Genomic DNA, 72,089 nt, shown 5'->3' on the forward strand with positions numbered 1-72,089 from the left:
GGGAATGTAAATTAGTCCAGCCTCCGTCGAGAGCAGTCTGGAGAAGTCTAGCAAGGCTAGACATGAACCATCCATATGATCCAGTGATTCCTATCCTGGGGTATACCCCAAGAACTCCATAACACCCAACCAAAAAGAGGTGTGTACTCCTATGTTCATAGCAGCACAATTCATAATAGCTAAAACCTGGAAGCAACCCAGATGCCCAACAACAGATGAGTGGCTGAGAAAGCTGTGGTATATATACACAATGGAATAGTATAGAGCTATCAAGAACAATGAACCAATCTTCTCTGACCCATCTTGGACAGAGCTAGAAGGAATTATGTTAAGTGAGCTAAGTCAGAAAGATAAAGATGAATATGGGATGATCCAACTCATCAACAGAAGTTGAGAAAGAAGATCTGAAAGGGAAACTAAAAGCAGGATCTGACTAAATTGAAAGTAGAGCACCAAAGTCAAAACCCTGTGGTGAAGGGGAGTATGGACATGCGGCTTGCTGGGCCAGTGGGGGGTAGGGGTGGGGGTGGGTGGGTGGGATAGGATAGAGTCTTTTGGTGGTGGGAATGGTGTGGGATAGGATACAGTCTTTTGGTGGTGGGAATGGTGTTTATGTACACTCCTAGTAAAGTGTAGTCATACAAATCACTAGTTAATTAATATGAGAAGGGGAAAATTAATTGTATGTCTCGAAGTTTTTAAAACACAGACTGAATCTTTTCAATATATAGGCTGTGTATTTGATATGTGGACTCTCTCAAAAGCCTAGACCAAGTAGATCAGAAGCAACCAGTGGCACAGCTATATAAGATACTAGATAGCAGGAACCTCACATCTCCACTATAGAGCCTATATTTTCCCCAGTCCTGGAACCTTAGGATAGGGCCCACTTTCCTCATGCCTCTCCCAATACACATCAAATAACATTGCATCTGCCGATCGCAACCTAATCAACGCAACGATTGCCACCTCAACATGCTTCAGCTCAGACTGTGTCCAGAGACTTCAGGCATGGAATGACAACCCTTCAGCTTCATTACTTGGGTGAGACCTTTCCTTCCGTAGTACTCTCTAATTCCATCCCAGGTGGATCACTTTCTAACAAAGTCACAAAACCTAGATATAGACCAGGTTCTGTAAGAGAGAGCATATGTTCACACGTATCCATAAACTTATGCAAAATACATACCTAATAGCATAAGTACACTAGAGTTTGCAGTGAGTACCCGCCCCCCAACACTTCCTCTCCACTATTCCAAGCTTTGGGTCCATGATTGCTCAACAATTTGTTTGGCTTTATATGTTAACTCTCTTTTCAGCCACCAGGTTCCAGATGCCATCAGGATGCTGGTCAGGCTTCCCTCGACTGAAGACCCCACCAATATGTCCTGGAGCTCTGCTTCCCCAGAGACCCACCCTACTAGGGAAAGAGAGAGGCAGACTGTAAGTATGGACTGACTAGTCAAAGCCCATGTTCAGCGGGGAAGCAATTGCAGAATCCAGACCTTCCACCTTCTGCAACCCACAACGACCTTGGGTCCATGCTCCCAGAGGGATAGAGAATGGGAAAGCTATCAAGGGAGGGGATGGGATATAGAGATTGGGTGGTTGGAATTGTGTGGAGTTGTAGCCCTCCTACCCTATGGTTTTGTTAATTTATCCTTTCTTAAAAAAATTAATTAAAAAATATTATAAAATGCTATAATGTTGGTGGTGGTGATGATGGTATCTTGCTAACCTTACAATAAGTTTAGTCATTCTAAGAATGCCATCTATAATATTCTTCGAGAGCTGGGGAGACAGCATAACGGTTATGCGAAAAGACTTTCATGACAGAGGCACCAAAGATCCCAGGTTCAATCCAAGCACCACCATAAGCCAGAGGATGTCAGTGCACTGGTTAAAAAACAAAAACAAAAACAAAAACAAAATGCATACAATAATCTTCCAGGTTGAAGCTTTAAGTCATTCCATAATCCACTACCTTCTAATAACTATCTGGTTCTCAACAGATGTCCACATGTAATAACCATCTGTTCTTTCTCTTCTTTGCCTTATTATAATTTTCCTTCCTCATAATTCAGTAACTCATTCTTGTTCTTCTTCTTTTCAATACTGACATGCTTAGACAATTGTTACCCCTTAATTATACTGTAACTTGCTGAGGCAATCCAAACAAAAGTGGGATGTAAGTAGCAGAGCTTTGGCAATTCTGTATGAATGTTTACAGAGTGACAGTTCTCCTGTAATTGAAGGAGTTGGACATTTTATGACTGTGTAAGACTGAACATGAATTTTGGAAGGCTTTCTGATATTTTCAAACTTTTGACAGTTACAGTTATTCTATGTATTTCTTTTCACATCTGTAGATTTGCATTTCTATGTTGTAGATGTGTTTACAAAGTTTTTCTTTAGTATATAGTAGTATATAAGTGAAAATAATTGTCATAGTTCTACAAATTATGTATGAGAATTATGCACAACTCCATATATGTGTTTTTTAAATGCACTTTATCCTAACTTACTTTTGTTTTCTATAACTTTGTTTGATTGATATTTTTGAAAAAAAAATCCCCATTTCAGCAGTGATTTTTTGAAGATAACATAGACTGGGAAAATAGAACAATATTTATCAGAAACTGTTATATTCCCAGTTGAGAAATTATTTTCAACAAGACACATAAATATTTCAGTCACCTAAAATAACACACTGAAAGCTGTCTTTGAGATCAATGCTTGTTGAAAGAGTCTATCAACATCTTTGTGTGAGAGTCATCATTTCCTACATATATTTTAAGGTATTGTCCACAGGAACTCATGTCTGGTACTCACTAAGTTCCAATGGGTATAGATTTTATATCAAATGAAAGTAACATTGATGTTTCTGGTACATGATAGAATTATGTTCTGTTAGTAAGAAAAGCAAGAATAGAATGAAAATATTCCTTGGGCATGGGTACTTTAACTGTGTAGGTGTTTTTTCCCCAAATAATTATAAGGCTTTATTTTATAAATTTATATTCTTTCTTTCTAATGTCTTCTCATTGCTTTTCTTTCTTTCATTCTTCCTTCCTTCCTTTCTTTCTTTTATAAGATTGCCTTATTTAGGGCCAGCAAAATAGCTAGCCTTGGAAGGTACCTGATTTGCCATATGTTTTGCCAAAACTGGAGGCAGTTTTGTTCTGATTTTTTTCCTTCTCTGTCTACCTGTATGTATCTGAAAAGGTCACCTGGAATAGTGAAGCCTTTGTGATCACACAAGAATTTATTTTGCTTATTTAATTTTTGAATCAAAAAGAAATAGAAAGTCTAGAGTACCACTCTACTATGGCATTAGAAATGCTGGAGATCAAACCTAGAGGTTCTCATCCATGCACAATTCCAGTCTTGTTCCACCATTATGCAGCAGGATCTAAATTGGGGGTGGAAGTGTTTTGTAGTCACATTATCATGGCGAGGTGGAAATTTGTAACCAGGTGTCAACAATTGTATGGTAAACCATGACCCCTCATCCACCTAATTGACATAAAAATAAATCTAAAAATATATTTAAAATAGTGAAATTTAGGGTCCAGGTGCTGGTGCACTTGATTAATCACACGCATTACGATCCAAAGACTCGTCGTCCCTCCCTACAAGGCGAAACTTCACAAGTGGTGAAGCAGTGCTGCAGGTGTTTCTCTCTCTCTCCCTCTCTATATCTCCTTCTCCCCTATTACTTTCTCTCTGTCTATATTCAATAATAAATAAAAATATTAAAAGAAAATAATGAAAATTAAAAATATATGTCCTGATAGGTAAAGACCTATCAATCCTCCCTCCAGTGTCATCTTTTCTGCTTTTTAGTTTTTATTTTAATTTATTTTATTTTAGTGAGAGAGAGAAGGATACCAGAGAACTGCTCATCTCTGGCTTATAGTGGTTCTGGGTATTGAACCTGGGACTTAAGAGCCTCAGGCATCAAATTATTTTGCATAATGATTATGCTGTCTCCCTAGCCCTGTTCTTTAGTTTTTAATCTCTTTATTCTTTTCTATCAATACACATTTCATTAATTTTTTAAAGCTTATTGGAGGTTAATAGATTACAGTAGAGTTGTTGACATATATACAACATTTCTCATTTCTTCATGATAAATGTCTGCAAAACACTTTTACCAAAACTTAGGTCCTTTCACATGATCTTACACCAAGACTCCAAAGCCCTTCCCCTCCAGTTCCAGTCTGTGTTTCAATGAAGTATGCCACACCCAGGCCAAGTTTTATATTTTTTCTCTTTATTCCTTCTTTCCTTTCTGACCCTCTTTATTTCTATTATTATTATTGTTATTATTATTATCATCATCAGTTATCACAGTGGCTTTGTGTCAGCACTATTAACCCACCTCTCCTGATGGACATTTTTTTCTTTCTTCTTCTTCTTTTTTTTTTTTTTCGCCTCCAGGGTTATTACTGGGGCTTGCTGCCTGCACTATGAATCCACTACTCCTGGAGGCTATTTTCCCCCATTTTGTTGCCGTTGTTGTTACCCTTGTTGTTTTTGTTATTATTGTTGTTGTCATTGCTGTCGTTGTTGGATAGGACAGAGAGAAATTGACTGAGGAAGGGAAGACAGAGAGGAGGAAAGACACCTGCTTCACCACCCTTGAAGAGACCCCCCTGCAGTTGGGGAGCCAAGCCCTGATCTTTACGCGGGTCTTTGCGTTTTGTGCACTTAACTGCTGCGCTACCACCCAGCCCCCCCATTTTTTTCTTTTTTGTCTTCTATTTCTACTTTATTTGATAAGGCAGAGAAAAATCAAGAGGGCAGGAGAGATAGAGAGGGTGAGAGAGGATAGACACTGAAGATATGCTTCATAACTCTTGAAAAACTCACCCTACTGTAAGTGGGAAACAGGGGCTTGCGTGGTAATGTGTGCATTCAGCAGTTTAACTGGCTTTGCTGCCATTTCCTGGCCTTCTGTCCTTGTTTTTTAGGTTCCTCCCATGAGTGCGATCATGCTTGATTGGGGGCGATCCCTGGGTTCAGGGTGTGGGCTGCTTGGGGCATAATTAGGGTCTATTAGAAGCGGTAGGCTTCAGGCATGGCAAAAGGTGATACAGGGTCCTAGACTGAAGTCACAGCATAGGCTGGGACAGAATGCAACTCATCTGGGTTACACCACCACTGCTGAGCTCCTTGGCAGGGCCCATGCAGAAGTTTGGGGCCATCCTGTGGGTTACAGTGCAAGTCTTCCCTGGTCATGGCTCTGCTGGTGCCCACAGGGTCTAGAGACATTCAGACAGGGTATGTAGCAATAAGGGGGCTTTAGTCTGGATTAGCAATACATTCTGGACCAGAATGTGACTGGACTGCGGTCTTCCAGTGACTAATAAACCTCTGGCAGATATGGGGCCCTGAGGTCAGGGTTTGGGTTGGACAGGGATTGTTATCAAGGGTCAGAAATTCTCACCACAACACGGGCTTACTAGAAGGCTTGAAGAATGGTGCTGCAAGAGACTGGAGGCTGGGTAATTCCGGCAGGGCGCTCCACTATGTGAACACCAAGGTAGGTCTGCAGGAGGCACTGGGGTTCCAGGCCTGGAGGAAAGCTGACCCTGTAGAATTAAGGAAAGTTGGATGTAGTTAAAATTCCTGTTGTAACTTTGGTTGCTTGAGTTTTGATTAGAGACAGTAGGTCTGCATGCCCTATAACCTTGCTATAAGGGCATAGAGCCCTATGAGGAAGGGATTTTTAACTGTAGACTATACTTTTCACCTCTCCTGCATATCTTGTATTTCTCTTCCTCTGACTTTGCACTTCCTATTTTGCAGAGTACAGGTCTATGGGGTCTGAAGACAAAGAGGGAAATGGGACACTTAGGCAAAGAACCTTGGAACCATTCAGGGAATGGAACACTGAGCACATTTATTGGAGCACTTTTACATAGTAGGTTTTAGCCCACTTTCCCAGGAATCTGGATATGTCAGTCATAATTACACCAATAATGTAATTATTTGTCTTTTCAATATGCGTTGGTCTCTTTCTCTAATCTAGTTTGGGAGAAGGTCAGCTAAGGGTGGTCTCACAGCACATTGTACACTGAGGTTATCCTCAGAAAACTATTTCAGAGCAGTAAGTACCATGGAGGTTTCCTTTGATAACTGTACAGCATATACTACTCTGAGATTTGTCACAGAATACTGTTTTAAGAGGCTTTCCAGAATTTCTTTCTTTAGGCTGGCATGACCTAGTCTCCTGTACTGTGTTTCAAGGGAACTATTTCTGTAAATGTGGATTTCTGAAGCTCTTATAATTGCTGCCATCATTGTCTCTGTTTCTTGGTTGATTGTTCTGGAGCTATAAAACACATGCCATCTTGGATTTTAATTTTTACTAAGGATAAACAGGTACATCTATTGGGCAGTGGCACTACTCAGAACACACTAGTTATAAGAAATGTCCATTTATTTCTGTACAATGTTTTATTTATTGATTTATTTACTTATTCACTTATTTCAGCTCTGGCTTATGGTGGTGTGAGGGATTGAACCTTGGACCTTGAATGAAGATTCAGGCATGAGAGATTTTTGCCTAACCATCATGTTATCTCTCCCATTCACCATAAAATGATCTTTATTATATTTTTACTATATATAGATAGATAGATAGATGATAGATAGATAGATAGATAGATAGATAGATCTGAATTGAAGCAACACATGCAAATATACTGCCAAATACACACTGGTTTACAGCATAATCTTAAACACATAGGCAAAACCTTTCATCTTTCCTTGACTGGTATCTAGGAGATAGAACTATATCCAAATGTCCTTTCATCCTGTCTCTCTTCCTCCTCCTCCGAGTCCTTTGCTTTTCTGCAATATACCACACCAGTCCAGGTTTCTCCGTGTGTTTTCCTTTATAGCTATATGCTATTAAATTCTACTGCCAACATTTCTCATCCTTTCCTTTATTCTATATCTATTTTCAAAGACTCTGCAGCTATATTTTTTCTTTATTTCAAGGGAAATATATTGATGCTGATTTTTATAAAGTTCTAAAATTCAAAACAAGACTAATTTTTCTGTCACATTACCTGACTAGTGAAAATCTTGGGACAGTCTGTTTAAAATAAAAGGCTGGGGAATGATGGTAAGGCACAGAAAAATTGGTGGTAAATATAGTGTGTTGTAGATACATGTCTAGGTGTAAAACTATACCCTTAAAAATCTTATTATTTTACAAGCCATTGTTATATCACTAGTAATATTTATTTTTTTTAATGAGAAGGATAGCTGCCAATTTTTCACATTTAGAAGGCCAAGGAAAAAGAAACACCATTACTTGGCTTTGTTACAGAAATACAAAATGAAATTATATAGAAAGGAAACTTATACTTTGTTAAGGACTTTGTTCCACTTATATAAAAGTTAACAGAATGCAGTACTTATAACACATAAGAATCTAATAAATTTAGAATACTTTAATCAGCATGAATCAACTTGATAATTATAAAAGGATGAGAATAGCAACTATATTTTTCTGATTCTGTAAAGGCATATAATATTTCTGCTTCATTCTTCAAATACACCTCCAGTAAAATATGGCTCCATAGGCCAGAAGTGAATACATAGCTTCATCTGACTTACATTATTCATTATATTATTGTACTATATTCTTATTGTGTACTTACTAAGAACTAGGTTATATATTAAATCTTAAAGAAGAGGTAAAGACACAAAGTCCCTACATTTAAAGAGCTTTAATCTATATTAGAAATACCAGCCAAGCCAGTGATCCCAACACAGTGAAGGAACTACTACAAAATAAAGTTTGAATCCACAGTATGACTTCTATCTTAGTAGGATTATTTTTGAAATGTGATATTATGACTAATTCAAAATAGAAATATTCCTCTGTGGTTTCAGTGGTGATCTGGTTTATCTATAAAGTTTTAGCATTTATAAAGTCATGTCTAGAAGTATAGGAAGGAAAGGAATAATCTAGACAGAATGAATAAATTGAGGTGAACGAAAGATTAAAAAGAGAATTCTAGGAACTTGAAAAAATAATAAAGCAACAGAATTAGAGAAAAAATTCAGTAGGAATAATCAGAATGAGAGGAGATATGAGTCATGAGTATCACTGAAAAGGAAAGAAAGCATGTGAGTCAATTAAGATACAATCTAATACGAGACTGATAAATTTATTTTTGGAAATGTATACACAGACTAAAAATAAGCACTTGTGAAGATAGTAGGGACTGGAAAATGTCATAATATGAGTATAAAAATCAGTCAAAAGAAAATCACTGACAAGAAAGACTTAAACAAGGGCCAATAAAACAATTACAAAGATGGTAGTGATATAGGCCCTAAAGACACCTTCCTTCTTATATATAACAGAAAATAATAAAATTAAAATCTAAAAATTAAAATCTGTAGTCAACTGTATTAATATTACTTGGAAAGTAGGATCACATTGAAAATAATTTTGTCAACATGCAAATTAGATATATTTTAATTATGAACTGATTTATATGAGTCTTTCACTAGTGTTAATTCTCTTCTTCATTTAGGGGTAATTTGAGGGGTTTTAAGATAAATTTTGGTAATGGTTATAAGTAATGGGGAAATAGTTTAGTAAAAATGAAGAGCTTGAAGACATAGAAAATGAATAGCTACAAATCACTGAGGACTGAGGAAAACATTAGATTTAGAGCCCTGTGGAGGGATTAGCCTCAAACATGAAAAGGGATTTTTCTTGTATACTTTAGTTTACATTAACTAGTTTATTTCAGCTTTAGAGAACTTTTTGGACTAAACATACCCATCCAAAAAGATTTGTGTATGCCTATGTTTATAGCGGCACAATTTATAATAGGCAAGACCTGGAAGCAACCCAGATGTCTAACAACAGATGAGTGGCTGAGCAAATTGTGGTTTATATACACAACGGAATACTACTCAGCTATTAAAAATAGTGATTTCACGTTTTCCAGCCCCTCTTGGATGGAGCTTGAAGGAATCATGGTAAGTGAGATAAGTCAGAAAGAGAAGGATGAATATGGATGGGAGGATTTCATTCATAAGCAGAAACTGAAAAGCAAGATCAGAAGGGAAAACACTAAGCAGAATTTTGACTGGAGTTGGTGTATTGCACCAAAGTAAAAGACTCTGGGGTTGTCGGGGGAGAATTCAGGTTCTGAAACATGATGACAGAAAAGGACCTTGTAGAGGTTGTATTGTTATATGGAAAACTGGAAAATGTTTTGTATGTACAAACTATAGCATTTTACTGTCAATTGTGACCACTAATCCCTTGTAAGAAATTAAAAAAAGAAAGATAGAGATAGTGATGGAGAGAAAACACAGAGAGAAAGTAAGAGAACTGCAGTGTTGTTAAACTGACAGTGAAACTTTACCCATGCAGTCAGGGACCAGGGACTTGAACCAAGCTGCTGAAGTAGGGCAAAATAAGAACTCTATTGGAATGGAAGTTTTACTACTTCAGATACTACAAGACATAATAGATACAGTGTATATAAGAGTGTCTATGATTTTTAAACATGTGAATATAAAGAGATGGTGAATATTTAGTCCATATCCATTTAGCATTTTTTTTTATCATATTGACATGTCAAAGGAACTGAAACTTCTAAAAATAACATGCTGACAGTCATATCTTTGACTGCAGTAATGATCTCATTGAAAAACTATTTAATTTAATACACACAACTCCTCAGCATAGTCATAAAGTGGCTCCTTTGAGTTATCAATTTCCTGGTGAAATAATTATAGTAACAGCTTAACAGTCTTTCTTATCCTTTCTTTTAGAACAAGTAAGCATGTTTTATTGAAGTCATGTACACAGCTGAAATTTGAATGGCAATGTTTCTGTTACATCTGTGAAGGTTGATTTCCTTGACCTTTGCTTTAGCACAATTGAGTTAAACACTCAGGGGACTGTGTTACTATATTTAAGATAAAACATGTAATGGATATTATTCTGCTCAGCAATATGTGGTGCATGTCCTTAGGTACTCAAAATCAAGTGAGATAAGCAGATTTATGTGTAAACAGTTCTTACATGTGACTAAATATGAATATGGGCACTATAAGGGCCCCTTTGGATCTTTTGTCCACCTACCCCAATAGCTCAGTACTTTCTGTTCACTTTAAACTAAGCTGGCATCCTTGTTTCTGTGTCTTTGCTGGATTTCACTGTCACTAATGCTAGCCTTGAATCTTTTGCATGTATGGATTCCTGGCATCAGGACACGCATATACATGATTCAACCATTCCTGGAAAGATTGTTTTCATTATTTTTATTTCTGATAGAGAGAGTGAATGGGAGAGACACCATAGAGCCAGATAATCCTGTATGATGCCAGGCTTTGAAACAGGGTCATGTGCATAAAAAGGCAGAAGGCTTATAGGGAACACTATCTTCTGGCTTTCATACATCCTGGATATTCTTTACTGTTTTTCATGGATGCATAGTCTGTTTTTGGATGATATCTTAATAGCTTCCAATAAGATGTAAAAATCATTTGGCCAGTATGGGAGCAACCAAGAATGGTGGTGGGTGGGCATGAAAAACTGACATTGTTGAGATGTTAATATTGATAAGAATTCTTTGTGGTGGCTAGGGAGAGAGCATAATGATTATGTTCTTATGTGTAGGCTCTGAGGTCACAGGTTTGATCCCCAGCACTGCCATAAACCAGATCTGAACAGTGCTCTATTCTCGCTAACTGCTTCTCTCTATTTTTGATCATAAAATAAAATATTATAAAAGTAATTCCAGGAGTCAGGCAGTAGTGCAGCAGGTTAAACGCAAGTGGTGCAAAGAACAAGGACTGGTGTGAGGATCCTGGTTTCAGCTCCCAGCTCCCCACCAACAGGGGAGTTACTTCACAAGCAGTGAAGCAGGTCTGCAGGTGTCTATCTTTCTCTCCCCCTCTGTCTCCCCTCCTTTCTCCATTTCTCTCTGTCTTATCCAACAATGATGACATCAATAACAACAGCAATAATAACTACAACAATAAAAAAACAACAAAAGGGAATAAATAAATAAATAAATAAAAATTAAAAAGTAATTCCATATGCCAGTTAGTAAGAGATAGCTTTCCTGATAGAATATACACTCTCTCCCTCCATCCTCTCTCTCTCTCTCTCTCTCTCTCTCTCTCTCTCTCTCTCTATATATATATATATATATATATATATATATATATATATATATATATCTTACTCCCACTATCTGAAATGCAATAGCACCCAAGAATGGTAAATTATGCATGGATGAGGTCTCTACTACTATAAGAAAAAATATAAAAAGAAAGCATAAGCTTTTTCTTATTAACTTTTGAATATACCTTTAAGATAGCTTTTACACAATTAGAAATTATTTCTAGACTTAAAGTATAAAGTAAATACTAAAATGTCTATTAATAAGTGAATTAAAACTTTCTGAACATGTTGATCCCTAGCAGAATTTCTTTTAAAATCTTAAGAATTTAGATAGTTCAGATTTGCTGAAGGCATAAAAGTATTATATTGAGATTTCAGGTTTTGGTTTTTATTTTAAGCTTTATACTTCAGTTATATTTTAAACCTATATTTAAAATATTTAGACAGTTAAAGAGACCACAACATTACTCTTGCAAAAACAGTAACAGAGATGGAGCTATAACTATACATTTCAAATACAAGACTTCACTAATATATGAAATAATATTATTAAATATTAATACACATTCCATTACCTGTTCATAAAAGTTTCTTACAATATGTGCATTTCAAGTTGTGAACCATTATTATATCAGCTCTTTAGGCTTACACCTTCAAATTTGTAATTTGTAAAATTTGTCTTAAGTATGTTTATATGATTTTGTGTGGGGGGAGAGAAATGTAGAAGAGAGTAATAGCAGAGGAAGTAAAACAGACTACACAATGTGTATGACTAAATATTGAGCTAAAATTTGGGACTCTTAAAAAATTAGTAGGGAGTCGGGAAGTAGTGCAGCAGGTTAAGAGCAGGTGGCACAAAGCACAAGGACTGGCAAGGATCCTGGTTCGAGTTCCTGCCTCCCCACCTGCAGGGGAGTTGCTCCACAAGAGGTAAAGCAGGTCTGCAGGTGTCTGTCTTTCTCTCTCTCTATCTGTCTTCCCCTTCTCTCTCCATTTCTATCTGTCCTATCCAACAACAATGACATCAGTAACAACAACAATAATAACTACAACAATAAAAAGGGCAACAAAGAAAATAAATAAATAAATATAAAAATTAAGAAAAAATAGTAAAATTTCAAGAAAACTATTGCAGAGCACTAAAACATGCATGGTTTCTGACTATAGAACTCTGTGTGACTACAATTTTTCCCTGAACAAGAGGAAGATAAAGAATATATTTCATAAAAGTCATTAACGTACTTTGAAGTAGACACAACATAAAGTCTTGCTTAGTTTAATCACTTTTATAATGTGCATGTTTGTTATTAAAGTGGAGTAAGTTACTCTGCATATCATTGCAAGATTATATTATGGAAAGAGATTCAATGAGAAAAACTGAGGTGAGCCAATGAATGTAGCTACTACACATGAGAGAACTGCTAGTTCTGGCTCAGGTAATAATAAACCATATAATGGCAGAATAATAGGAGACTTTTTGCTGAAGAGATACACTAAATATATTTAGAAGTATAGTCTCTCTGTGGGTCATGTATATAATAATTCTGTTTTTTTTTCTGTGTAAACCATCAATAAAATCTACCTTGATATAATATATATTAATATATACTAATCATAGATCATCATTTGGAAAAATTAAGGGTTTAAAATTCAGTATGTTCTTTCCTATTATGAGAAAGAATATTTATTTTTAAAATTTTTATCTTTACTTATTTATTGGATAGAGATAGCCATAAATCGAGAGGGGAGGGGGAAATAGGGAGAGAGACACTTACAGCATTGCTTCATCTCTCGTAAAGCTTTCCCCCTGCAGGATTCACTAAATTTAGGCTTAATAAGTTTTAGATTGAATTTTGCTCCATTGATTCCAGTATCTCAGTCTATGATAGCTAACCCTATTTATATGATATATTATGTAAATTCCTTAATTTCCAGAATTTCTGTATCATTATTTTAGATATGCCTCTTATATATTGTATATCTTATACTTTGATTTGTTTTGGCTAACTTTAAAATTATTTAAAGATCAGTGAAGCAGAGAGATGATTCTTTGGAACAGCAGAAAACAAAACAAAACAAAACAAAACAAAAGACAAATCCTTGGCCAAACTCACTAAGAATCGGAGAAAACCCAAATAACTAACTTGGATAATGTGTTGCTTTGCCATAAAGGTGACCGACATGCAAGCATGGTCCCTATCATGCTGAAGGAAGCTTCGGTGTTATTATCTCATTTACTCTCTATCTCTCTGCCTCTGATTATATAATTTACAGAATAAAATCTATATCCCTTCCATACTCTCTAAATTCATGTTTTGTGTTGTCTTTCCATAATAATAATTATTGACTTCCTTTTCTTCTCTACTGATCTCCCTCTTCTAACAACATACACTCCCTGATATTATCCTTCTCATTTAAACACTGACTAACATATAATATTTTGTGCATATATATCAAATGGAAGACTAATTTCAGAAAATAATCATGTATGGCTTTCATTTATCTTTTCAATATAAATACTATTTCAAGTTATTGCTCCTTTAGTTACTGTTTTCCTATATGTTTCTCTTTCTGAAAAAAAAATAATAATGATAATAATTACTATTATTATTATTGTCATTATTACTTAACACATAGGGCATAAATAAAGAAATTGAGAGGGAAGAGGCTATAGAGAGGGTGCGAGAAAAAGAGACACCTATTTTACCTTTTGTGAAGCTTCCCTCTACAAATGAGAACTGAGGGCTTTAACTTGGCTCCATGTAAATGGTGATGTTTGTGGTCAACCTAGCATACCACTACCTGGTGTCACTTTGTGAGAATTTTTAATCAAATATGTTGTCTCCTGGATCTGTTCCTAATTTCTATCTTTTTAATTTCTAATTTAAAAGTTATATATTAATTCTTTTTTTTAAGTTCTCTAAGATTCTAATTAATTATATTCTTGCATTCATTTTAAATTAAAAAATACAACTTATTTTCTTTATTTTAGTTAGTATATATGTGTGATTTCTCTCCTTCATGGTCTATGACATTTTTATTAAAGATCAATACATCATTTTTATTTAAGATCAATACATCATTTTTATTTAAGATCAATACATCTTTTCCCATTAGTTATGTATCTATCTATGAAGATATGTACCCTAGTAATTTTCTTCACATCACTTTATTTAAATACTAAACACTGTGTAGGCTATGTTGGTAGACTCTTAAAAATAAATATTAAAGTTGGTTTTTAGAAATGTAATTTGATCAGAGTAAAATTTTTATTTATTATCATTGTATTTGTGCTTAGTAAAACTTAACTACAAAGTATCTACTATACACCAGGTTGAAAGAACAGTTTCAAATGAAAAGTTTGTTTTTTTGTAGATGACATTTATCAAGCATCGTAAGTAAGTCAGTTCCTAATATAGCCAGAAATTAAAAATAATTAATAATTGAAAAATACTCAGCAACTATAGACTAAAATGTATTGAATTTGAGATAAAAAAACTGAGTATTTTGCTTTGATTATATCTCTTCCTAGATTACTACACAGAAGATCTAACATTGTGTATTTGTGAAAGTTATTCTACTTCTGAGCATGTTTATTTCTTTGCTTTATATTGTAATTTCCTGGAATTAATGTATTTTATATGGCTGTCTCCATTACATTACAAGAAGTAAGTGGAATATATTTCACATTTGTTATTATTATAAACTCTGTGCTTTCAGTTGGTTTAGTATAAAGAAAAATTCCCAAAGTTACAAATAAGTTTTAGATAATGTTTAGTGTGAAACCCAGGAGATTCCATGCAACTTTCCTTCTTGTTCATGCCAATTAATTCCCACATGAATATCTACATCTTTTAATATTTTGAACTGATTCAGCACTTCCTCTCAAAACTGCAGTTCTCAAACATCTAGCATTTAAATGTTGTGTTAACATGAAAATAGAAATGAGATGCAAAAATAACTGCAAATACATTCTGAAAGAGTGGTTTTGATTTTACCAGCCTCCAGAGTGTGATGGTTTTGTAACTGCATCCAGACACAAGATGCTGATTAGGATAAATTTTTTTTTTTCTAATCACCCAAATATATACAATTAGCTAAAGTTTTGTTTTGAATTTACTAAATGTGTGTCTTCTTTAATTACATCCTTAAAAAAAGAAAGAGTAGGAATAATTGTGTAACTTGCTAGTATTACAAAATAGTAAAGAGGAATTGTGGTCCTGATTTTTCAAAATAGCTTTCTGGTCATTTGTTTGCTAAGACTGAATAAACCAGGGAGCCTGTTCTTAGCAAGAAGAAATAAGTACTACTGAAATTAATAATGTCTGCCACATATATAAAGATACAATTTTAAGTGTCAAATTATAGCACAAAGATGCAGGAAACAAATATTTTAGAGGAGTGAATTGAGAGGAAGGAAGTGCAGTGTGAGAGTAACTTTGTAAATCCCAAAAATAACTACTTGTATTCTTCAATATAATCTCAATTTTACTATTTTTAATTGCAGGGCATTTATTATGGAGATAAATGCTCATTTCATAACTGGTTCCTCCAAATGAAATTATTAAATATATATTTAGGTATAAGGCTTCTGTGATCTGATGTTTATTTTTATTGCTAGTTCTGAAATTAAGAAGTAACTGATCTACAATCTGCCAACACCCATGTACATTAAAGATGCAAGTACAGAAGCCAGAACTCACTATAACTGGTAACTCACTATTAAGTGCTTATCTACATATTATTACTTCTTTAGAAATGATTTAACGAAGTTGGTAGGTATCTAGGAAATCATTCATTTCTTCCAGGTTCTCTAGCTTGGTGGCATATAGTTGTTCATAGAAGCCTCGCATGATATGTTGAATTTCTGCAATGTCTGTTGTGATATCTCCTCTTTCATTTACTATCCGATTTATTTGGGTCTTCTCCCTTTTTTGTTTTGTGAGTCTGGCTAAAGGTTTGTCGATTTTGTTTACTCTTTCGAAGAACCAACATTTACTTTCATTGATCTTTTGTATGGTTTTCCTATTCTCAATGTTATTTATTTCTGCCCTAACTTTAGTGATTTCTGCCCTTCTGGTTGCTTTAGGATTCCTTTGTTGTTCTTCTTCTAGGTCTTTAAGATGTGCAATCAGGCTGTTTATTTGTGCCTTTTCTTGTTTCCTAATGTGTGCTTGTATAGCTATGAACTTCCCTCTTAGGACTGCTTTAGCTGTGCCCCAAATATTTTGATAGCTTGTGTCTTCAGTTTCATTGAACTCTCGAAACATTTTGATTTCTTCCTTGATTTCCTCTTTGACTCAGAAGTTGTTAAGAAGTGTACTGTTGAGCTTCCACATTGGGACTGTTACTAATCTTTTGTTGATTGTTAAGTGTTAGTTTAATTCCACTGTGGTCTGAGAAGATGCTTGGGATGATTTCAGTGCTCTTGAATTGGCTGATGCTGTCTTTGTGGCCTAACATATGGTGGATAACATGAACAGGCCCATCACAGCTAATGAAATTGAAACAGTTATCAAAAATCTTCCCAAAAATAAAAGTCCGGGACCAGATGGTTTTACAAATGAATTCTACAAAACCTTCAAAGAAGAACTAATACCTCTACTTTTAAAAGTCTTCCAGAAGATTGAAGACACTGGAATACTCCCTGCCAGCTTCTATGAAGCCAACATCACTCTGATACCAAAAGCAGACAGGGACACAACCAAAAAAGAAAACTACAGACCAATATTTCTGATGAACATAGATGCGAAAATATTGAACAAAATTCTAGCCAACCGGATACAGCAGTATATCAAAAAGATTGTTCATCATGACCAAGTGGGGTTTATCCCAGGCATGCAAGGTTGGTTTAATATACGTAAGTCAATCAATGTGATCCACCACATCAACAAAAGCAAGACCAAAAACCACATGGTCATATCAATAGATGCAGAGAAAGCCTTTGACAAAATACAACATCCCTTTATGATCAAAACACTACAAAAAATAGGAATAGATGGAAAATTCCTGAATATAGTGGAGTCTATATATAGCAAACCTACAGCCAACATCATACTCAGTGGTGAAAAACTGGAAGCATTTCCCCTCAGATCAGGTACTAGACAGGGCTGCCCACTATCACCATTACGATTCAACATAGTGTTGGAAGTTCTTGCCATAGCAATCAGGCAGGAGCAAGGAATTAAAGGCATACAGATTGGAAGAGAAGAAGTCAAACTCTCCTTATTTGCAGATGACATGATAGTATACATGGAAAAACCTAAGGAATCCAGCAAGAAGCTTTTGGAAATCATCAGGCAATACAGTAAGGTGTCAGGCTATAAAATTAATATTCAAAAGTCAGTGGCATTCCTCTATGCAAACACTAAGTTAGAAGAAATTGAAATCCAGAAATCAGTTCCTTTTTCTATAGCAACAAAAACAATAAAATATCTAGGAGTAAACCTAACCAAAGAAGTGAAAGACTTGTATACTGAAAATTATGAGTCACTACTCAAAGAAATTGAAAAAGACACAAAGAAGTGGAAAGATATTCCATGTTCATGGGTTGGTAGAATTAACATCATCAAAATGAATATATTACCCAGAGCCATCTACAAATTTAATGCTATCCCCATCAAGATCCCAAGCACATTTTTTAGGAGAATAGAACAAATGCTACAAATGTTTATCTGGAACCAGAACAGACCTAGAATTGCCAAAACAATCTTGAGAAAAAAGAACAGAACAGGAGGCATCACAGTCCCAGATCTCAAACTGTATTATAGGGCCATTGTCATCAAAACTGCTTGGTACTGGAACATGAACAGACACACTGACCAGTGGAATAGAATTGAGAGCCCAGAAATGAGGCCCCATACCTATGGACATCTAATCTTTGACAAAGGGGCCCAGACTATTACATGGGGAAAGCAGAGTCTCTTCAACAAAAGGTGTTGGAAACAATAGGTTGAAACATGCAGAAGAATGAAACTGAATCACTGTATTTCACCAAATACAAAAGTAAATTCCAAGTGGATCAAGGACTTGGATGTTAGACCACAAAATATAAGATACTTAGAGGAAAATATTGGCAGAACTTTTTTCCGCATAAATTTTAAAGACATTTTCAATGAAACGAATCCAATTACAAGGAAGACTAAGGCAAGTATAAACCTGTGGGACTACATCAAATTAAAAAGCTTCTTCACAGCAAAAGAAACCACTAACCAAACCAAGAGACCCCTCACAGAATGGGAGAAGATCTTTACATGCCATACATCAGATAAGAGTTTAATAACCAACATATATAAAGAGCTTGCCAGACTCAACAACAAGACAACAAATAACCCCATCCAAAAATGGGGGGAGGACTTGGACAAAATATTCACCACAGAAGAGATCCAAAAGGCCGAGAAACACATGAAAAAATGCTCCAAGTCTCTGCTTGTCAGAGAAATGCAAATAAAGACAACAATGAGATATCACTTCACTCCTGTGAGAATGTCATACATCAGAAAATGTAACAGCAGCAAATGCTGGAAAGGGTGTGGGGCCAAAAGAACCCTCCTGCACTGCTGGTGGGAATGTAAATTGGTCCAACCTCTGTGTAGAACAGTCTGGATAACTCTCAGAAGGCTAGAAATGGACCTACCCTATGACCCTGCAATTCCTCTCCTGGGGATATATCCTAAGGAACCCAACACATCCATCCAAAAAGATCTGTGTACACATATGTTCTTGGCAGCACAATTTGTAATAGCCAAAACCTGGAAGCAACCCAGGTGTCCAACAACAGATGAGTGGCGGAGTAAATTGTGGTATATATACACAATGGAATACTACTCAGCTGTAAAAAATGGTGACTTCTCTGTTTTCAGCCGATCTTGGATGGACCTTGAAAAAATCATGTTGAGTGAAATAAGTCAGAAACAGAATGATGAATATGGGATGATCTCACTATCAGCCCGAAGTTGAAAAACAAGATTAGAAAAAAAAAAAAAAAAGGAAATTGTGCCAATGCAGTCACATCTGCCATGTTGTCCCCTCAGGCTACTGCTAGTTCCCGCGAGAGTTGGGACATTCTCGGAGTGCCTGTTCATCCATGTTGTGCCCTCAGGACATTGTCTATATCCCCGCGATATCTGGAGTGCTCTGGTTACTCCTCCCCCCTCCCATTCTCGTGAAAGCTACTCCTATAAAAACCCTTCATTTTCCGCACCTCACTCTCTCTTGCCGTCGCTGCACTTTGGTGTTCAGACTCAGGAAAGGTTACTGCGTGAGGTGGCCATTTTCTCTACCTCCACGTGGTCCAACCTGCTTCTCTAACACCCAACTCTGAGGTGCCAGCGCGAATAAAGATTTGTGTTTCCTCTTCAAAAAAAAAAAAAAAAAGAAATGATTTAATGAAATGATATAATAAGTTAATATAAACCACATTTGCTTAGGGGTCACAAAGTGCTTCTCTAAACTCAGAAAAAGAAAATTCATTAAAAGTAGGTTTTTCTATTAACCTCAAGTTAAATATCAGCTTTTGATTGCTACATGGCATTTCCTTGCCCCTGAAGAAATAATAGGGCCAAATCTTCCTCTAAATTTATACTACTTAGCATGGGATATATAATTTAACACAGTGAAATCTAAAATGAGAACATAATTATGCAACCATTTTTGAAAATTATTACATATTATCTTAATGATGCTTACAGCAAAATACAAAGAATTAAAAACTAAATGCCACAGATGATGATTTTACCTTTGTAAATATCAAAGGAAAGAGTGGTCTGGGAGGTGGCACAGTGGATAAAGCATCAGACTCTCAAGCATGAGGTCATAAGATCAATCCCCAGCAGCACATGTACCAGAGTGATGTCTGGTTCTTTCTTTCTCTCCTCCTATATTTATCATTAATAAATAAATAAAATATTTAAAAATATATCAAAAGAAAGATATCCATTTAAATATTAGAATGAAAGTTTATTTCATATTACATATTCATAAATGCATATATATGTGTATTTCATATATATTTCATATAGCTATGTCCAACTTTATTTTCAAGTTATTTCTGCAGTGTCCAGTAGGGAAGATGATAATGTGCCTATCACTAAGGCTTACTTTTCATTTTCCCTAGTCAATACAATAATTTCCATAGTCAATACAATAATAATACAAGACAGTAATAGAAACATTTAAATATTAGTGTAACCCAAGGGTTAATCATAAAATATAAGGTCTATACTTTAGCTATGCAAATACCATCACACTCAAAACCACAAAGAAATATTTATTAAGAACTTTAAGCTCTTCAAAGTGTTGCTAGAAAAAAATGAATATGTTTAGGAGCTTTTAAAGATTATTTTTGCCTCAGGTGGCTTCCTGTAACTGAATGATTCCTTACTTCTAAAGGAAGACTGCAATACACCAAATTACTGAAAAATGATATAAGGAAAATTTAAAATGAAGAATAAAAAATGCACATTTCATTTTTTGAAAACAGCTTCTGTGGGAACAAATTTTTACTTTAACCCATATATTATTAACTGTAGTTGATATTTTGTTCTAGTTCCTTTCAGGCAAGTCAGACTTGTCATAGTATTGTCACTGACAGGAGGATATACTATAAAGCTTTATTTTGATAGGATATTAGATGTAAACTGATCTTCTTTGAACCTTTCATTAATTGGTAACTTCACCATACTTTCCATAAAGGAACTAGACCTCAGGCACAGTATTTTGTACCACAATAGGATAGTGTGAGAATGATATCTCCATGCACTGCTGTTTAATCAAGATAAAGCTTAAACAATAAACCAAAGAAACCTGCTGCTCAAAGGAAACTTGCTAACAAAAATAATCAAACTTTTCTTGTCTGCCCTTTCAAATCTTGATAACCTTGGAAATTATTTTTTCTTTTTGAAATATTATAATAACTTAATGCTTTTGTCTTCCGTACTCTTTCATTTGTCCTTATTTAGAATATTTTTTTTTAATTTAAGAAAGGAGACATTAACAAAACCATAGAATAAGAAGGGTGCAGTTCCACAATTCCCATAACTTGATCTCCATATCCCATCCCCTCCCCTGATAGCCTTCCCATTATCTATCTCTTTGGGAGTATGGATCCAGGGTTGTTGTGGGTTGCAGAAGGTGGAAGGTCTGGCTTCTGTAGTTGCTTCCCCGCTGAACATGGGCATTGACTTTGTTAGGGTTTGGGGTCCCTTTGTTAGGGTTTGGGGTATAATACCCAGCATCTTGTATATAGCTGTGCTACCAGTTGCTTCTGTTCTCCCTGGTCTAGGCTTTTGAGACAATCCACATATCAAAGAATTAGCCTATGTACTAAAAAGACTCAGTCTGTGTTTTAAGAAGTTCTAGACATATGATCAATTTTTCCCCTCTCATATTAATTAAATAGTGGTTTATATTATTATTGGGACCAGGTGGTGCTGCACCTGGTTAAGCACTCATGTTACAGTGCACCTCGGTTCAAGACCCTTGGCCCCACCTGCAGGGGGAAAGCTCTATAAGTGGTGCAGCAGTGCTGCAGGTGTGTCTCTGTCTCTCACCCTCTCTATCCCTGCCTTCACTTTCAATTTCTGACTGTCTCTATCCAATCAATAAATAAAGATAAAGAAAAACAAAAACAAGCAAAAAATACAAAAAAATAATATTTTTTATTTATGTATTTATTTTGGATAGACATAGACATTAGTGTGCAGAGAAGGAGAGAGGGACAGAAATACCTGTGGTACCACTTTACCACTCATGAAACTTTTTTTCTTTTATTTAATTCTTCTTATAAAAGCACAGTGAGTCCATTCAAATTTATATATAATCAAATAGTAACTTTCTTCTGAAATAATTTCACTGGTCTCCAGTGTTCATAGAATGAAGATTGAATTTCTTGACTTGAATTTTGGCTGCATCTCATCCCAACTCATGTTTCTCACCCCACTAATCAATGTTTAGAAATCATACATCCCTTTTCTTCTACACAGACTTTACTCTATGAGGATTTCTCTGCCACAAGCTAGATACTTCTTTAGATATTAACTAGGTAAGGGTTCTTAAGCCTCCCCTGACTTTATGAAGGACTATAATGATACATGTCCTTCCTTTATTCTCTTCCCTGAGACTGCAATTTACAGAAATGCAAGTGCCTATATCATAGCTTTTCTTCACCATAAGTTTCCAAAAACCACTTCTGTGTGGAGAAGAAAAATATAAAAATGAACAGACAAAAGAAAAAAAAAGCCCAAATATTTGCAATCTATTTTGACAATAGAAGTGCTTTGTTGAAAACAAAGTATTAAGCACAAAACTAGGAAATAAAGAAATAAAAATGACATACTAACAATATACTAAAAAAATACCATTTTAGGAAGTCATTCGAAATTTGGAAAGTCACTAAAATTTGGATCAGGGAATTTTACATGAAAAAAATAAATACTTGTATATAATCAGTCATAACCTTGTGTTGGCTAATAGAAGAGAGAGAAAATCTAAAAAAGATATAGCTAGGCAGCTTCATCTGTAGCAGCTAGCATTCTATGCACATTTAAAATGTAGCATTCTTTTTTTTTATTATTTAAGAAAGTATTAATTAACAAAACCATAGGGTAGGAGGGGTACAATGCCACACAATTCCCACCACCCATTCTCCATATCCCACCCCCTCCCCTTTACCATTCTCTATCCCTCTGGGACCATGGACCCAGGGTCATTGTGGGTTGCAGAAGGTAGAAGGTCTGGCTTCTGGAATTGCTTCCCCACTGAACATGGGCGTTGGCTGGTAGGTCCATACTCCCAGTCTGCCTCTCTCTTTCCCTACTAGGGTGGGTCTCTGGGCAAACAGAGCTCCAGGACACATTGGTGGGGTCTTCAGTCCAGGGAAGCCTGGCCGGAATCCTGATGACATCTGGAACCTGGTGACTGAAAAGAGAGTTAACATACGAAGCCAAACAAGTTGTTGAGCAATCATGGACCCAAAGCTTGGAATAGTGGAGAGGAAGTATTAGGGGGATACTCACTGCAAACTCTAGTGTACTTCTGCTTTCAGGTATATATTTTGCAGTAGTTTACGGATACGTGTGAACATGTGCTCTCTGTCACAGAAACTGGTGTATATCTAGGTTTTGGGACTTTGATAGAAAGTGAACCACCTGGGAGGGAATAAGAGTATACTATGAAAGGAAAGGTCTCACCCAAGTAATGAAGTTGAAGGGTTGTGATTCAACACGTGTAGTCTCTGGACACAGTCTGAAGTGAAGCATGTTGAGGTGGCAATTGTTGTGTTGGTTAGGTTGTGATCGGCGGATGCAATATTATTTGATATGGATTGGGAGAGGCATATGGGAAAGTGGGCCCTATCCAATGGTTGCAGACTGGGGGAAGTAGGGGCTCTATAGTGGAGATGTGAGGTTCCTGCTGTCTTAGGGTTCAAAAAGACAATGGATAGTTAATATTATCATCACATTATTTGTTAATTGGGTTAACTTTGAAAAGTCCTTTTGTTATGGTTTGCTGTACAGTATCCAGTATCTTGTATATAGCTGTGCTATTTGTTGCTTCTGATCTACTTGGTCTAGGCTTTTGAGAGAGTCTGCATATCAATTACACTGCATATATTGAGAAAGGATTCAATTTGTGTTTTGAAAAACTTTGAGACATACAATTAATTTTCCCCCTCTTGTATTAACTAGTGATGTATATGACTACATTTTACTAGGAGTGTACATAAACACCATTCCCTCCACCAAGAGACTGTGACCCATCCCTCCCACCCACTCCCACCCCCCACCGGCCCAGGAAGCTGCATGTCTACCCCTCACCTCAGGGTTTTTACTTTGGTGCCCTATTTACAATTTGGTAAGGTCCTGCTTTTAGTTTCCCTTTCAGATCTTCTTACTCAGCTTCTGTTGATGAGTGGGATCATCCCATACTCATCTTTATCTTCCTGACTTAGTTCACTTAACATAATTCCTCCTAGCTCAATCCAAGATGAGTCAGAGAAGGTGGGTTCATTGTTCTTGATAGCTGCATAGTATTCCATTTTGTATTCCATTTCATACCACAGCTTTCTCAGCCACTCATCTATTGTTGGGCAGATGGGTTGCTTCCAGGTTTTAGCTATTATGAATTGTGCTGCTATGAACATAGGAGTACACACCTCTTTTTGGTTGGGTGTTATGGAGTCCTTGGGGTATAACCCCAGGAGAGGAATCACTGGATCATATGGAAGGTCCATGTCTAGCCTTGTGAGAGTTTTCCAGACTGCTCTCCACAGAAGCTGTACCAATTTACATTCCCACCAGCAACACCAGCAATGTAAAAGGGTTCCTCTGTCCCTACAGCCTATCCAGCATTTGTTGCTGCTGTCCTTTTTGATGTATGCCATTCTTACAGGAGTGAGGTGGTATCTTAGTGTTGTCTTAATTTGCATTTCTCTGACAATCAGTGACCTAGAGCAGTTTTTCATATGTTTGTTAGCCTTTTGAATCTCCTCTGTAGTGAATGTTTTGTTCATATCCTCTGCCCATTTTTGGATGGAATCATTTGCTTTTTTAGTGCTAAGTTTGCTGAGCTCTTTATATATTTTGGTGATTAGTTTCTTGTCTGATGTATGGCATGTGAAGATCTTCTCCCATTCTGTGAGGGGTCTCTTTGTTTGTTTAATAGTTTCTTTGGATGTGCAGAAGATTTCAATTTGATGTAGTCCCATTGGTTTGTTTCTCCTTTAGTCTTCCTTGCAATTGGGTTTATTTCATCAAAGATGTCCTTGAGGTGTAGGTGGGAAACTGTTTTATCAATGTATTCCCTCTAAGTATTTGATTGGTTCTGGTCTGACATCTAAGTCTTTGATCCATTTGGAGTTGATTTTTGTTTCTGATGAGATAAAGTGGTTCAATTTCATTCTTCTGCATGGTACAACCCAGTTTTCACAGCACCATTTATTGAAGAGAGCCTCCTTCTTCCATTTAATCCTTCGGGCCCCTTATCAAAGATTAGATGTCCGTAGGTGTGGGGATTTATTTCTGGGCTTTCAATTCTGTTCCACTGCTCTGTGTGCCTATTTTTGTTCCAGTACCATGCTGTTTTGATGATGATGGCTTTATAATATAGTTTAAGGACTGGAAGTGTGATGCCTCCATTTCTGTTTCTTTTCCTTAAGATGGTCGTGGCAATTCTAGGTGTTATCATGTTCCAGATAAATGATTGTAGTGTTTGTTCTATTCTTTTAAAGAAGCTTGGTGGAACTTTGATGGGTATTGCATTAAATTTGTATATGGCTCTGGGAAGAACATTCATTTTGATAATATTTATTCTTCCAATCCATGAGCATGGGATATCTTTCCATTTCTTGGTATCAGTTTATATTTCCTTGAGTAGCGACTCATAGTTTTCAGTATATAAGTCTTTCACTTCTTTGGTCAACTTTATTCCTAGGTATTTAATTGATTTTGCTGAAACAGTAAATGGGAGTGATTTCTGAATGTCTTCTTCTTCAGATTTAGTGTTTACATAAAGAAATGCCACTGATTTTTGTACATTGATTTTGTAGCCTGATACCTTGCTATATTGGCTAATAACTTCCAGTAGTTTTTTGCTGGATTTTTAGGTTTTTCTATGTATACTATCATATCATCTGCAAATAGTGAGAGCTAGACTTCTTCCCTTCCAATCTGTATTCCTTTGATTTCTTTCTCTTGCCTGATTGCTATGGCAAGAACTTCCAATACCATGTTAAACATTAACGGTGACAGTGGACAACTCTGTCTAGTCCCCGATCTGAGGGGGAATGCTTTCAGCTTCTGTCCATTGAGTATGATGTTGGCTGTAGGTTTGATATATATAGACTCCACTGTCTTGAGGAATTTCCTATCTATTCCCATTTTTTGTAGAGTTTTGAGCATGAATGGGTGTTGGATTTTGTCAAAGGCTTTCTCTGCATCTATTGAAATAATCATGTGGTTATTGGCTTTGCTTTTATTGATGTGGTAAATGACATTGATTGACTTACGGATGTTGTACCAGCCTTGCATTCCAGGGATGAATCCCACTTGGTCGTGATGCACAATCTTTTTGATATATTGTTGTATCTGGTTGGCCAAGATATTGTTTAATATTTTGGCATCTCTGTTCATCAGAGATATTGGTCTGTAGTTTTCCTTTTTTGTTCTGTCCCTATAAGCTTTTGGTATCAGGGTGATGTTGGCTTCACAGAAGGTGGAAGGGAGTATTCCTGTTTCTTCAATCTTATGGAAAAGCTTAAGAAGTATGGGTAATGTTTCCTGAAAGTTTTGTAGAATTCGTTTGTGAAGCCATCTGGTCCAGGACTTTTGTTGTTGGGGAGGTTCTTAATAACAGTTTCAATTTCTTTGTCTGTGATTGGAGCATTTAGATTTTGTAGTTCTTCTTGGTTCAGTTTTGGAAGGGCATATGCTTCTAGGAATTTTTCCATTTCTTCCAGATTCTGTAGCTTGGTGGCGTATAGATCTTTATAGAAGTTTCGTAGGATTCTCTGGATTTCTGTGGTGTCAGTTGTGATATCTCCTCCATCATTTACAATTCTATTAATTTGACTCTTCTCTCTTTTTTGTTTGGTTAGTCTGGCTAGGGGTTTGTCAATTTTGCTTAATCTTTCATAGAACCAACATTTGGCTTCATTGATCTTTTGTATGGTTCTTTTATTTTCAGTGTTGTTTATTTCTGCTCTAACTTTAGTGATTTGTTCTTCTGGATGCTTTAGTGTTCCTTTGTTCCTGTTCCTCTAGGTCCTTGAGGTGTGCAGTAAGATCGTTCATTTGAGCTTCTTCTTGGTGTGTAATATGTGATTGTATGGCTATAAGTTTCCCTCTCTTTACTGCTTTAGCTGAGTCCCAAATATTTTGATAGTTTGTGTCTTCATTTTCATTTGTTTCCTGGAACATTTGAATTTCCTGCTTGAGTGAGTCTCTGACCAAGTGGTTCTTAAGGAGTATGTTGTTTAGTTTCCAAATTCTGTGACTTTTAATAATTTTCTGTTTGTTGTTAAATGTTAGTTTTACTCTACTGTGGTCTGAGAAGATACTAGGGATGATATCAATGTTCTTGAATTTATTGATGCTGTCTTTGTGTCCTAACATGTGGTCTATCATTGAGTATGTGTTATGTGGATTTGAAAAGAAGGTGTATTCCAGTTTTTTGGGGTGAAACTCTGAAAATATCCAAGAGGTCTAGTCTGTCAATCTCTTCATTCAATTCTCTTGTATCTTTGTTGGTTCTCTGCTTTGTTGATCTGTCTAAGTGTGAGAGTGGGGTATTGAAATCTCCCACTATTATTGTATTACTATTGATGTATTTTAGAAATTCTTTCAGTAACTGCTTGACGTATTTAGATGGTCCCTCATTGGGTGCATAGATGTTAATAATTGTTAAGTCTTCTTGGCTGATTGATCCTCTAATCATTATGTAATGTCCTTGCCTATCTTTTATTACTTTATTTAACTTAAAATCTATCGTGTCTGAGATGAGAATGGCTGTTCCTGCCCTTTTTTGTGATCCCTTAGCCTGTAGATAGTTTTCCATCCTTTCACTTTAAGTCTGTGTTTATCTTGTTGTGACAGATGGGATTCTTGCAAGCAGCATAAGGTTGGATTTTGTTTTCTGATCCATCCCCCATCTCTGTGCCTTTTGATGGATGAGTTTACGCCATTGACATTTATTGATATTATGGATTTAATGTATTGTAGTGCCATTGTTCAAAAAAAAAATTTTTTTTGTTGTTTGCTCTGATATATTGCCAGTATTGTAGTGGTGTTCTTGTTTATAAGAGGTCTTTTAGAACCTCTTTCAGGGCCGGTTTGGTGATGGTTGCCTCCTTTAACTGTTGTTTGTCTAAGAAGGTTTTGATCCCTCCATCTAGTTTTAATGAAAATCTAAAAGGATATATTATCCTTGGTTGAAACCCTTTTTTATTCAGGGCTCGACTGATATCTTGCCATTTTCTTCTGGCTTTTAGAGTTTGAGTGGAGAAGTCTGCAGATAATCTTATCAGTTTTCCCTTGTATGTGACTTTTTGTTTCTCTCTTGCAGCCTTTAGGATCCTTTCTTTATCCTTACTTCTCATTGTGACTATGATGTGTCTTGGTGTCTTCAGGTCTGGGTTGATTCTGTTTGGTACTCTCTGGGCCTCTTGAATCTTGATGTCCTTTTTGCTATTCACATCTGGGGAGTTTTCTTCTATTATTTCCTCTAGAATGTTTGCTTCCCCTTCCCCTCTTTCTTCCTCTGGCAGGCCAATTACGTGAATGTTACTTCTTTTGAGATCATCCCATATGTCTCTATTGTTGTTTTCAGTGTCTCTCAATTTCTTTTTAAGCTCTTTCACCTCTTTCTTAGTTTTCTCTAACTCATCCTCTGTCTGACTAATTCTGTTTTCTGCTTCTGTTAGTCTGCTTTCCCTTGCCTCAGCTTCTTTCTTCATTATACCTATTTCAGCTTTCAGTTCTCTAATTGCCTCAAGATAATCAGTATTTTCCTTGTGGGTCTCAACTGTTCTTTCCCTACTACTGCCATTCCTTTCCTCCAATGTTGTTTTCATTTCTGTGATTAATAAGTTTATTATTGCTTGCATACTTTTCTTAGCTATGGTTACTTCTGGCTGATTTGTAGTTTCTTCTGGGCTCTTGTCTTCATTCATTGGAGTAGCAGTTTTATTTGTTTTTGATCTACCCATTTTTTGATTTATGTGTTTCTTTCTTTTTTTTATGTTCTGTTGTTCCTCAGTTGTTGTGTCTTGAGTCCAAGTAATACTGTACTAAATACCTTTATGACCATTACACTCACCAACCTCAGGAATTACAGTAGCAACTGAAGCAAGTATTGAAGCAGTTTAATCACTACCAGTTAGCCAAACAATTTTTCCAGTCCATGAAAGAATAGTAACCAAATCCCAGTGAAGAAGAAAGAAAAAAAAAGGGATAGCAAGAATAGACAGTTATGAAAGTCTACTATCCACTGTATATTCTAGGGGTAACAAGAGGGGAAAGGGAATTAGAGCAGAGATACACACATAGAGAGTCCACTCTGAGTCAGAATTCTTCCCCAAAATAATTCCCAAATGTGTATCAGTGAATTCAAAAAAGCACACTGTTTGGTGGTGTGGGGGCTGGGGCCTGTGGCTTTGGGAGTTGTAGGATTAAGGAAGAAAGGATGACAAGAATGAGAGAAAGAATAAAAAAAGAAAGAGAGAGAGAAAAAAGAAAAAGATAAGAAAAAGAACAGTCATAAAAGAGCAGTGAAAGGAAAGAGGGTTTTTTTTAATTAATTAATTTATTTTTAATTATTGAATTAGCTATGTGGGTTAAGGTGGGGGAGGTTGGCTACATAGAAAGAAAAAAATGCCAGAGGTTTCAGAAGGGTATAGACTTAGAATGAATGATACTCCCTGGTGAGACAGGAATTTGGTAAAGACAGAAGCTCAACAGGGGATTCTTCTAAGAGCTGGTCCCCAAGGACTGGTTAGGGGCGGGGGGTGGGTGGGAGGTGGTGTGCTTAATAATTAAAAGGAAAACAATTTTTTTCCCTTTTTTTCTACTCTAATTCTTAACACAAATTAAGTTATAGTCACCTCCTTGATGTCACCACTAGGATCCCTTATTGACTGGCCTACTAAAGGCAGAAAATCCTACCATTGCCAGAAGATGTGATCAGAGCTCAAGCCACTAGCAGCTTCTCAGTCCGCCATCTTCCGGGAACCCCCATAACGTAGCATTCTATGCACATTTAAAATGCAGTTTTATATTAAAGAAAGGTAGAAAGATGTTTTCTACAGTTCAATCAATACCAAATTCTAATACCTGCTTACATTTCCCTTCAGGTGAAAGATATAGAGTGAGTAGAAGACTAGAGCCTCACCTTCAAAGTATGGGATGATCCCACTTATCAACAGAAGTTGAGAAAGAAGATCTGAAAGGGAAACTAAAAGCAGAATCTGACTAAATTTAAAGTGGGGCACCAAGTCAAAACCCTGTGGTGAGGGGTAGACATGCAGCTTCCTGGGCCGGTGGGGGGGTGGGGAATGGGGGTAGGTGGGTGGGATGGAACATAGTCTTTTTGTGGTAGGAATGGTGTTTATGTACACTCCTAGTAAAATGTAGTCATACAAATAACTAGTTAATTAATATGAGAGGGGGAAAATTAATTGTATGTCTCAAAGTTTTTAAAACACAGACTGAGTCTTTTTAATATATAAGCTGTGTATTTGATATGCGGACTCTCTCAAAAGCCTAGACCAAGTAGATCAGAAGCAACCAATGGCACAGCTACATACAAGATACTGGGTACTATACAGCAAACCCTAACAAAAGGACTTTTCAAAGTTAACCCAATTACCAAATAATGTGATGATAACATTAACTATCCATTGTCTTTTTGAACCCTAAGACAGCAGGAACCTCACATCTCCACTATAGAGCTTATATTTCTCCCAGTCCTGGAACCTTAGGATAGGGCCCACTTTCCTACATGCCTCTCCCAACCCATATCAAATAATATTGCATCAATCGATCACAACCTAATCAACGCAACGATTGCCACCTCAACATGCTTCAGCTCAGACTGTGTCGAGAGACTTCAGGCATGGAATGACAACCCATTACTCGGTGAGACCTTTCCTTTCATAGTATACTCTAATTCCATCCCAGGTGGTTCACTTTCTAACAAAGTCCCAAAACCTAGATATACACCAGGTTCTGTGAGAGAGAGCATATGTTCACACGTATACATAAACTAGTGTAAAATATATACCTGAAAGCAGAAGTACACTAGAGTTTCCAGTGAGTACCCCTCCCCCAACACTTCCTCTCCACTATTTCAAGTTTTGGGTCCATGATTGCTCAACAATTTGTTTGGCTTTGTATGTTAACTCTCTTTTCAGCCACCAGGTTCCAGATGCCATCAGGATGCCAGCCAGGCTTCCCTCGACGAAGACCCCACCAATGTGTCCTGGAGCTTTGCTTCCCCAGAGACCCACCCTACTAGGGAAAGAGAGTCAGACTGGGAGTATGGATCAACCAGTCAAGGTCTATGTTCAGCGGGGAAGCAATTACAGAGCCAGACCTTCCACCTCCTGCAACCTACAATGACCCTAGATCCGTGCTCCCAGAGAGATAGAGAATGGGAAAGGTATCAGGGGAGGGGATGGGATATGGAGATTGGATGGTTGGAATTGTGTGGAGTTGTACCCCTCCTATCCTATGGTTTTGTTAATTTATCCTTTCTTAAATAAAAAATGAATTTAAAAAATTCCTTTTAATTGAATGATGATACATCTTACCACATATGTGGTCTATGTCTCAGACATCCACTTAAATTTACAAAACACTCAACATTTATTTTTTGTGTCAATTGAAATGCAAAACCATTCACTAACATTTCATTTTCCATGGTTTGCTCTGTAACAAAACAATCATTTCCTGCCAAAATGAAACCGTCTGCTTATTGAAAAAAATAAAAATTTTCTAATCCTTTCAAATATAATGCACAAATCTTTGAGAGAGATGGTGTGTTTGAAATAATATGCAAGTGAGTTTTTTTTCATTAGTGAAAATTATTTTGTCTTATATGATATTTTCTAGCTTCAACTTGATTGCAGACTATTAAAATATTTCTGAAAAACATGTTATATCTAACAATATTGTTAATACATTTGATAATTTTGTGACATTTCCCAAAACTGTCAAAGACACAGGTTTCTATAATTTCTTTGCAACATGTGGTGCTGACTAGAGTACATTTGGGCAATAGATTCATTCTTGTCATCTTGGCAGTTGTTGACCTCAGTGCTTTCACACTGTCAGTACAGATGTCACTGCATTTTTGCCAGTATATTTTATGGCAAGTTAAAAACTGATCCAAACACTAACAAAAGTTTGCCTGTTTTCTGTCAAGTGTTTAATGTGTCCTCTTCACATTCACCTGCATATGCAGCATAAAATGAGCAAATGGAAATTAAAAAAAAAAATACATGGACTCATTCTGTTGAGATGAAAATATGACAATTATGAACCTCAGCCCAGAAATTCAATGACATTTCATGCAATTATTTAATCAAGAAAATTATCCTTCTCTTACCTAGATAATCCTCTTCTTCCCTCTTGGAATAGATAATCTCATTGCTTTGTTCTGTCTGCTTCTTAAGATAGGCCCCAGATCACATCAAATCCATGGGGCTTATATTCAACAAAATTTATACACCTTTCCCATATTTGGGAGCTACTCTCTTCCCTGATCCAGCTTTCTAGTCCTTTTTCCAGATATGACATCATCTCTGCAGACAATAACTAGGATCCTCCTGCATATCAGATTTCAGGTTCAGGGGAAAAAATTACTAGTATAGCCACAGGCCCTTTGGAATATAAACTAAAATATTCCTACTAGCTATCTACAAAACAGAGACTCCCCCTCCAATTCTTCATCTGCATTATTCCAGCCATTAGGTTCATGATTAGTCAACAATTTGATTTAACAGATGTATCAGAGGACTGATACCAAACTACACAATGAACTCACCAAACTCAAAAATAAAAAGTCAGTTCCACTTAAAAGTGGGGTGAGATGGGGAAAGGATATAGGAAGAATCTTTTCCAAAGAAGAGATAAAAAAAGACTTATTATTAGTATAACTAAGTCACTTGGGAACTTATTTTTCTTCGACTATCCCATGGTTTGGATTTATGATATTATTCTTGATCTACCATACTTTATGCCATTTGATATCCACTAAAAAATATCTTAGTTACAGGACCAAATGATCCTGATTCATCTTGTCTAAGATTGTAGGTAACTTAGTGTTAAAGAAAACAATACTAACAACAATAACAAAATTCAAACAGCTTAAAAAAATAATCCCAAGATCTGAATTCAATCATTTTACAAATTTGATAGATTAAATACTTATACTAAATAAATATAAACTCAATTTAAAATATAGGCAGTTATAAAACTTAAATATGCAATATTTTCCCTGGCTTATTGAATTTATAGTGATTTATAAGACTATAACCTCATATGGTGACCCTAAAAGCTATCCTCCTCTCAGGTCATTTACTTGGGTGCAGTACACCAAACCCAGTACAAGTACTATTGTGTTTCCCCTTTCTGTTCTTATTTCTCAACTTCTATGAGATCATCCATAGTCATCCTTCTCTTTCTGGCTTATCTTACTTAACATGCTTCTTTCCAGTTCCATCCAAGATAAGCCAAAAAAAACCAAATTCACCAGTTTTAAGAGGTGAATAGTTGTGGTCTGGGAGGTGGCACAGTGAATAAAGTGTTGAACTCTCAATCATGAGGTCCTGAGTTTGATCCTTGGCAGCACATGTACCAGAGTGATGTCTGGTTCTTTCTCTTTCTCCTCCTATCTTTCTGATTAACAAATTAATAAAATCTTAAAAAAAATAAAAAATTGATAAGTAGTATTCTGTTTTGGCTATTACTAATTGTTCTGCTATGAACATAGGCATACACAACTCTTTTTGAATGGGTGTGTTTGATTCCTTAGGATACATCTCCAGGAAAGGGATTGCTGGGTCATAGGTAGGTCTATTTCTAGGCTTTTGAGAGTTCTCTAGACTGCATCCATAGGGGTTAGACAAATTTCCATTCTTACTAGTAGAGCGGGGGGGGGGGTTCTTTGCCCCCAAAACCACTCCAGCATTTTATTGTTGCTGTCATTTCTGATGTATGACATTCTCACAGGGGTGAAGTGGTATCTCATTGCAGTCTTTATTTGCATTTCTCTGACCATCAATGACTTGGAGCATCTTTTCATATGTTAGTTGTCCTTTTGGATCTCATCATTGGTGGAAGCAATCTAGTGTCTAATATATATATATTAACCTATACATGCTATTACACTGATGAAGTCGTCTTCTTCTCTTCATCATCAATAGAGACTAAAATAATCAAATTAAGTAAGATAAACCAGAAAGAGAAGTGTGGGATGGCCTCTCCGAGTCTCCCACCCCCTTGGCCACTTGTGGGGAAGGTCAGAGTGACCCCCTGGGAGTCCTGGGGTAGCTTCATGTGGCTAGGGCAAGTGCTCAGAGAGACAAGCAGTCAGCTATGGGAGAGCCTCAATGGAGCAACTCGTTTACTGAAAGAGAAAGCAAGTATACCCATTACCATATACCCATTACCCAGGGAGAAGTTCAAGGTAATCATTAACCCAAACACAAAGGAACACAGTGCATAGTCACATTTTGACCAGCACTCTATTTGAAAGTAGAAAGTTACCATAAAAGGTATGATCACAAGCTTCACAATGCATATTTCCCCAGGGGTAAATTACAGGCACTTCAGGGCGAGGGGAGGAGGGGGGTGGGGCGGTTAAGTAACAGGAATTTGTGGTGATATTCAAGTTTGGCCAAACACAATGGCCTTTGTTTTAAAAGGAGAGGAAGGGCATGTGCAGGAACATAGCCTCCATTCTGGAGAAGCCATCCGTCATTAGTTTAGGAGGTCAGGGAAACCTGCCCTTGTCTTGAACCAAAGGGAGAGCAGGGGGTCAACCAGCTCAGACCTCATGGAAGCAACAGCCTGGACTTTCTGGGATAGTAGGCCCATCCTCCAACAGAGAAGGATGAATATAGAATCATTTTAGTCGGGGGTGGAGCCAAGATGGCAACTTTGGAGCCACAGCTTGTCGTTCTGCACCACAGAGAAGAGACAGAGGAGGTCCGGAGCGAAGAGGGAACACAAATCTTTATTTGCACTGGCACCTCAGAGTTGGGTGTGAGAGAAGCAGGTTGGGCCACGTGGAGGTAGTGAAAATGGCTTCCTCATGCAGTAACCTTTCCTGCATCTAAACACTGAAGGGAAGCACCAGCAAGAAAGGGGTGAAGCGCCGGCAAGAGAGAGAGGTGCTCTCATGAGAATGGGAAGGGGGAGGAGTAACCATAGCACTCCAGGATAGGATAATAACTCTCGTGAGAATGGGAGGGGGGAGGAGTAACCAAAGCACTCCAAATATAGCGGGGGAAATAGACAATGCCCTGAGGGCACAACATGGCGGAACAGGCATTCTGAGAATGTCCCAACTCTAGTGGGAACTAGCAGTAGCCTAAGGGGACAACATGGCAGATGTGACTGCATCTGCACAATTTCCCAGCAACAGCTGCCCTTAGCTCCTAGAGGCAAGAGCTTGCAACCCGGAATCCTCTGTATCTGGTAGGATATCGGGCAGTCTGTAGGAGGGTGAACACAGGCTGGTCAGAGTGACACCAAAATACAGAACTATAACTCTCTCTTGGGCTGACAAATGGAGGTCAGGGGAATAAAGGAAAATCCTTTATTTCTGAGCTCACCCCCCCGCCCAACCCCAATACCAGCCCACAGGGACAGTTCAGCCACTCCAAGCAGGCTCCCTGCTGAGCTATTTTATTTAACAAGATTCCTGGCTCATCAGGGGTGTCATTCCAACCCTCTTTAACTTCTCTCTCTCTTTCTAAGTGGCAGGAGATTTATTTGAGTGACAAAATACCTGACCAATCAGAGCCTCATCCCTGCCTGGGAAAAACTACCTAGAGGGGTTTTTGGATTCCTCTTACAATTTGCTGTACAAGCTGCAGACTGACTGTTAGGGGTTTTATAATCTATTTTATTTTATTACTACTATTATTATATACACGTATCCCTTTTCCATCCATCTTCTTCAGGTTGACCAAAATTAACTGTTGTTTTTTCCATTGCTAGGTGACTGGGTGTCCTATCCATTGTGAGAGGAACTCGTTTCTCTCTACCTTTTCTCTCTACTGTCCTTTTTCCTAGCTAATTAAAAAAAAAAAAAAAACACTTTCCTTTCACTGCTCTTCTTTTTTCTTCTTTCTTCCTTCCTTTTTTAAAAAAAAAAATTATTCTTTTCTCCCTTCCTCCTTTTGTTTTCTGAATTCACTGATACTCATGTATGAATTATATAGGGGAAGAAAAATCTGACTCAGAGTGAACTCTATGTGTGGGGATCTTCTCTACTTCCCTACCTAGTCCTAGAATTTATAGTGGACAGTAGAATTACATAATTGTCTATTCTTGCTCCCCCTTTTTTCTGGTCTCTTTCTTTTTCTTTGGTTTCTATTTTTTCTTGGACTGGAGGTATTGTTTGGCTAAATGTTATTGGTTGAACTGCATCAATCCTTGCCTCAGTTATTATTGCTGTAATTTCTGAGGTTGGTGACTGCACTTGTCATAAAGGTTTTTAGTATAGCATGGCTTCTACTTAAAACACAACAACTAAGGAATGACAGAATAGAAAAATAAAAACCTCATCAATTAAAAAAAATGGTTAAATCAAGAGCAAATAAAACTGCTGTCACAATGATTCAGGACTGGAGCCCAGAAGAAACACCAAATCTGTCAGAAGTAACCATAGATAAGAAAAGCATGCAAGCAATAGTAATCCTAATAATCACAGAAATCACAACATAATAATCACAGAAATGAAGACTACTATGGAGGAAAGAGCTATCAAAATTAGGGAAACAACAGAGGATAGCCTCAAAGAAAATATAAGCTACCATGAGGTAATTAGAGAACTGAAAGCAGAAATAGATGAACTAAAAGGCCAACTAGCAGAACAAGCTAATACTATAACTGAGCTGAAGAAAGAAGCTGAAAACAGAATTAGCCAGACAGACGATGAGCTAGAGAAAACTAGGAAAGAGCTGAAAGAGCTCAAAAAGAGATTGAGAGACACTTAAAACAACAAAAGAGACATATGGGATGATCTCAAAAGAAGTAACATTTGTATAATTCATATAATTGGCTTACCAGAGGAAGAAAGTGATGAAGGGAAGGAAATATTCTAGAGGAAATAATGAAAGAAAACTTCCCAGATCTAAACAACAGAAAGGACATTAAGATTCAAGAGGCCCAGAGAGTCCCAAACAAAATCAACCCAGACCTGAAGACACCCAAACACATCATAGTTACAATGAAAAGAAGCAAAGATAAAGAAAGGATCCTAAAGGCTACAAAAAAAAGTCATATACAGGGGAAAATACATAAGACTATCAGCAGATTTCTTCACTCAAACTCTAAAAGCCAGAAGAGAACGGCAAGATATCTATTGAGTCCTGAATGAAAAAGGACATCAACCAAGTATACTATATGCTACTAGACTTTCATTCAAACTAGACGGAGGGATCAAAACCTTCTCACACAGACAACAGTTAAAAGAGGCAACCATCACCAAGCCTGCCCTGCAAGAGATACTAAAAGACCTCCTATAAACTAGAATATGACTATAATACTTGCCATATATCAGAACAAATAAAGAATTGTTGGATAATGGCTCTATAATACATTCAATACATAATATCAAAAAATGTCAGTGGATTAAATTCACCCATTAAAGGCACAGAGTGGGAAGATGGCTCAGAAAACCCAACCCAACCATATGCTGCTTGAAAAAATCAAACCTGACCCAACAAGACAAACATAGTGAAAGGATGGGAAATTATCATACACACTAATGGACCACCAAAAAAGGGCAGGAACAGCCATTCTCATATCTGAAACCATAGACATAAATTAAATAAAGTAATGAAAGATAGGAAAGGCCACTACATAATGATTAGAGGATCCATCAACCAAGAAGATTTAACTAATATTAACACCTATGCACCAAATGAGGAACCATGTAAATACATCAAGAACGTACTCAAAGAGCTACAAAAATACATCAATAGTAATACAATACAATAATAGTGGGAGATTTAAACGCCCCACTCTCACACTTAGACGGATCAATAAAGCAGAGAATCAAAAAGAAGCAAGAGAATTAAATGAAGAGATGGACGACGTCCCGTACATTTTCAGAGTCCTTCACCCCATAAACTGGTATACACATTCTTTTTAAATCCACACAGCACATCATCAATGATAGACCACATATTATGACAAAAAGACAGTATCAACCAATTCAAGAGCATTGAAATTATCCCAAGTATCTCCTCAGACCACAATAAAGATAACATTCAACAACAAACAGAAGATTATTAAAAGTCACAGAATTTGGAAACTAAACAACATACAGCTTAAGAAACTGTGGGTCAGAGAGACACTCAAGCAAGAAATTCAAATATTCTTGGAAACAAATGAAAACAAAGACACAAGTTATCAAAATATTTGGGACACAGCTTAAGAAGTACTGAGAGGGGAACTCATAGACATACAATCACATATTAAAGAACAAGAAAAAGCTCAAATAAATGACCTTACTGCACACCTTAAGGAACTGGAGAAAGAGGAACAAAGGAACCCTAAAGCAAACAGAAGGACAGAAATCATTAAAATTAGAGCAGAAATAAACATCGAAAATAAGAAAAATATAAAAAAGATCAATGAAGCCAAATGTCCGTTCTTTGAAAGATTAAACAAGATTGACAAACCCCTTGTGAGACACACTTAAAAAAAAAGGAAGAAGACTCAAATTAATAGAATTGTAAATGATACAGGATATATCACAACTGACACCACAGAAATCCAGAAAATCATGTTAAACTTCTATGATGAACTATACACCACCAAGATAGATAATCTGGAAGAATTCCTAGAAACATATGCCCTTCCAAAACTGAGACAAAAAAAAACTACAAAACCTATCACAGACACCAAATCACACCAAATTATAGACAAAGAAATCAGAACAGTTATTTACAGTCTCCCAGTAACAAAAGTCCTGGACCAGATGGTTTTACAAATGAATTCTACAAAAACTTCAGGAAACAGTTAATACCTATACTTCTGAAGCTTTTCCACAAGATCAAAGAAACATGAACACTCCTTTCCACCTTCTATGAAGCCAACATCACCCTGATACCAAAAGCTGATAGGGACAGAACAAAAAAGGAAAACTACAGACCAATAACTCTGATGAACGTAGATGCCAAAATATTAAAAAGATCCTGGCCAAAAGGATACAGCAGTATATTAAAAAGATTGTTCATAATGACCAAGTGGGATTTATCCCAGAAATGCAAGGCTGGTTCAACATATGTAAACAATCAGTCTCATTCACCACATCAATAAAAGCAAAGCCAAAAACCACATGATTATCTCAATTGATGCAGAGAAAGCCTTTGACAAAATCCAACACCCATTCATGCTCAAAAATCTACAAAAAATGGGAATAGATGGGAAATTCCTCAAGATAGTGGAATCCATACATAGCAAACCTACAGCCAACATCATACTCAATGGACAGAAGCTGAAAGCAGGTCCCCTCAGATCAGGAACTAGACAGGGCTGTCCACTATCACCATTACTCTTCAGCATGGTGTTAGAAGTTCTTGCCATAGCAATCAGGCAAGAGAAAGAAATCAAAGGAATAGGAAGCAGTCAAGCTGTTACTATTTGCAGATGATATGATAGTATACATAGGAAAACCTAAAGAATCCAGCAGAAAACTACTGGAAGTTATCAGGCAAAATAGCAAGGTGTCAGGATACAAAATTAATGCACAAAAATGAGTGGCATTTCTTTATGCAAACACTAAATCTGAAGAAGAAGACATGCAGAAATCACTCCCATTCACTGTTGCAGTAAAATCAATAAAATACCTAGGAATAAAGTTGACAAAGAAGTGAAAGACTTCTATACTGAAAACTATGGATCATTTAAAGAAATAGAAACTGATACCAAGAAGTGGAAAGATATCCCATTCCTATGGATTGGAAGAATAAATATCATCAAAATGTATATTCTCCCTAGAGCCATACACAAATTTAATGCAATTCCCATCAAAGTTCCACCAAGCTTCTTTAAGAGAATAGAACAAACACTACAATCATTTATCTGGAACCAAAAAACACCCAGAATTGCCAAAACAATCTTGAGGAAAAGAAACAGAAATGGAGACATCACACTCCGTGATCTCAAATTATAAGGCCATCATCATCATGATCAAAACAGCCTGGCACTGGAACAAAAATAGGTACACAGACCAGTAGAACAGAATTGAAAGCCCTGAATTAAACTCCCACACCTATAGGCATCTAATCTTTGGTAAGGGGGGCCAAAGTATTAAATGGAAGAAGGAGGCTCTCTTCAATAAATGGTGCTGGGAAAACTGGGTCAAAACATGCAGAAGAATGAAGCTGAACCACCTTATCTCACCAGAAACAAAAATCTACTCCAAATGGATCAAAGACCTGGATGTTAGAGCAGAAATTATCAAATACTTAGAGATAAACATTGGTAGAACACTTTACCACATACACCTCAAGGACATCTTTGATGATACAAACCAAATTGTAAGGAAGACTAAAGCAGAAATAATCAATGGGATGACATCAAATTGAAAGCTTCTTCACAGCCAAAGAAACTATCACACAAAAAAGGAGACCCCTCTGACCATACATCTGACAAGAGACTAATCATAAAAATATTCAAAGAGCTCAGCAAACTGAGCAATAAAAAAGTGAATGACCCCACCCAAAAATTGGCAGAGGATATGAACAAAACATTCACTACAGAGGATATCCAAAAGGCTAAGAAACATATGAAAAATTGCTCCAGGTTGCTGATTGTCAGAGAAATGCAAATAAAGATGACAATGAGATACCACCTCACCCCTGTGAGAATGGCATACATCAAAAAGGACAGCAGCAACAAATGCCGTAGAGGATTTGGGGCCAGAGGAACCCTTCTGCACTGATAGTGGAAATGTAAACTGGTCCAGCCTCTGTGGAGAGCAGTCTGGAAAACTCTCACAAGGCTAGACATAGACCTTCCATATGACCCAGTAATTCCTCTCTTGGGGAGATACCGCAAGGACTCCATAACACCCAACCAAAAAGATATGTGTACACCTATGTTCATAGCAGCACAATTTGTAATAGCTAAAACCTGGAAGCAACCCAGGTGCCCAACAACAGATGAGTGGCTGAGAAAGCTGTGGTATATATACACAATGGAATACTATGCAGCTATTAGGAACAGTGAACTCACCTTCTCTGACCCATCTTGGATGGAGCTAGAAGGAATTATGTTAAGTGAGCTAAGTAAGTCATAAATATAAAGAGGAGTATGGGGTGATCTCACTCATCAACAGAAGTTGAGAAAGAAGAACAGAATGGGAAACTAAAAGCAGGATTTGACTAAATCTGGAGTAGGGCACAAAAGTAAAAATCCTTGGGTGAGGGTGAGGGTGGATATTCGGCTCCCTGGGGCAGTGGAGGAAGGTAGGGGGGTGGGATAGGACACAGTTTTTGGTGATGGGAATGGTGTTTATGTACACTCCTATTAAAGTGTAGTCATGTAAATTTCTATTTAATTAATATGAGAGGGGAAAAATTGATTGTTTGACTCAAAATTTTTAAAGCACAGACTGAGTCTTTTTAATACATAGGCTGAGTCTTTGAGATGTTGACATTCTCTAAAGACTAGACCAGAGAGAACAGAACCAACTGGTGGCACAGCTATATACAAATAATGTCAAAGGACATAAATTATGGTGAAATTGGGTATTATAAAGCAAATCCTAACAAAGTGATTTTTCAAAGTTAACCCAATTACCAAACAATGTGATTATAACAATAACTATCAATGTCTTCTTGATCCCTAAGACAGCAGGAACCTCACATTTCCACTGTAGAGCCTTTATTTCCCCCAGTCCTGGATTCTTAGAGTGGGGTGCACTTTCCTGCGTGCTTCTCTTAATTTGTACTAAATAATAAATCTGCCGATCCCAACCTAATCAAAGCAATGAGTACCACCTCAGCATGCTTCATTTCAAACTGTGTCCAGACACTTCAGATGTGGAATGGCAATCCTTCAGCTTCATTACTTGGGTGAGACCGTTCCTTTCATAGCATTCTCTAATTCCATTCCAGGTGGATCACTTCCTAACAAAGTCACAAAACCTAGATATAGACCAGTTTTATGAGATAGAGTCTATGTTCACACGTATCCATAAACTAGGGAAAAATATATACCTGAAAGAAGAAGTACACAATAGTATGCAGCGAGTACCCTCCAACACTTCATCTGCACTATTCCAGGCTTTAGGTCCATGACTGTCCAACAATTTATTTGGCTTTGTATGTTAACTCTCTTTTCAGCCACCAGGTTCCAGATGCTGCCATGATGCCGACCCGACTTCCTGGGACAGACAACCCCACCAATGTGTCCTGGATCTCTGCTTCCCCAGAGACCCACCCTACTAGGAAAAGAGAGAGGTAGGCTGGAGTATGGATTGACCTGTCAATGCCCATGTTCAGCAGGGAAGCAATTACAGAAGCCAGACCTTCCACCTTCTGCATCCCACAAAGACCTTAGGTCCATACTCCCAGAGGGGTAAAGAATAGGAAAGCTATCAGGGGAGGAAATGGGATAAGGAGATCTGGTGGTGGGAATTGTGTGGAGTTGTATCCCTCTTCTCCTATGATTTTGTTAATGTCTCTCTTTTTTAAAATAGATAAATAAATAAATGGAAATTAAAAAATGATTTTAGTAATGTGCAGAACTTAAGAAACAAGAGCAAAAAGGAGAAACACAGAACTTGGACTAGCTCATTCTATAGCAACAAAACCAATCACTCTGAGAAGGTTGACAGGATTAGAGATGGGGGAGGAATTTTATTTTTTAATATCTTTATTTATTTGTTGGAGACATCCTGAAATTGAGAGATATAAAGGGAGTGAGACAGAGAGACACCTGTAGACCTGCTTTACCACTTGTGAAGCTTTCCCCCTGCAGGTGGGAACCAGGGCTTGAACCTGAGTCCTTGTACACTGTAATGTGTACACTCAACCAGGTGTACCGCCACCCGGCCCCTGAAAGGCTTTTATGTCCTGGTACATTATTATGGAAAATGATCTAATTTGGGGGTGAGAGTGTTTAGAAACCAGACACCTCTCATGAAAAAATGGGGAATAGTACCCATTTGACAACTGTACCCTAAACCACTCACCTCGCAATAAAAAAATAAAATCATTTAAAATAAATCTCTATTCACATGCAATTTTTTTCTATTCCTTGGCACAGTTTGGTCATTTATTAATTATGATAGAGGAAAATTGGAAACATTAAGTAAACTGAAGGATGAGGTAAAGATACCAAAAAAATGTGTGCTATCAAATATAAAAATTATATAGATGCATCCTCTATTTCTTTTCTTTTTTTTTTTTTTTTGCCTCCAGGGTTATAGCTGGAACTGTGTCTGCATTATGAATCCATTACTCCTGGAGGCCATTTTTCTCATTTTGTTTGCCTTGTTGTTGTTGTCATTCTTATTGTTGCCATTTCTGTTGCTGTTGTTGGATAGGACAGAGAGAAGAAGGGAAGACAGAGAGGGGGAGAGAAAGACACCTGCAGATCTGCTTCACTGCTTGTGTAGTGACCCCCTTGCAGGTGGGCAGTGGGAGGCTGGAACCCAGATTCTTATGCAGGTCCTTGTGCTTCAGACCATATGTCTTATCCCTCTGTGCTACTGCCCAACCCCCATATTTCAATTTTTTTTTCATACAGATTTTACTTCTTCATTTTCACCTTCATTTTATTTTCTTTTTGGCATATCTTTATCAGTTGTTAAGGCAAAATTTCATTACAAACGTGAAATGCATCCTTATGTACAAATAAAGTACTTCCAAGTTAGTATAGTTAAGAAAATGCTTGAGCATCTTCCATGTGATCATCTTGTCATTTGGTCTTTGAAAAATATTTTTTTCATTAATTTAACTAATAAAATCTGCTCAACTTTGTTTCTTTTAAGTGCAGTCTTAGACTACAGAGAGAGAGGAGAGAGAAAAAAGAAAAACACAGAGACAGAGAGAGATGCACCAGTTTCCTTCAATGCAATAGGGTCTGGGTTCAAACCTGTGCCACACACCAGGCAAAACAGCACACTGTTCAAATAAGCTACTTATATCTTCCCTAGTATTATTATTATTTTTAGAAGTTACTGACTGGGCAGTACACAAATTTTAGTTTGTTAAAGCTAGCTTTATATTTTAAAGAGAATGGTGAGCTTTTCAAAAAAAATGTAAAAACCTAGGGATCATAATAATTTATTTTTTACTACCACATCCTCCTTAGGTTTTTATATAAATTTTGAAATAAATTATGTTATAATGTAAATATCATTTTGGTGAAATAATATGTAAACATTTGAATGAATATAAGAGGGGGGAAATTGCTACACCTTAAGAATTAATTAACTTCAATGTATCTGAGGAATTTATTGATTCATGTTTAGTGTATTTCTTCCCCTGAATTAAGAAGCCATTTTAATATATATTCTTCAGAAAATGTTATTTTTGAACTTTTAAGATCATACAGATAATGCCAAATGACACCTAAAAAATTCAAATCAAGATACTCATCGAAAAGACAAGTTTCTGTGAATGCTGATAAATGTACCACCTTCTAAGACTGATACACATTTCTTCAGGTTTGCACATTTTGTTTTCTTTCATTTTTTAAAAATTACCAAAGTGTTTTATCCAATTATTAAAGTAAAAAAAATGGCAGGATTAAGGGAGTTCTTGCCTTGAAAAGAGTTGGGTTTGAGCCATTCTGCACTTCATTATGCATTAATCAAGCAGTCAAGTTTCCTCACCTCTAGAATTTACATTCTGCTGATTATCATTTAAGGACATTAATTGGTTACACTGTAATTTCTGGCAAGGCCTATATGGACAAAGAACTATTACTGATGGCTCATTCACAGTTTTATTTCCCTTTGTGTAGTTGGCTAAGAGATTCCCTCCAGATTTCTCTATCATCACCTACATAGCTCTCCCACTGGCTATAAAATACTGCAGCAGCTTGTAGGTAATTGATCAGACAAGTGAACTGTAAAATATTCATTTTCTACTTCAACAGCCAGATAAATCTCTTGAGAAGAGGATGAAAATATTGCTTATGCACATCAGGGTTGGTAAGTAATAGCAAGGTTGCTGATAAGCAGGGGTCCACTACAGAGCTAATACTTAATTCGGTGCTGTGTGGGTGACTCAAAATATGAGGCATCCCTTTGCCTGTAGTTCCAAGTATTATTATACACTCAACCTGAGGCATCAACATCAGTGTCCTAGTCATGCAGCTCAAAGGACTGTGCTTCCACTTTTAATTAATCAGGTTCATCATAGCATAACATGACAAGTAGCCAATTAATACTTAGCTACTATAACCAACACACTAAATACTAAATTGCTAATGAAATGAGAGTAAAAATGGTAACTACTCAAAGAATGATGGGAAAGAAGGTAAACTGACTTTTTTTTTCCTGTAGTACCTATGTTTTGAGGTTTTCCTTCTTACTTGGTTTCTTTCCTGTGCAACTTTTTAGTAAGTGTCAAACTTCTTTGGTTAGAACTGTTAGTAAATCAAACAAAGACTAGTTGAACAAAATAAAAAGCATCTTCACCCTTTGATATGAAATGTGATAGTTAAAAAAATTAATTAATTCCCCTTATTTTGGTCTAAACCTTATTTTATATATACAACCGGTTTCTTTAAAAAAAATTCAAAATAACTGAAATATAAGGTTGAAATGACATTTTTTTTGGGGGGGATGCATTGGATCCACCTTCTCGTGGTGCATCTCCTGAGTACCCATTCATTGGGGAAACTGACGATCCTTCCTAGCCGACTGAATCCACATGGATCCCAGTCACTTTCAAAGCCAGCAACGAGCAGCTCCTGACAGCTTTCAACCTGACGCTGTTGACTGGCTACGGAAGAAGGGCAAACGCTAGAAGAAGAAGAAGAATGACATTTTTTTATAAATATCATTTACACTAAAGCTTTGATGTAAATTCATCTCATTTCATTAATGAAATCTCAGGCAGGCACCAAAAATAATGCAGAAACTTTGAAGGTTAAGATGTAGAAGAGGGTTGGAGAAATATCTAACTGGTATAGTGTGTGTTAGACTGAGTTTAGTCCTAGTACAACATGGAAGATACTATGGTTATGTTGGAAGCTCAGTGCTGTGATATCTCTTTATACATGTATACTTTTGAATTTTAAAAATTTCCTTGAATAATGAGATTGTGAATGAATGTAGCCTCATTAAATAATAAATAAACAGATGCAATTAAAACAAAATTTCTCACATAAAATAAATCTTATAAAAATGTAGTGAATTTTATCACTAAAGTGATACTTTTGGTATCAAACTCATCTATTTATCTGTACAAAAGAGTTGGTTGGGTTGTCTACCCCTTTCTTTTAAAGGATTAATCCTCTAATGTCTAGAAAGTGAAAAGACAAAGGAAGAAAACAACTTTCTTTTAACTGGTCACTGTTTCACTTCTCCCTCCATTAAGAGTTTTTTGTACTTAGCTGTGAGGATTCTCAGAAGACTTTGTCACTGAGTTCTTGAAGATCCTGTGCAGTTGTTCCAGTCCATGGTCTTCTGTTGTAGGAGATCTAGCTCTGGCTCAATTCCTCCCATATCCGTAGCTCTCCTATCCTCAGCAAATATCCTCTTGCTGAATCCACTTTCACTAACAACACCATATTGAGCACCAGCATGGTGCTATAGGTTCTCGTAATGTTCATGGGACTTTTGAAGAGAAAGTTATATCTTAAATTCCATTCTATTTTAAAGACTATGACTGGCTTTCCCACTATACTTTTTTCTCTTCTGATTCTCTTCAGTTATCTTCCTATCTGCTCAGTCAGGAGTATAGTCTCGATTCCTTAATATTATATCCAGGTTATGGTGTAGAATGTCTGCCTCCCTTGCTGTAGGCACACTTTTAACAACTTATTTAACTACCTTATTTCCTTTAAACACTGTTATCTTGAGATAGAAAAAAACACCACCCCGGGGAGTCGGGCTGTAACGCAGCGGGTTAAGCGCAAGTGGCGCAAAGCGCAAGGACCGGCATAAGGATCCCGGTTCGAACCCCGGCTTCCCACCTGCAGGGGAGTCGCTTCACAGGCGGTGAAGCAGGTCTGCAGGTGTCTTTCTCTCCTCTCTGTCTTCCCCTCCTCTCTCCATTTCTCTCTGTCTTATCCAACAACGACAACAACAACAATAATAACTACAACAATAAAACAACAAGGGCAACAAAAGGGAATAAATAAATAAAATTAAAAATTAAAATAAATAAATAAATAAAATTTTAAAAAAAAGAAAGAAAAAAACACCACCCCATACACACATATCTCTGTCTCTTGCATAAATATGGTAGTGGATTAAAGCAACACATTGTCTAGGAAAAACTGAATGGATCTTTCCATAAACTCTTTCCTCCAGTCTCCTCCCACACTTGTTATAAAGTAAAAAAAATCATGGTGGAAGCAAAAGGACCTTCCTTCCTTCCTTCCTTCCTCCCTCCTTCTCTCCCCCCCCTTTCTCTTTCTTTCTTCCTTCCTTTCTTTCTTTCTTTCTTTCTTTCTTTCTTTCTTTCTTTCTTTCTTTCTTTTTATCAAAGCATTGCTCAGCTCTGCTTTTTGGTTGTGTTAGGGGTTGAAGCTGGGAGCTCAGAGCTTCAGGTGTGGAAGTAATTTGCCTAACCATTATGCTCTATCCACAGTACTCTTTTAACTTTTAAGAAACTGATAAAATGTACTTGGTCTCAAGTCGTGGCAATAGCAGTTTGTAAGTGACTGAGAAGGTGGTAAAGTGCAGGGTATACATATACCCCCAGCATCACATGTTAAAACAGAGCTCTGCTCTCAGCCCTCTGAGCATGACCCCCATGTAAAGTAAACAAGAAATTCTTTTAAAAAATAAGCAGTTTGGTGGTGGAGGAGGAGTGTTTTGTGGAGGCTGAGATATATTGGCACCTATCTTAGACATTGTGGAACTACTTCCGTATGACAATAACAGTCCTATAAATCGTTTCCTCAATAAAACAATATGAGTCGAAAAAGTAAATAAAATAGAAATAAAAATAATCGGCTTGTGGAGAACAGTTGCTTTCAACTCTAAACAACATTAGTAATTCTGAGTATTAAGAAAAAAAATCTCCATATCCTGTTCTATATCTAATCTATGCTAAGGAGCTTAATAGAAAACCAAAAAGCAATCAAAAAATGCCTGTATTCTCTTCCATCTGGCTTTATTTCTTATACAACAAAGGGAATTGGAAGATAGCTAAAAACAAGAGCTTCTTGTTTAAAATTTCATCTGACTAGTAGAAGGGACAGAGAACATGACTTTTCTTCCTAGAAAATAAGTTTTTTCTTATCAACCTTCTCTTCTTATGTTTCAAAGATGTAATTTCAGCAAAATAGGACATGTATCTGTGCACTTTTATTTTTTCTGGCTTATAACATCTCTGTGTGTGAATTCAGTGGTTATTGGAAGAATAAAGTGTTTTCTTGAGATTACTATTCTGACAGGTTTAGTCTATTTTTAAAGAGCAAATCATTAGTAACAACCAATCATACTTTAGTTCCATTTAATTATCATCAAAATTAGAACTCCTTTCAACACCTTAGCATCGAATAGCAATTAATGAATGCATGGATGAATTAATGTAGTTTCTTTTTTTAATTTGTTAATGTTACATATGTTTTCTTTTTTTAATTTATTTCTTATTTAAGAAAGGATAAGTTAAGAAAACATTAGGGTAGAATGGATACAATTCCACACAGTTCCCACCATCCAATCCCTCCCCTGATAGCTTTTCCCATTCTCTATCCCTCTGGGAGCATGGACCCAGGGTTATTGTGGGTTGCAGAAGGTGGAAGGTTTGGATTCTGTAATGCTTCCCCACTGATCATGGACGTTGACTGATTGATCCATACTCCCAGTCTGCCTCTCTCTTTCCTTAGTAGGGTGGGTCTCTGGGGAAGCGGAACTCCAGGACACATTGGTGGGGTCTTCAGTCCAGGGAAGCCTGGCCAGCATCCTGATGGCATCTGGAACCTGGTGGCTGAAAAGAGAGTTAACATACAAAGTCAAACAAATTGTTGAGAAATCATGGACCCAAAGGTTGGAATAGTGGAGAGGAAGTGTTGTGGGGGTACTCACTGAAAACTCTAGTGTACTTCTGCTTTCAATCGCAATGTGGAACAGTTTTTCATATGTGTGTTAGCCTTTTGGATCTCCTCTGAGTTGAATGTTTTGTTCATATCCTCTGTCCATTTTTGGATGCAGTAATTTGCTTTTTTGGTGCTAAGTTTGCAGAACTCTTTATATATTTTGGTGATTAGTTTCTTCTCAGATGTATGGCATGTGAAGATCCTCTCCCATTCTGTGAGGGGTATCCTTATTTGTGGGATAGTTTCTTTGGATGTGCAGAAGCTTTTCAATCTGATGTACTCCCATTGGTTTGTTTCTGCTTTAGTCTTTCTTGCAATTGGGTTTATTTCATCAAAGAAGTTCTTGAGGTGTAGGTAGGAAAGTGTTTTACCAATGTTTTCCTCTAAGTATTTGATTGTTTCTGGTCTAACATCCAGGTTTTTGATCCATTTGGAGTTGATTTTTATTTCTGGTGAGATAAAGTGGTTCAATTTCATTCTTCTGCATGTTACAATCCAGTTTTCCCAGCACCATTTGTTGAAGAGAGCCTCCTTCTTCGATTTAATCCTTTGGGCCCCCTTATCAAAGATTAGATGTCCATAGGTATGGGGGTTTAGTTCTGGGCTTTTAATTCTGTTCCACTGGTCTGTGTGCCTATTTTTGTTCCAGTACCATGCTGTTTTGATGATGATGGATTTATAATATAGTTTGAGATCTGGGAGTGTGGTGGCTCCGTTTCTGTTTTTTTTCTTCAAGATGGTTTTGGCAATTCTAGGTGTTTTCAGGTTCCATATAAATGATTTTATTGTTTGTTCTATTCTCTTAAAGAAGCATGGTGGAACTTTGATGGGTATTGCATTAATAAAAGGCTCTGGGAAGAATATTCATTTTGATGATATTTATTCTTCCAATCCATGAGCATGGGATGTCTTTCCATTTCTTTGTATCGGTTTCTATTTCCTTGAGTAGCGACTCATAGTTTTCAGCATACAAGTCTTTCACTTCTTTGGTCAACTTTATTCCTAGGTATTTGATTGATTTTGCTGCACCAGTAAATGGGAGTGATTTCTGGATGTCTTCTTCTTCAGATTTAGTGTTTGCATAAAGAAATGCCACTGATTTTTGTACATTGATTTTGTAGCCTGATACCTTGCTATATTGCCTAATAACTTCCAGTAGTTTTCTGCTGGATTCTTTAGGTTTTTCTATATATACTATTATATCATCTGCAAATAGTTAGTGCTTGACTTCTTCCCTTCCAATCTGTATTCCTTTGATTACTTTCTCTTTTCTGATTGCAATGACAAGAACTTCCAATGGTGACAGTGGATAGCCCTGTCTAGTCCACGATCTGAGGGGGAATGCTTTCAGCTTCTGTCCACTGAGTATCATGTTGGCTGTAGGTTTGCTATATATAGATTCCACTATCTTGAGGAATTTCCCATCTATTCCCAATTTTTTGTAGTTTTGAGCATGAATGGGTGTTGGATTTTGTCAAAGGCTTTCTCTGCATCTATTGAGATAATCATGTGGTTTTTGGCTTTGCCTTTATTGATGTGGTGAATGACATTGATTGACATACAGATGTTGAACCAGCCTTGCATTCCTGGGATGAATCCCACTTGGTCGTGATGAACAATTTTTTTGATGTGCTTTTGTATCCAGTTGGCCAAGATCTTGTTTAATATTTTTGCATCCATATTCATCAGAGATATTGGTCTGTAGTTTTCCTTTTTTGTTGTGTCCCTATCAGCTTTTGGTATCAGGGTGATGTTGGCTTCATAGAAGGTGGAAGGGAGTATTCCTGTTTCTTCAATCTTATGGAAAAGCTTAAGAAGTATGGATTCTAAATGTTTCTTGAAAGTTTTGTAGAATTTTTTTGTGAAGCCATCTGTTCCAGAACTTTTGTTGTTGGGGAGATTCTTAATAGCAGTGTTGATTTCTTTGTCTGTGATTGGTACATTTAGGTTTTGTAGTTCATCTTGGTTCAGTTTTGGAAGGGCATATGCTTCTAGGAATTGTTCCATTTCTTCCAGATTCTCTAGCTTGGTGGTGTATAGTTCTTCATAGAAGTTTCGCATGATTTTCTGTATTTCTGTGGTGTCAGTTGTGATATCTCCTCCATCGTTTACAATTCTGTTAATTTGAGTCTTCTCTCTTTTTTGTTTGTTGAGTCTGTCTAGGGCTTTGTCAATTTTGTTTAATCTTTCAAAGAACCAACCTTTGGCTTCATTGATCTTTTGTATGGTTCTCTTATTTTCGATGTTGTTTATTTCTGCTCTAGTTTTAGTGATTTCTGTCCTTCTGGTTGCTTTAGGGTTCCTTTGTTCCTCTTCCTCTAAGTCCTTGAGGTGTGCCGTAAGGTCATTCATTTGAGCTTTTTCTTGTTGTTTAATATGTGATTGTATGACTATAATTTTCCCTCTCAATAGTGCTTTAGCTGTGTCCCAAATAGTTTGATAGGTTGTGTCTTCATTTTCATTTGTTTCCTGGAACATTTGAATTTCCTGTTTGAGTGAATCTCTGACCCAGTGGTTCTTAAGGAGTATGTTTTTTGTTTCCAAATTCTGTGACTTTTAATAATTCTCTGTTTGTTGTTAAATGTTAGTTTTATTCCACTGTGGTCTGAGACAATACTTGGGATAATTTCAATGTTCTTGAATTTATTGATGCTGTCTTTGTAGCCTAACATGTGGTCTATCCTTGAGTATGTGTTTCAAATCCAAATTTGAAATGAATGTGTATTCCAGTTCTTTGGGGGTGAAGGACTCTGAAAATGTCCAAGAGGTCTAGTCTGTCAATCTCTTCATTTAATTCTCTTATATCTTTGTTGATTCTCTGCTTTGTTGATCTAAGTGTGAAAGTGGGTTGGTAAAGTCTCCCACTATTATGTATTAGTATTGATGTACTTTTGAAGTTCTTTGAGTAGGTTCTTGATGTATTTAGATGGTCCCTCATTGGGTGCATAGATGTTAGTAATTGTTAAGTCTTCTTGGCTGATTGATCCTCTAATAATTACATAATGTTGTTGCGTATCTTTTATTACTTTATTTAATTTAAAATCTATTGTGTCTGAGATGAGAATGGCTGTTCCTGCCCTTTGTTTGTGGTCCTTTAGCCTGTATGATAGTCACTTTAAGTCTGTGTTTATCTTGTTGTGTCAGATGGGATTCTTGCAAGCAGCATATGGTTGGGTTATGTTTTCTGATCCATCCCCCCACTCTGCTCCTTTTGATGGGTGAGTTTAAGCTATTGACATTTATTGCTATTACGGATTTTATGTATTGTAGTGTCATTGTTCAACAGATTTTTCTTTGCTCTGATATGTTGCAAGTATTATAGTGATGTTCTTGTTTATAAGAGTTCTTTTATAACCTCTTTCAGTGTGGGTTTGGTGATGGTTGTCTCCTTTAACTGTTGTTTGTCTGAGAAGGTTTTGATGACTCCATCTAGTTTGAATGAATGTCTAGCAGGATATATTATCCTTGGTTGAAACCCTTTTTCATTCAGGGCTCGATAGATATCTTGCCACTCCCTTCTGGCTTTTAGAGTTTGAGTGGAGAAGTCTTCTGATAGTCTTCTGGTTTTTCCTTATATGTGACTTTTTGTTTCTCTCTTGCAGCCTTAAGGACCCTTTCTTTATCCTTACTTCTTCTCATTGTGACTATGATGTGTCTTGTTGTCTTCAGGTCTTGGTTGATTCTGTTTGGAGCTCTCTTGGCCTCTTGAATCTTGATGTCCTTTCTGTTATTCAGGTCTGGAAAGTTTTCTTCTATAATTTTCTCTAGAATGTTTCCTTCCCCTTCCTCTCTTTCTTCCTCTGGCAGGAAGATTATCCCATATGTCTCTATTGTTGTTTTCAGTGTCCCTCAATCTCTTATTGAGCTCTTTCACTTCTTTCTTAGTTTTCTCTAATTCATCCTCTGTCTGACTAATTCTGTTTTATGCTTCTGCTAGTCTGCTTTCCCTCCCCACCGCTTCTTTCCTCAGTTCAGCTATTTCAGCTTTTAGTTCTCTAATTGCCTCAAGATAATCAGTATTTTCCTTGGGGGTCTCAACTGTTGTTTCCCTAATACTGCCATTCTTTCCTCCAATGTTTTCTCATTTCTGTGATTAATAAGTTTATTATTGCTAACATACTTTTCTTAGCTATGGTTACTTCTGGCTGATTTGTAGTTTCTTCTGGGCTCTTGTCTTTATTCATTGGAGTAGAAGTTTTATTTGTTTTTGATCTACCCATTTTTTGATTTATGTGTTTCTTATTGTTATGTTCTGTTCTTCCTCAGTTGTTGTGTTTTGAGTACAAGCAACACTGTACTAAATACTTTTATGACAAATGCAATCACCAACCTCCACGATTATAATAGCAACTGAAGCAAAGGATTGAAGCAGTTTAATCACTACCAGTTAGCCAAACAATGTCTCCAGTCCATGAAAAAATACCAACCAAGTCCAAGTGAAGAAGAAAGAGAAAGGAAAAAAGGGATAGCAAGAATAGACAATTATGCAAATCTACTATCCACTGTATATTCTAGGGGTAGAAAGAGGATAAAGGGAAGTAGAGCAGAAATAGACACATAGAGAGTCCACTCTGAGTCATATTTGTTTTCCCAAATAATTCACAAATGAATATCAGTGAATTCAGAAAGCCAAAGAAGAAAGAAGAAAGGAAGACAAGATAAAAAAGATAAACAAGAGAGAGAAAAGAAAAAAGATAAGAAAAAGAGCTGTAATAAAAGAGCAGTGAAAGGAAAGTTTTTTAATTGATTAATTAATTATTTTATTTTATTTTTTTAATTCGCTATTAGGAGGGAGAAGGGGAGAGTCTATAGAGTAGTTAAACAAGTTCCTCTCACAATGGATAGGACGCCTAGTCTCCTAGCAATGAAAGATACCCTAAGAGTTCATTCTGGTCAACCTAAAGGAGGGGGGGAAAGAGATACACCTTTATATAATAGTAATAATAATATAGAGCAAGGTAAAAAACTGTCCCATATTGCTTCAAGCCTCCTAAGCAGAGGCAGCTGATTGTTAAGAAAGTAAAACAAACAAACAAAAAACAAACAGAAAAAAAAAAAAAAGAAAACCTCAGGACTAGACAAGAATATCAGGAATAGACGGTTATGCAAATCTACTATCCACTGTATATTCTTGGGGTAGCTAGAGGAGAAGGGGAAGTAGAGCAGAGATACACACAGAGAGAGTCCACTATGAGTCAGATTTCTTCCCCAAAACAGTTCCCAAAGGTGTATCAGTGAATTCAGAAAGCTGAAGGAGGAAGGAAGAAAGAATGACAAGAATGAGAAAAAGAAGGGAAAAAAAGAGAGAGAGAAAAGAAAAAGACAAGAAAAAGAACAGTAATAAAAGATCAGTGAAAGGAAAAGATTTTTTATTTATTTATTTATTTATTTATTATTTCATTATCTATGTGGGGGGAGGGAGAGAATGGGTAGGGGTGGTAGGAATAGTTAATCAATTTACTTTAGCAGTGTTTAAGACACCCAGTCCCCTAGCAATGGAAAATACACTAAGAGTTAATTCTGGTCAACCTGAAGGAGAGGGCTAAAGGGATAAATGTTTATCTTGTATTGATAATAAAGTAGAACAGAGTAAAAAACCTGTCCTGTCTTCAGCTTGGATGGCTCCATATTGCCTCAGGCCCCCTGAGCAGAGGCAGCTGACTGGCTGCTTAGAAAGAAAAAAGGGCAAAGGTTTCAGAAAGGAATAGAATTAGAATGAATGACACCCCCTGGTGGGACAGGAATCTTAGTAAAGAAAGAAGCTTAGCAGGGGAGCCTGCTAGGAGCAGATCTCTGGCCCCCAGGGACTGGTTATGGGGGATAGGGGGGATAGGGTATGCTTTGGGAATAATAATTAAAATTTTTTTTTCCTTTCTTTTTACTCTATTTTCTATCCCAAATTGAGTTATAGTCACCTTGCTGGTGTAACTGCTAGGACCTCTTATTGACTGTCCTACTAAAAGCAAAAAATCCTACGGTTTCCGGCAGATGTAGTCGGAGTTCAAGCTACTAGCACCTTCTCATTCTGCCATCTTCTGTAATCTCTCGAATTAATGTAGTTTCTATATCATCCCCGGTTAAGAATATAAAAGGCAGGTTGTTAGGAGAAAGACCCCATGTTATCATAAAGAACCACAATAAAGGAGAGAATGCATATGATTTTGCCAGATAGAAAAGTGTGCTCATAGCTGCTTTGCATTTTATTTCTTAAAATGTTTTCCTTTTTTGTGTATATTTATATATGTATATGCATATGTATATATATATAATGTCTACAAGTAGTAAGCATATTAAATTAATGTACTTTTAAGGACAATAAGTTAACAATCATCAAAGTTTAAGACAAAAAGAAGTGACATTCAGATTTTAGTACCGGCTAATTCTTAGTAGAAATGCTTTTTCTTTAGGGGCAAGGCATTGATGCACCTGGTTAAGCACACATAACACTGTGCCCGAGGACCTAGGTTTGATCCTCAGTTCCCTGCCTGCAGGGGTACACTTGACAACAAGTGGTGAAGCACGTCTGTAGTTGTTTATATTTCCCTCTCCCTTCTCAATTTCTCTCTGTACTAGGGCATAAAATGAAAAAAAAAAAAAAAAAGAAAAAAATGCTACCAAGAACAGTGACTTCGAAGTGCTGACATTGAGTCCCAGTGATAATCCTGGAGACAAAATAAATAAATAATAATACTTTTTCTTTTTAATTTACTTCCCAATTATTCTACAGTGAGCATACAGACATTTTCTAAGGTTTAATTATTATTGAATTTAATCATGTCTTCTCAGTGTTTCTTGAGGGGACCATAGCATTGTACAGCTATGGTGAGGAGGCATTTGTGAGTCTAGGACATATATTGAAATAAAGCACTGTCAATGGCAGGTAGAGTTATTGAATCCTGGGGAAGATAATTCCAATACCACAGGGTTTAATACTAAGGTAAAGGTATTAGAAAGAGTTACAGCAGTGATGTTACAAGTGCAATCAAATGAATCAAAGTTTCTTTCAATGGAACATTTACTAAGTTATTAACCTAAGTTGCCAATATTCTCATGAGCATTGCTTATTGATAATTCAAAATAAATGACAGAAATGAAAAAAATATAGCCACTCAGTGCATTCTTTACATTATTATTTTTTTCTTTTTTTGGTAGTTGGGATCTTGTCCACATGTAATTTTATGGATCTTATACTTTGTTTTTATTCTGATAAAAATAGTAAAAAGGGAGAGATAGCACTGATCTTCTTTTAATCCCATTGCATCTTTCTTGTGGTTCTGAGTCTGGCACCCTGGCCATAGATTCCCAAGTCTGAGAAATTTTCATATAGAAATTTCGGCGAGCTAGAGCTCTCCTATAACATCAAAGTTCTTCAATTTAAACATCTCAAGTTTTACTAATTTCTCTCTGGAAACTTACTTACACATGTTAATTCATTATAGTTAAAAGTAAGTTTTTTGGAGCTGGGGAGACAAAATAATAGTTATGCAGATGACTCTCATGGCTGAGACTCTGAGGTCCCAGGTTCAATCCCCAGCAATATAATAAACCAGAGATGAGCAGTACTCTGGTCTTTTTCTCTCTATGTATTTATGTATCACTTTTGTTGAAATAAAACAAATAAGAATATTTTTAAAACAGTATACTACCCTTGTATTTTCTCCTCAACATCTTAAATCTCATTCTGAACAACTCTTCAGCATAAAATCAACTGAAAAACTGAAATAAATGAACACCAACTTTATGACATCAAAACTCAAAGCATGCTCATGGGAATAACAGTTGCATCTAGTTTGTGTTGTTGCCAGAACAAAGAGTGCACAATACTCAGTCTGTTGTTTTTTTTTTTGGGGGGGGGGGAGTTTGAATGACATATTAATGTTCAAGTGAAAAAACTCAATCTTGTTTTTAATAAAGGTTTAGTTTATTTTAATTGTTAAATTATAACCTCTCAGGGGATAGTCAGTGGCACACCTGGCTGAGTGCACATGTTAACAATACAAAAGGACCCGGGTATGTGTCCCCAGGCCCTACCTGCAGGGAGGCAGCTTTGCAAGTGGTCAAGTGTTTCTCTGTTTCTTTCCCTTTCTATCTCACCTACCTTCTCAATTTCTGACTGTCTCTATCCAATAAATAATAATTTTTTAACGATAACTTCTCAGAGCTGTTATACTAACAACTGCCTATAGGTACTTAAATATTTTCCTTTACATATGGTAAAAAATGATTTTCACAGAGGGAATCTTATTAATACATATGCTGTCTTTGATATGTTGACTCACTCAAAGGCCTAGACCAGGGAGAACAGAAGCAACCAGTAGCACAGCTATATACAAGATGTTGGGTATTATACCCCAAACCCTAACAAAGGGACTTTCCAAAGTTAACCCAATCACCAAATAATGTGATGATTGAACCCTAAGACAACAGGAAACTCACATTTCCACTATAGAGCCTATATTTCCCCCCAGTCCTGGAAACTTAGGGTGGGGCCCACTTTCCTATATGCTGCTCTTAATTCAAATCAAGTAATATTGCATCCAAGGATTGCAACCTAATCAACGCAACGAGTGCTACCCCAACATACTTCACTTCAGACTGTGTCCAGAGACTTCAGGTGTGGAATGACAACCCTTCAGCTTCATTACTTGGGTGAGACCTTTCCTTTCATAGTGTTCTCTAATTCCATTCCAGGTGGTCCACTCCCCAATAAAGACCCCAAACCTAGATATATTCCAGGTCCCCTGAGATATAGCATAGGTTCACACGTGCCCATTAAACTAGGGGAAAAATATATATCTGAAAGCAAAAGTACACAAGAGCATGCAGGGAATACCCCCCAACACTTCATCTGCACTATTCCAGTCTTTAGGTCCATGATTGTTCAACAATTTTTTTTGGCTTTGTCTGTTAACTCTCTTTTCAGCCACCAGGTTCCAGATGCCAGCAAGATGCTGACCAGACTTCCCTGGACAGACAACCCCACCAATGTGTCCTGAGCTCCACTGCCCCACAGCCCCCACCCTACTAGGGAAAGAGAGAGGCAGACTGGGAGTATGGATCGACCAGTCAAAGCCCATGTTCAGCGGGGAAGCAACTACAGAAGCCAGACCTTCCACCCTCTGCAATCCACAACGACCCTGGATCCATACTCCCAGAGAGATAGATAATGGGAAGGCTATCAGGGGAGGGGATGGGATATGGAGATCAGGTTATGGGAATTGTGCAGAACTGTACCCCTCTTATTCTACAGTTTTGTTAATGTCTCCTTTGTTAAATAAAAAAAATGACATTTAATGTGTTTTTGTTCTCTATTATTTTCGCAAAAAGATGAATTAATATATCTTAGGGGTTTATTAAATTTTTCTAAGCTTAGAATAAAATTTAGGTAATCTAAATATCATAGTTCAATTCAGTAATTTTTGAAATGACTTCTATGATTGAATCTGGGGGTTAAATGTCTATTCCCGGGACTATTTATTTATTTATTGGGGGTTTTAATGGTTTATAGCATAGTTTTTAATGCATATGCAAAAACCTTTCATTTCTTCTTGATAGATGTCTAGAAGATACAACAGGTCCCTGATATCCTTTATCCTGTCCTTTTCCTTCATCCCCAGAGTCCTTTGCTTTGGCAAAATACACCACATGCAATCTAAGTTACACCTTAAGTTCTCCTTTACTATCCTTAATTTCTAAGTTCCACCTATATGTGATATCATTCAGTATTGCTCTTTCTCTTTCTGGTTTGTCTTGCTTAACGTAACTTCAAGTTCTGAACAAGATATTTCAAAAGGAGATTACCTCATTCATTGTTTTAATAGCTGCATAGTATTGTACTATGTATATGTACCACAACTTTATCAGCCATTCACATGTCTTTGGGCATCTTTTAACTTTTCTTTCCTAACTATTTTTGGAACAAAGTTGCACCACTATGTTAATGAAAAGAAAGAGCTTAAGGGAAGGAATTGTAGTAGAAGCATGGGATTTTTTTCTTTTTTCTTTCTGTTTTGAGCTTACATTATGACTGATAGATGAAAATAGTACTTCCTATCAAAGAAAAGGTACCATTAACCTTTGTAAATTATCCAACTTTGATTGACCATAGTCATAACCTTTTGATTACCCCAAATGTGGTTGGCTCAGGATTCCTATTCTTCTGGCTACAGTCAAAGAAGTGGATAAATATGTATTGGTAAGTATATGAGGAATTTGTTTTAGTAGTAGTAATAATTTTATTAAAGAAAATATAAAAATCATAGACAAACAAGCATGAGTATCCTTTTGTTCAGGCCATTTTGTTTTGAGGCAAGAATAGTATTAAATAGGTTAATTGATACATCTGAAGAATTTAATTTACATTGTAAACTTATAATTAGTCTTTTTCATTTGGACTTGATAGTGTGAAGAAATGCTATACAAATGTAAGCCAAATATTAGAATTATAAGGTTTACTATATTATATATAAATCAAGAGAAGTAAATGTAGGGATATTTACCTTAGTTTTCCTGCCTTTACAATAGAATCAAGTAAAATATGATGCAATTTAATGTGCATTAATTATTATAGCTGTCATTTCATACTTTTCACTGATATTAGTAATGATATGCAGAAAAATTATTCTCTAAAAGTGCAAATGTCTTATAGGAACTAAGACTTTTTAATGTGTTTGTAAAAGAAACAAGATTTTGCCTGAGGGCATACTTTGAAAAATGAGAAACATTAAAATAGTATGAAGGGGAGAAAAGGATCTCCTTTCTCAGCATGGCCACATTTCTGATTTGCTACTTTTGAGAACATAATGTTTGAAAACAGCTTCATTATCTTCAGTTATAATCATTGTATTTTTAAAAATGTAGTGTGAATGAAAATCATGTAGATCTAAATGCTGATATTAATATAAGAAGTCTTTATTTCCCAAGGAAAATATCAAACATGTAAAAAAGATTTTTCTCAACCTTCTTCCAGTATCATTTATCTTATGCTAATGTATTTTACATTGTAATTTATGGTAAATGCTCATCAGATAATAATCTATAGTTACCTGTATATGCTTCTAAATTCTTCCCTTGTCATTGCTGGGACTTTAACACTCTGGGTCAAAATTTACAAATAAAGAGAGACATAGAGAGAGAGAGAGAGAGAGAGAGAGACAGAAAGAGAGAATAGCACCTCTGTTTTCTTAAGTGGTTCATGTGCAAGAAAAAGCAGTCATATTATCGAGGTGAACTATCTCACCACTTTTCTGGTTGTAGTTCTTTCTTCCTGCATTGCTTGATTGTTGCATCTCTAGAGATTTATGTGTGTGATTTTTACCATTACAGGTTGAATTTACCATTTAGACAGATAAAGAGAGAGAAAGAATGGACTACCAGGCACACTAGGAGAAAGAAAAAACAACGGAGCTTCCCCCTGGCGCCATAACATTACCAAGTGATATGCCAGGTCTATGAAACTCGTAGATGAAAATATATTCATTTTCCATCTGTTCTTTAATATCATCTAAATATCTAAAATTTTCTTTTTCCTTTTTTAAAAAAGTATTTTTTAAAAATTATCTTTGTTTAATTATTTGGATAGAGCCATTCAGAAGTTGAGAGGGAAGGGGGTGATAGAGAGGGAGAGAGAGAGAGAAAGAGAGACCTGCAGCCCTGCTTCACCATTTGTGAAGCTTCCCCTGCAGGTGAGGGCCAGGGGCTCGAACCCAGGTCCTTGCACACTGTAGCCTGTGCACTCAACCAGGTGAGCCACCACCAGGCCCCCATTTTACTTTTTTAACTAAAGATTTTGGAACACTTTTGATTATGAGTTTATTGTGGTAAACTAGTAAAATTGATACTTTTAGTACTGTTTTTTTTTTTTTTTTTTTTTGCTACTAATTTTATCATTGAGGCTCAGTGTATGGATGACAGCTCCACAGTTTCTAGAATCACTTTTTCCTTTTCCTGTTACTAATGGAGTCAGAGTGATATCAGGAGTAGGAAAAAGAAAAATAGCTGTAGCACTCCTCACAGGTTGTGAAGTTCTGCCCTTAAAGTTGAAGATCCAGAGCTCAAATCTAGATCCTCACACATAGTGAGGTGTGAACTCTACCAGGCACAACACCACCCAGTCACTAATGATTGTACATGGTTACTTAATCATTAACTTTATTTGCTGTTTCTGATAAAGAAGGTGAAATATGCATAGCTATTTCAGAATTATCAGTAACATTTTTATTGTTTCACCACTTCAAGCTGTCAATTTTCAGATTTCAAGAGGAATAGACAGACAGAGAGAGAGAGATAAAGAATCCATAGTCCTGAAGCATCCTCCAAAGCAATGGGAACTTGGGCTCTAACTGGACTGGCACACTTGGCAAAGCATTGCACTGGCCAAATGAGTTGTCTGTCTTCATTAGTTTAATAGTGAGTATTCCTGCCTGTCACTATCCAATTGAAATATCTAACTCATCCTCAATATTTTACATTTTCTCTCTTAAGTGGAATAGTTTTTAGTCATGAATGCATTAGATATAATTAAAAAATATATTTCAACTATTCTAAATTGTTGAAATAACGTTTCTCATTAAAGATATAATTATTAATTGTACTCACCTCTTTTTTGTCCTTTTTAATATTTATTTATTTCCCCTTTTGTTGCTCTTGTTGCTTCTTATTGTTGTTGTAGTTATTATTGTTGTTGTTATTGATGTCGTTGTTAAATAGGACAGAGAGAAATAGAGAGAAGAGGGGAAGACAGAGAGGGATAGAGAAAGACTCCTGCAGACCTGCTTCACCGCCTGTGAAGTGACTCTCCTGCAGATGAGGAACAGTGGGCTAGAACCGGGATTGTTACACTCAACCTTGAGCTTCACGCCACGTGTGCTTAACCCACTGCCCCTGACTCCCTGTACTTCTTTTTTTTTCATTGTTTTAAAATATTTTATTATTTTCCCTTTTGTTGCCCTTGTTGTTAATCACTGTTGTTATTGTTGTCGGATAGGACAGAGAGAAATAGAGGAGGGGAAGACAGAGAGGGGGAGAGAAAGACACCTGCAGACCTGCTTCACCGCCTGTGAAGCAACTCCCCTGCAGGTGAGTAGCCTGCGGTTCAAACCAGGATCTTTAAGCCAGTCCTTGCTTCACACCTCATGCGCTTAAACTGCTGTGCTAAACCCACTGCGCTACTGTCAGACCGCCTACTTACTTCTTTCTTAAGATTTCTCTGTGAGAAATTGAAAAGAAGACTGAAAGAATTATAACATTATTTTGGCATATACATTGTCAGGGACTGAACTCAGAATCTTATGCCAGAGAGTCCAACACTTTATCCACTACACCATCTCCCAGGTCACAGTTACATCTACTTCTGAAGATAAAGAAGAATTAATTTGTTTCTCTGCAATAGTATTTCTATCCTAATCATTCAATAAAATTATTATAAATTAATAAGTAAATCAAATATTGAAGTCGACTCAGTTACCAATTGTTTGTCAGGTTGATCCATATAATCTCTGAATCATCAGTATTAATAAATTATGTGATAAGAAACTAACATGTCTAATACATTTTATGTTTTTTAAAATGTTACTGTTGGATTTATATACTATTAAAGAAGTTTTGCAAAGTGAAAAAGATGAAGCACAAAACTACCAAATCTACTTGTGTTAATAAAATAAACCCCAGTGAAAGATTTATGAATTTAGGAAGTTTGACCTTTACTGAGCAAATAATAAGCAAATGTATTGTTTGACCAAAAGAGAAAAAAGTACAGTTCATAATTATTTCATTGACTAAACAATCTTAATAAGTAGCACTAGAGAAAATATAATTACAATGGGGTATACACAGACCTTTGGTGATGGCAGTGGTGACAATAAATAAATACAAAAATAAAATTTAAAAAGAAAAATAATAGCCATGGCACTATTCTACCATAACTATTCAGCCTCCCTTCAGCAGGCTGGGGGAGGGTTCCTAGTAACTTTAGCTCCTATTGATAATAAAGAAAACCTGCAACCATCCACTTCTTGGCTCCCATAATACCTTTCACATGTTTGTGCTTAGCCATCTCTTGCCCTCTTTCCTCCCTTTCTACAACTTATCTCCACAAGGACCAAACCATATCTATATCTTTGATTTTGGACATTTAATCAAAATGTCTTTCGTGGAGACCATGAAAGACTGTATGCCACTATCATACTTTCACTTATGTAAAAGTTATCTTCAGCAGGAAAACAACTCACCAGTTAGGACACTCATATAAGCATGTGTGAAGTGCAAGGTTTGAGACTTGGCACCATATCTGAAACTCCTAACACAGAGGAAGTTCTATATCTGTCTCTGTCTCTCTGGTACTCTCTTATTATATACAGAAAATAATGAAAAATAGTCTAGAAGAGTGTAATTGAACAAATATGACCACAGAGATATAAAACAAACAAAAATTAAATATCTTGAATTTGTAACATTATTTTGATAATAATTGTAACGAAATTAAAAAAAATTAAATACCACACATCTAATTATATCAAAACTTGTTTTTTTTTAGATTCATAGTGAATGAGGTAGCATTTTCTCTAAGCTTTTTGTTCTCTCACATGTGATGTTTAGAAACTACACTGCCTATAAATAGTTTAATTAATATGTATATGTAATATAAATTGAATATGAGACAGTTGATGCTACATTATAGCCAGGACTAAGACTTAGTAAATTATTTAATCTGCTTTGATTGACTGTGAAGTCATTCTATACCACATTTAGAGATACAACAATTAAGGCAAAAGCTCTTGTGAATTTATGTTAACTTAATGACAAATTAAAAAGAATAAAAAGAAAAATATATCACAGTTTTACAAAGTGAAAATATAATTCACTTTTTATTTTCCTTATTGATCTCATTACCATGTTAATAAACATAAACTATTTATAGATGTGAATATATATTAATTTATTTTAACTGTTACTGTTATGTATTCATATGATATTGAAAAGTCACAAGCAGATTATCCCAAAAATCATATCAATTCATTATTTTATAGTTTTATGAATTAAATTATGCTCCCAGCCCAAAATATATTGTGGTTCTAAACTCATGTAAATAAAACCATATCTAGATATCAGATATTTTCAGATGATCAAGTAAAGTTAGATCTTTAGAATGTGTCCTATGACCATACTGTTTTAAAAAAGAGTATAACTGAACTTAAAAAAGCATGGACATAATGTGAATATGAAAGCAGATCTGGCTGAACATTGACTAGATACTACATGAAGCTAGCCAAGAAACTAGGAAAGAAGCATGTAATAGAATCTTCCTAACCACTCAGAGATAGAAGCAGTTCTGCTAAGAGCTCATGGTCAGACTTTAGGATTTCAAAACTGTTTTATGTTAAATTCTATTTGTCAAGGACCCCATTTACCTCCACCCACTCCCCGAGTTTATGGCACTTCTTACTGAAAACCCAACAAACTACAAGGTACAATAAAATAATACAGTGTGTACTTTTTCCTAATTTATAAATAGACTTTACACATGAGCAATTTCACCACTCTCTTGGTCTTTTTTTTTTTTTTTTTTTTTTTTTCATTATTTTCACTACAGATAGAGACAGAGAAAGAGAGGATCAGATATGCCATACAGCTTCTGGTACCATGGTACTGCCATGTGGCAGTGGGGCTCAAACCAAAGTCTCAGGGAACAAATCATTCTAGATATGGACATAAGGGGGAATTTTCATGGTATACTAAGAGAATAGAGATCAGAACTTTTTATTTACAATGTGAAGACATAGGATAAGGTGACAAGAAGAATAACTGAACCAGATGCAGATGATGTTGACACTTTCATCTCAAATTTGAGAACTTCAGAGCATGTCATCTGGGAAGATGACAGTTTTGCAGTGTCCAACATCCAAATTTGATCCCAGTTTCAGTACTGGAGTGTATTTCATTCTCTTCCTCTGTCTTTCTGTCTCTGCCTCTCTCTACCTATAGAAAAGTTAGCCTAGTGATGCCTTGGCTATGAAAAAAGAAAAAAAAATTCCAGTCCACAGGATTGTTAAAAATTTAATATTTATTAATTAAAATACCCATTCTATGATAATTTTATAACAAAATTAGCAATTTAAAGCATAATGTGAATCATTTATAAAGAAATTCCTTTCCTTACATTTATTTTGTTAGTTTCTCTGGATCACAGAATCTTGTAACTTAAAAAAATATATGTTATAAATAACTGAAGAAAGTTTTTCTATTTATATTTTCTCAGGGTTTACATTGTATTTTATTAGTTCAATATATTTTGTTGTAAATATATTTGCCTTCGGCTGTGCTCTCTATCCTAGCTTGAATATGATAATGAACTTACATGCTTAAGTTTATTGCCATAATTTTTCTATTCAGGTGGTTACAAAAATAATACTCCTCTCATTATTTGTCTCCAGAAAAAATATAAATTTCAAATCATTTTGTGTTTATTTTATTATGGTAGGGTACGGTAGAGTATGATATGGTATGATGGAGCCTGAGCCTTGTTCAAGTGCACTTTCAAAGTTACTAGGCCATTAATTCATCCAGATAAAGAAGTAGAGAGTGAAAGAGAGATATCACAGTAATAAAACTTCCCCTGGTGCCATGAAACTACCATATGGTGCCTGGACTTGAACATGAGTCACATACAAGCAAGGTATTTGCTCTACACAATAAGCAATCTTTTTAGCTTGAATACTTGGGATTTGGAGGTGAAGTGGTGGTGTATGTGCAAGGTCAAACCCCAGCTCCCACCTCAGGAGGAACGCTTCTTAAACTGTGAAGTAGTTGGTATTGCAGGTACCTCTCATTCTCCCCCTTTCTATCCTCTCTTTCCCTCTCAACTTCTCTCTGTATCTATCCAATTAATATTAAATAAATAAAATATTAAACTTGTTTGATAGAAACAAGAAGAAACTTTCAGTTTTTTTCCAATTCTAAGTGAATTTGTATAAGTGCAATGAGAAAAACAAATATCTGTATTCTTATTTAAGGATTATTAATTGGCTTTATGTAAAGAACACTGACAATTATTTATTGATACTCAAGCTTTCATAATTTGTATATGAAAGCTATGCAACTATCCCTTGTAATTTTTTAAATTTTTATTAGTGATTTTATTTATAAAATTATAACAGGAGTATAATTCCACACCTTTCCCACCACCAGAATTCTGTGTCTCCATTCCCTTCATCGGAAACTATTAGTTCTACCAAGATCATAGAAATGGGTTGATTATTATTTCTATAACTATCTATCTATATTCAGATAAATATATTTGTCCTATCTTCTTCCTTTCAAAGTCACACTTAGTAATTTCAAGTGTCTTCTCTCTCCTTCTCTCTCTCTCTCTCTTACTCTCTCTAATCTGAGTCCTGATGAAATTGGAGTTCAAAGCCCTGTGGTCATCTTCCTCTATCAATTACCTCTCCAAGAGGATGAACCAAAATTCCTTGAAGGGTACAGAAAGTGGAAAGTCTGGCTTATGTAATTGCTTCTCCTGGACATGGACATTGGCAGGTTGATCCATATCCCCCCAATCTATTCCTATATTTTCCTAGTGGGTCAGGGCTCTGGAGAAGTGAGGTTCTGGGAGACATTGGTGAGGTCGTCTACTCAGGGAGTTCAGGATGAAATCATGGTAGCATCTGCAACTTGGTGGCTGTGGCATAGTGAGCTTCTGAAGAAATCCTGGTTATATTTTGTTGAGTTTTCTTTTCTTTTTTTTTTTTTTCCAGTTTATCAGGAACAAGATCTGAAATGGCTCCTATTCCATCTATTCCATAGCCAAGCTTCCGGAAGCCTCCCCACCACTGAGTTTTTTTTTTCTCTTTTAATAGAGACTGTTTTTATAGCAATATCCTTAGCATTTATTTCTCTACTACTGGCACAGGTATCTCTTCCTAAACTCCTATAAATGTCCCAAAACTTCCTCTATCACAGTCCTTACATAACTGCTATGGATAATTCTATAATTGTTGGACTTTCTACTGTACGTGAAAAATAAGGCTTTGCATATTTTTGTGTGTTTATATGTATACTTTTAATTTTTATTAGTGATTTATATTGATTTACAAAATTATAAGATAATAGGAATATAATTTCATACCATTCCCACCACCAAAGATCTGTGTCCCCATACTCCTCCAGCAGAAGCTGCATTAGTTCTCTCCAGGTCACAGATATGGATTGACTATATATCTGTATTATCTCTCTAGCTCTCTATCTATATCTGTATATAGATTTTTATTTCATTTTTATTCACTTCAACGGTTCTACCTTCACTTTACTAAGTCACATATATGTCTATTAGTATTTTTTAGTGTCCTTTTTTTTCTCCCCTCTCAGTTATAAAAACTAGTGCCTGACTTCCCTGGTGTTTTCCATATTCTCTGACCTTTCCAGTAATGATATAAAAACAAAAATTCCTGGTGACATATTTTTTTGGTCCTAGTGGAATTGGTGTTCAGAGACCTCTGGTTGTCTTCCTCTGTCATTTTTCTCTCTGTAAATATGGGTCAAAATTCTTTATGGAGTGCAGGAGTTGGAGTCCTGGCTTCTGGAATTGCTTCTCCACTGGACAATTGCTTCTCCACTGGAGCATCAGCAGGTCAGTCCATATACGCTACCTGTTTCCCTAGTGCGGTAGGTCTCTGGAGAGTTGAGGTTTCTATGCACAGTGGTGAGGTCATCCACCCAGGGAGATCAGGATAGAGTTGCATCTGCAACTTAGTAGCTGAAATACAATAAGATATAAAGCAGGAGAAAATGTTTAATAAACAGAAATCAAAGAGTAGGAATAGAGCAGATGTGAATAGGGACCTTAGGTTGGAAAGAAGCTAGGGTGTCTATTTTGGTTATTATCCTAGGGGCTCATGAATTTGGTAAACTTTGCTTGAGCTTGATAGCTAAGACGAAGGTGAACTAGAAATATTGTTTGAGATGATGGTGTCAGAGGTGAGAATAAAACTTAAAAGCTAGATTAGGACATGAATAGCTATCAAACTTGAATGAAAAAAAGTATATACATATGAATGCAATGAACCATTTATCACTGTTCGCTACATTAATCTATTAATCTGGCCTGGTTCATGCTATGCATATACTATGTTCATGCTATGCATATACTATGCATATTTTGTTTATCCTTGTATATCTAGCCCACAGGACTGCATCTCAGATATTACCTGGATAAAAATAAAGAAGTGCAATTACCTACCATAAAAGGATGAGACATGTGACAACTGTCCTATACATTATTTGCATAACATTACCTTAATAAAGCAACAAAATAAAAGATTAAATAAATGAACCTATAAATCAACTACGGACTATAATATTACACAGTGGAAGAAACAGGAATCTTGCTTCAGATTTAAATCCAAATTCATTTTCTGCCACATATTTGACAGATCATTCTCTTCACACATAATATTAACATATCATTCTTGCCTTACAGATTACTGAATGGATTAACAATTTTGTGTACATAAAATCCTCATATTATCATGTCACACAGCACTTATTAATGACAACTACATTACCACAAAATATGATGATACATTTATGGTGGATATGACCTTTTATTTTCTCATTGTGTATGCAGTGGTTTGTGGGTTACTTTCTCAGGACATGCATATCATTGTCTCAGACCACCTCTGCAGGAGATTTTTGAGGGTCTTTCCAGTGCATCAGTTATTGCCTTAACACAGGGAAAACACATCAAGCAACTATCCCAGTTACCAAGTTTCTACTTCTGTAAAAGGGGCCCCAGGATTTCTTCCACAGATTTGTCTGTAAGCAACCCATTCCTGACTGGTCTACCTTAATGAGGTGAGCTCTTGAGTTCTCTTGACCTCAAACACAGCATGACTCTGGCTAACCCATTATGACTGAAAGAACTTCTAGGTGTAACCTGAAATGCAGCAATACCTTCTTCCCAACCTAATCTCTCTAGCAGAGAGGGAAGAGTATTACATACTATCCATTCCTCATTAAGCAAAGGGCCATGATAACTGTGTGGATAATAAGTATGCTAAAACAAGTAACATTGTGTCTCACCAGAAACAAAAATCAACTCCAGATGGATCAAGGACCTGGATGTTAGACCAGAAACTATCAAATACTTAGAGGAAAACATTGGTGGAACACTTTCCCACCTAAACCTCAAGGACATCTTTAATTAAACAAACCCAATTGCAAGGAAGACTATGGCAGAAAAAAACCAGTGGGGCTACATCAGATTGAAAAGCATCTTCACAGCCAAAGAAACTATCACACAGAGACCCCTCACAAAATGGGAGATCTTTACATACCATACATCAGACAAGAGACTAATAACTAAAATCTACAAAAAGCTCAGCAAACTTAGCAACAAAAAAGCAAATGACCCTATTCAAAAATGGGCAGAGGATATTAACAGAACATTCACTCCAGAGGAGATTCAAAAGGCTAACAAACACATGAACAGTTGCTCCAGTTTGCTGATTGTCAGATGATGCTGAGGAATTATTCTGATACAGTCTCTGCCCCCAGGTTTTACCATGCCCCATGAAATCCTAGCAGTGCCCCCTTCAACCAATCCTACCCCCACACGTCACCCCTGGTTGTTGCCCAATAAAAGCTCTCTCACTCTCTCAGCGCCCCTCCCCCTCTCTCTCGCTCTTGCCCAGTGGTGAGGTAGTGGGGACGGCCATTGTTGGCTGACTCCAAGTGGCCTGAGCCACCCCCCAGATCCAATAATAAATATTTGTGTACCCCACTTGCTCTGGACCTCCTCTCTCTCTCTTCTCCATGGCGCAGACCGACATCTGGTGGCAACCGACACCTGGCACCCATCATGTCCCACACTCATGCCCCGCTAGGTGGCCCAGTCTGAGGTCCCCAAAAGTAGCCCAAGCACAGGTAAGTGACATCCGCCCACCTCAGTGGCCCCGCGTTTCCCCCCACCATGGGACTTTTTTCATTTTATGAGGAGGTGTCCCAGACATTATATCCTTCTCTCCTGGGACAGTTTCTCAATCTCAAAGAAATTTTAATTTTCGCTACACTGTGGGTTTTCATGGCTATATTTGCTACTTACAAGATATGTACAAGATGTTCTGCCACTAGGTTAAGGGACCTCGAGGCTGAGATACGAGAGTTAAAGCATATGTGCACAAAACTTAAACACCTTAAGCAATCAGCAGTTAGCCCCAAAACTCCTGTTCCCACAGAGATGTACACGTGTTCGGCCACTCCTCCTTTGACCCCGCCCCAGCTGACCCCGTTGCCCCGGTTCCGGCTTCCCCTGAGGCTACCCCTTCTCTGACCCCTCCTCCCGCTGCCCCAGTTCCGGCTTCCCCTGAGGCTTCCATTTCCTTGACTCCTCCCCCTGCTGATACCTCATCATTAAGAGACCTTGTGGCTGAGATATGAGAGTTGAAGGATATCTTTTCAGCATTTAGGGACCTTAAACCAATTGCGGTCCACCCCGAGAGCTCTGTCCCCATAGATACGTGTTTAGTTTCCCCTGAAGCCACTACAGCAGCTTCCACCTCTGTGGCTCTCTCTCCCGCATCATCAAACCAAGTCCACACCTTCCCGGTAAATGTGGCCCCCAGTAAACAAAACCGTCAAGTGTGGCATCCATACTCCTCTAAAGGGGTCAGAGAACTCAGGTAATCCGTGAAGGAGAACGGGATTAATGCTCCATGGACCAAGTCCATTTTAAGGAGTTTTTACCAGCACCCCCCAGGACTGGAAAGACCTGGCTTGTGCTGCACTCCCAGACCCTCTCTACCTGCAATGGAGGCATGCTTCCATGATGAATGCTCTAGACAATTGCAGGAAAACAGTAACAAACAGATAGAATGGAATTTTGATGCTTTGTTTGGAGGAGGAGTGTTTGAATCTGGAACTCAGCAGGCAGAAGCCGGGTTTCCAACCGGTTATTTTGAACAGGTACACATCTGTGCAACACAGGCATGGTAAAGGGTAACCCCAACCACAGTAGAGTCTTCAATCCCCATTAACTCTCTTCACCAAAGCACTGATGAATCCTTAGCGAACTTTATCTCAAGGGTGAGGGCAACCTTAGAGAGAAAGATTTATAATCATGAAATCCGCTTTATTGTCTGGGATGGCATGATAACACAATTCTGTCAGGCATGCCTTAGTCTTAAACACCTACACCCAGATAATTGGATTTTAGTGAAACAGGAACTTACAGCAGGCTCTTATGGGGCACCCGCTACGACACAGGTTTATGCAGTTACCCCACGTAATCAAAACGGGGCCTGCTTTCAGTGTGGTTGCCAAGGGCATTGGCGTAACCAATGTCCAGATAAGCTGCGACCAAGCCTCCAGTCAGGGCAATCCCACCTCCAATTAGAGCAACCCCGCCTCCAGTCAGGACAACCCCGCCTTCAGTCAGGAAGCCAGAAGCCACGGACAATTTGTCCCAGATATCATAGAGGGTATCATTGGAGGAGAAATTGTTGGTCCAAATTTCATAAAGATGGCATGCCCCAGAATGGTACAAATTTGGGGCCTGAGATTTTGTGGACCACTCCTGTTTTAGAACGAGGTCAACATACTATGACAGTAAAGATTGGCAATATTCCTTTTAAATTTTAGATTGACACGGGGGCAGAAAAGACGATTTTAAGGTAAGCAGAAGTTCCCCAAAATTGGGAACTCCTCCCCAGACTCAGGATACATGGAGTAGGAGGGGTGACCCCATCATTTCTCACACGAGATTCGCTCATGTGGGAAGACCTATAAGGTTCTACCGGACACTTCCACCCTTTGGTAGCTGATATTAGCACCAATCTACTGGGCAGGGATCTTCTGGAATGTCATGATGTTAGGATATCCACAGATGCCTCTGTAGAGCGTAACACCCACTCCTGCGAGACCAGATCTAATCAGCACCCCCAATA

This window comes from Erinaceus europaeus, chromosome 8, assembly GCF_950295315.1.
Source record: "Erinaceus europaeus chromosome 8, mEriEur2.1, whole genome shotgun sequence".
Taxonomy (NCBI): domain Eukaryota; kingdom Metazoa; phylum Chordata; class Mammalia; order Eulipotyphla; family Erinaceidae; genus Erinaceus; species Erinaceus europaeus.